Below are 72,089 nucleotides of genomic sequence, written 5' to 3' on the forward strand. Positions count from 1 at the left end.
CAATTCCAGGTCTGGAGAGAGAAGTCTGAAAACCTAGTTTTGAGGCTAAATTAGAAGTTGGAAATACCAATTCCAATTTATCAATTTTGAAATAAACGCACAGATTTTCAAATCCAAGTTATGGAAAAGCCAATTCCCATCATCTTCCAGGAAACAAACGCACCCTTAGGTAAGTTACTGGCTTGGGCATGTGAATGTTCTAAAGTGCCCACCTGCGACACCAAATGTAGTCACTGAAATTATCCTCTACTTAGGAGATCTTTATTTCCTACACGAGAACCTTTCCAAGACCTCTGGTTTACAAATCAGATTTTAACATTGTTGGTGTTGGATTTAAATCCAAATCAATGTCACTACTACTCAATCTTATTTCCGTTATTATCGGTGGGTACCAATGTGGAAAATTAACTGTGTTGTAAGTGCTCACTCAGCATCCACTTCTAGACACCCAGTCACTATGTTGTTTGCCACTACGGAGTCTGCTCAGCCCGACTGCAACCCAACTCCTCTTCACAATCTCCAGATTTCATAAACTTCCCCAAAGGTACTATACATCAAATCATCCCCCACCATAAGAACTTGTGGCCAGACAGGTATAATAACTACTGTATGAAATGCAAGCCGCCTGCGTCTTGACACCTTATGTTTGTCGAATAACCTGTTTAAGACACAAAATAACTGCACCATTCGTTCATCACTCCTAACACTGGGAGTTAGTGAAGTCTGAACAAGAAAACGTTTTTGTGAACCATCCGAGCCAACTATAGTCAAACTATGGAAGCTGCTACCATGTCGCATACTATGGGCACATCCACACCAATCCTATCCACTTAGGTGCAATCACCTGATTGGTAGAGTACTGTCCTGGAACTTCCACATCCACGACATGAAACTCATGAAGAGCCCAGCTTTCCTCCTCCAATTATAAGATAGCAGGCAATCTGTCTTCCACATTTCCTTGTAGAACATTCTTCCAATGTTTCAAATGCTTAGTCAACTCAGAAAGTGTAAATGGGAATGATTGTGTATTGTCAAGATCAAGATCACGTTCAAATTCCCATTTGTACTCATTCATAAATTCAACATGTTTGTTTACAATGTTTGTTGAAAAGCAAAATTATTCTTAGATTTCCGAGTATGTGTTGTAGTGCAAATTCTGGTATGACAACTTCAACAGTATTTTTAGTAACTAAACCACTAGTTGATCTTCCTAATTGCACTAATGTTGTTTCATGAATAGTTTTTTCCTTATTTTCAATACCCCTACTGCCACTGTCTGCATCCTGCAGGAGGTGACTGTGATGAAGCCTCCACAGAGTTGGTTCAAGAGAAAAGTAGTCACGTTCCTTTAAATGCCAAATGGAAGCAACACCAATCACGACTCCCCATTGTAACTGTCAATAGCTCTTCTTTCAGAAATTGGTGCGAACTTGTTCACGATATTCTTCTCAGCAACATAATGTTATTTCAAGGAAAATGTCATCCACGACAACTCAATTATTTACATTGCAATCATTTTTCTTGCAAACTCCACACTCTGAGTTGCATCCAAATGGATGCACTTCCACCAAATATCCTTCGAGCCAAAAGAGGAATTTTAAGCTTGAACATTAATGGACTTGCATCCCTCTGTCTTCTTGAAAACAAAAAACAGAAGAAAAAAAACATCGGACGCACTCAAGAATGTTATTGCTGAATTTCATTGGAAACAAATTATTGTATTGAATCCTTTACTATTTCTTGGCCAAATGTTTAGTTCAATATTTGCAAAAAATAGGAAACTGTTTCTATTTCTTTCAGGGTCTTGTTTGCCATGGAGCTATAACCTCTTGTCTTCCATCATTTTCAATCTGCTAACGTGTAGAGGATGAATGGCCAGTGAAGCTGCCTCCTAGACCACTGTTAGACCCACTTGGGCAGTCCTGAGCCTCCAACAATCTTGTATGCCTTACTATTATCCCCTACCAATACCACTGCAAAAGCGGGTGTTTTGTGCAAGGTGTGCCTCGTGGAGAGGTTCAAGGCACTGACCAGCTACTACCTACTCACCCATGAATGTTGCTATAGTCGGCTCACCGCTGACTGAATACTGTCACTGTCGGTTCATATTACATTCATTTTACTTTCTACTACCTATATATACCTGAAATAGCGAGGTGTGAATGTCATGTGCCTGTAAACACTAACCTTGTTGATACTGCCACATATTGCCTAGTTTCCGGGTAACGTAACCAAGACCAAAACAAATACTTGCCTTCCTGAAGAAAAAAACTATGGTTACCAATCTAACATGCAGAGAACCTGATAAGGCTTGCCTAGCCATTACGGATGTGGTGTCCACACCTAGAAACAGCTCTCAATTATTACAACTAATAACTCTCTCGTTGTTGGAGGACGTGTCAAGACATGACTTCTGTTGTGTTCCAATTTGATGTCAAATGACAATATTCTTGCAAACTTTGATGCTAACAGAACTCACAAGTGATAAAAGGAACATTCGATTCTTTCAATTTGTTCCACTGCACAGGTAAGATGTGAATTCATGCGACCAGGAGTAAGTCTTGTATCATTTCCCAAATACTCCTTTGTTTTCCGAATCGATCCTATGTAAGAGAAAAACACTAAGGTTGCTCCCTTCACCACGGCAAGCGAGAATGAATCAGATGGAAGCTTATCTCTATATATTGTCGAGCTCTTGTTGTGATAAACGCTTGAATCTTTACTGCCGCATAACATTTTCACCCAAACGACCCAATATTGGCCTTGGCTATACTTGAAATGCAATATATAATTGTTCCTCACATTTTCTTTGTCGTAGGAGCTTGATACTGAAGATGTATCCCTCTATTGAAGAGGTTGTATACCAATTAGAAATATATGGACCTTCACTGAGATGATGAAAAGCAAACGGCACAATAAATTTTCTCAACCTTTGATGACAAAAATATTCACGGTTTCTTCTTTATAAATATGAATCAATTCCTAATTTTTTGTAAATGTCTGTTATGCTTAACCCATACTGGTTGGCAGGAAAAAACAACTCTGATAGCACTGAAATATCCCAAATCGGATATTCACTAAATTTCTCTTTCAACAATTTATTCAAAACTAAAACATTGTGGATGTATTACGACACAATCGAAACCAGTAGAAATCCCAAGCGATATTTAACCAACTTCTTAAATATAATATTCAAATTCAACATAGACAAATATAATACGATACAACAATAAAACTAGCAAATTCTCCACACAAAAAAACCGTCTTTCCAAGATACTATTCAGGATTTGAACATATGAAAGCGTGTCACAAACCAGTAGTATAAAACTAGTAAACTCTTATACAACTCCGTAAACACATTATTGCATTATACAACAGCAATACAATAACCAACACTAGAAAATCCAATCTTAAATACAAATTTACAATCATTTTGGAATACTAGAATAAGAACCTGTAAGCGCATATGGAACACCTGAATTAATGTCTCCCCAGACAATGTGTTTGTGTCCACTGTCTTTTGACACGAAGGGCTACATCCTTATACTAGTTGAAAGCTAAAGCCTAAAGATAACAGATTTCCACAATCCATGATAATAAGATTTATGCTTCTAGGTAACATTGTGTGAAAGTTTTTTTGCATCAACGTTTCGGATCATACTCAATGATCCATCATCAGGATGAGAGTGCTAAGAATGTGAAATAATAAATCAAGCATGCCCAAGAATGAGTCGCTTTCCCTTTTTAATACACAAACTCAGACTCTTTGACTCCCCCTTTGGCTTTTGTCCTACTCCCTTGTGACTCTTCAACTTCCCTCTGGCATTTCATCTTATTCCCCCTTGACTTTTTGCCCTCTTTATAACATTAAAGTGACCTTTTAATAGTTTAAGTCTACGCTCTCATAGTCAATTTTAACATTATATAAAATAAGACTTCAACATTTCTAATGTCCGAAAAAAGGGACATTACATAAGCACACTAGTAATAACTATTGTCAAACAATGAACACTTCCTATCATTTCTAGATCATTTTCCCTATCATCTCTTTGTCAAGATGTATCATACCTTACATGTTACTTTTATCTTCAAATTTGTGCCTTTGTACAAGTTTAACTAGTAGTCAATTGAAATGGTTGGGGCCTTGTATCTACTAGTTGATCTACTTATTGCATGTGCATTCCCTTGTGGTTGAATGTGTCTTGAGAGCCATCTTGGACTATTGATAAATCAAGTGTCACTCTCATCCCACATGAGATAATGAGTTTGTGGAAGTCCAAACTCTGATGTGGAGAGAAGCTTTAACCCCTCACATGGTCACGATGGTTTCATCACACAATTAATATAAGTATTTTGTTGTATTAACATGCTTGATGCACTAGTGATGTTGCTAAGTATTGTGCTTTGTCGTGACATCTTGTGTGGATGCATGTGCAATGTGACATGCGAATATCCTACTTGCAAATGCAAAACAATTATTTGTTTGAACTTTTGTTTATTTATGTCTTGGGCAAAATATTTAGGGCATTTCAAGTTAATTGCACTTGATCTTGGGAAAGCTCCATCATTAACCACACTTGAGTTGTAGTTATAAAGTGATGAGTGATGTCTCAAAAGGTCTCAATGCCTTCCCTCTTTGAGGAACACATAACTACGATGAGTGCTAGGTGAACCATTTGTGCTCACAAGGAATGTGTTCTTATGTACAACTCACATAATATGGCTTCATAAATATTGATTCAAATAGTATGCACTTGAATCTTGATAAAAAAGCATATAACTTTTCATTAATGCAAATGATCATTATCATTATAGCAAAACTTAGAGTGTATATGAAGTTACTCTAAGAATTAAGAAAATGTGTTGAAAGGTGAAAGCCAAAGTACATGATGTTGTAGTAAGATGATACCTGATTATAATGTGATGCTTTGTGTTACATCCCAATTTTTCACCTAAATTTAAATATAGCCATTGTGGTTCATATGAAGTTAGTTGACAGTTAAATTTGTTATAATCCTATGAAATGGTAAGATGGTTATTTGTTATAATTTCATGCGAAGATAACATGCTAGTTGATTATTTATCACGAATTCATGGAATTGAATAGGCAGTTCGTCATTATGATTAGTTATGGTTAAATAACTTGTTATGGTAATATAATTTAACTGCAGAGAATTTCCTTGTAGGAAGCACGTCGAAGGGGTGGAAGCATTGTCAGAAAAGAATTGGGTACAAAAGCATCACCATCACTGGAGAAATGGGTATGAATCGTGAATCACCCTAGTTGAGGACCTAGCGACTTGAACATTAGGATACAATCGATGGAACTACATGAGCTATTAAATAATCAAATTAAAACATAAAATAATTTAATTAAAATATAATACGTACCTCAAAAGACTTTGAATAATCTTTCACCATATTAGTACAATATATACCTATGTACGTACACATAGATATAAATATAAAGTGACACCATAATATTATTTTCTTTATAATATAATGGTGCCACCTCACAAATATATCTACGTGTATGTAGATAAATATAACCATAATATTTTTCGAATTATAACCTTCAAATCTTCTTCCATCATTTTTATTATTTTTCTTGTTTGAAATCGATTTAACACTTGGCATTTTTAATTGGCAAGATATTCTTATGTTACGGAAGCCAAAGAGCCACATTTTTCTTTTATAAGAAATCCTGAGTGAGAGACAGAGTTATCTCTTTTCAAGCACCCAACTGCCTTCCTCTCATTTCCGACTCTCCCTCTCATTTCCGACTTTCCTTCATAAGTTGAGAACCTGCAAATACCATTTGGAAAATCATTGCCACCCATAGCATTCCAAGTTTTATTTTACAATCTTGATTGCAAAAAACGCGATACATTTATGCATTGGATACTGGCACCTGAACAACGTTTGTGGGAGGCTGAATCATAACGGCCAACTAGGCTCCTACTTCCTTTCTTTCCATAAAAGTCTCAGGTTATGTAATCAAACATTTTCCAAGTTTTGCTGAGTATTTTTCATGCCAATTGCAACCGTTTTTCCAACATCCATAACAACTAGATTGCAAATATAATCATCATAGATAATATCGGATGTAACCTCTTGAGAAAAGAGTAATTTAAATACAATAAAGCCTGATTAAAATATACCATATGGAAATCAGAATTCAATAATGTTTTTGCTGGTCTAAAAGTACATATTTTTCCAAGTCACAGTTTGTGATAAGATATATTATTCAAGGAAATCCTTTTAGAATTAATGAACAAAGTAGATTGCTCAGAAATTCCAAAAACACACCAGGGATTCATTGGTTGAATAGCCATGTAAGGTGAAGAGGTGAGATGAAACCTGCAAGAACACGGAAGTGAAATCAGATATGATTAAATAATTTAAATAAACTTACTTAATAGCTCATGCATGATCACGTTTATTGTATTCTCTTGTTGTCAAGTCGAGTAGTGTGATTAGATACTAGGATGCTCAGTGGCCAACAAGGTGTTTCATGTCTATTTTGGGTAGGGAGGGTCTTTTCTCGATAGAGATGGTGTGAGGATAAGTTATAGTCCAAGGTTGGGAGGTTAAGCCCCTGACAATGTTTCCCCTCTCCACAACATGTCGGACGTGCATCAAATAAAGATAAGCTATGCATTCAAACATTTGTCAAAAACAAGTATTTTTACTTTTATGATGTATATTCAAGTAGAAGGTAAGATTAATTGAGTTGATTTCTTTAAATGAAAACAACTCTTACCGTCAATATAGTTGGCAACCAATTAAATCGATTGATCTTCTAATTGAATATGGAATATATTTATTTGTGAGAAAGAGATTTATATGATGGATTGTTATTTCAGTCTTTTATTTATAAGAACAATGATTATGAGCATATCTTCTAATCTTATGTTATTGCCACAATTAAGCAATCGGAAAGAAAAGAATGGTACAGTGGTATTGACACCCTAAATGATACAGTGGTATCTAATCCCCTAAATGATCCAATAGTAATTGATGCCCTAATTGATACAGTGGTATATGAAACCCTAAATGATACAGTGGTATATGATGCCCTAAATGATCTAATGGTAATCAATGCCCTAATTGATACAGTGGTATGTGATGCCCTAAATGATATAGTGGTATTTAATGGTAATCGTCATTTGATTTTGGATATAGTGGTATTTGATGGTAATCGTCAATTGATTCTAAGTGATATTTGTGGACTAATCTAGGTGATTACAAAAGCATCCCTACTTTGATTTTCGGTTTGAATTTCATGGTATGTAGAATTTAAATTTTCATAATAAATTCATTGATAGTGTTTTCAGATGTTGGTTATTAGTTTTTCGTTAGAGTATTAATAACTGTTAATCTCATTCACATGAACCTAACTGATATAACTATCTTCCTATGAAAATAAAGTAATAGTTGTATTTCTTTGATATGTTAGTTGTTAGTTAATACCTGGGAAAAAGAGGACGTTACACTTTGTCCCATACTAATGCTTCCAATATAGGGAATGTTATTAATTTGCACATCATGAGTTGCATATGAAGGTCATGCATATAGCTAATTAATTGCACAGTTTACCAATCTTCTTGACTTTCATAACTTCTACAGTGGGTCAGAATCTAGAGTAACCGATTCATATAGAGGACACAAAATCCTCAACAAAAATTCTCAGGTTTGACTTCTCTAGGTGGTGTTTCATTTGCTAATGTAGGTTCATTTATAGATTTGTGTACGAGTAACCAAAAATTCTTTACACTAAACATCAACTTATAAGAGGGTGATAGGTAAGATTCAGCATTTAGGGCAACACGGATATATATGATTAAGCACACGTAGGCACAAGTTCCTTAACACAGTTTTCAAAATAAAGAAAACTGCAAACTTTGGCTTCTCTAGGTGGTGTTCATTTGCTAGTTTTGTTTCATTTATAGAAACATGCATACATCACCAAAGTAAAAAGATTATGATTTCAATTCAGCATTTAAGGAAGAAAACAAACATGTACAATTAAGCACACAACAATAGCTTCAGGAGTCGGGCAGAACAAATATGACAGAACCAAATTTTTTTATGGCAGTACACTAGCAATGTATTATAGCTTTATATCCTGGTACATATGAAGCAAAACATGAATATTAGATCATGGATCAATACATAAATCTGTTAAATGAATCTAAAATAAAACAAATAGGTGAAAACATGTTAGAAAAAAAAAATCGTAGACAAAGCATGAAGATTGTTACAACCCCATTGTAGCTGATGACAAAGGAATCATTCAACTTAATTTAGGTTGTAGCACATTCCTAGTCCTTAATGTGAAGCACTGTATGATGAACCATGGTAAAAGTGCTTCTCTGCATAAAGGTCAAATTCTGTGTCAAGAACTGCACTCAAATAATGCACCTTTGGAGTGTTCTCAAGCAATTTCAAATGCAGATAACTAAAACATTAATAAGCAGAGTTGAAACATGAATATAGAAAAACCAGTCCACAGAATAGAGTTGGTAAAAAAAAACCAAAAAAGGATCATGTGCTTGTCGAAATAGCTGTGATTTTTGCTTTGTAAGTGTACATTTTTCTACATCAACATTTTAGATCACACTGAATGATCCATCAGCGGGATCAAAAACTCTATCAGACAAACATAACCATTGTAATGACATACAAGAATTGGAGGGTGATGGATAAGGGTCAACATATTAGGCCAAACAAAAGAAAATGATCAATTGTAGCTACAGCATTTCATGCAGAACAAATCATAAATGTATACCAGAACCCAAAGTCTTTGGTGGTGGGGAACTAGCTATATATTATAGCCTTTTAGTCTGGGATATATGAAGCAAACGTGAATCTGAATCATGGCATAATACCTAATACTGTAAAACCGGACTCATTCACCTCATCTTAAAGACTCCTATCCAAACGCATAAATCAGGTAGGCAAATACTTATTAAGAGAAAGAAAAACATATAGAAGGCAAGAAGAGAGAATGTCAAATACCTGATATTTCTGATTGCAAAGAAATCACTCAACTCAACTGAAGTTGTACCACAATCACATATTGTGTTTGCTTCATTGATGTGGTCCACTATATGATGGGCCATGGTAAAAGTACGTATCTGCAGAACGATCAAACTTTGTTTAAGAATCTGCATCTAACTAATGTGCATTGAAATATGTTTACGAGCAATTAAAAAGACAAAAAACTGAAACACTACATATGCAGACTTGAAACAGAGACCAAGAAAATATGTTAATCCAGAAGTGAGGATCAAAAGTCCCGTCAGACAAGCATCAACTTTTTAGCAAGAATGCAGGAATGATGTATAAAATTCAGCATTTGAACAAACAAGTATATGTGAATAAGCACAACTAGAGCTTCAGCATTTCTGGCAGAACAATCATTTATTATACCCCAAATTTTTTCGTAGTAGTGAACTGGTCACTACTATGTAATATAGCTTTAAGTCCTGGGATATGTGTTATCAAAATATGGAGTTTAAATCAATGCAGCACAGACAGATGTGTAAAATGAGTCACACCTCATCCTTATGACTCCTATCCAAACAAATAATAAAATAGGGAAAACGATATTGGAAGAGAAAAATGCAGAGGAAATTAACAGAGAATGTCAAATCCCTGATGTAGCTAATCACAAAGAGATCATTCAACTCAATTGAGGTAACAACACATTACCACAGCTCCAGCACTTCAAAGATGTGGTGCACTGTATGATGAACCATAGCAAAACTGCATATCTGCAGAAAAGTCAAAGTTATTGTCAGAAATTGATTCCAAATGACACACATATTTGAATAACTTATCAATCAATTTCAAAAACAAAAAATTCACACAAAAAAAAGTAGAGTTGATACAAGAACATGGGAAAACCTGTTTGCTGAATAGCATTGGCAGAACATAAAATCACATAAACCCAAAAATGACAACTGCCAACTTCATCCAACCTTTAACTTCCATAATCTATATTATTAATGGTCATTGGCTCTTTGGCAACCATGATTGCTAAAGACAAGAAAAACCTATTAGAGCTTGATATCATTTCAGCTTTTCAAATTTATATGCTGGCATGAACATAAAATCACACATCAAAATTATTAGTGCTTCCTTTTGTTCCAATGATTTATACTATTAAAATACTATTTCTCATTGTCATAAATGCATTAAAATCTGCACCACTGTAACAGAAACAGATGAAAACAAGCCTCTCAGAATAAAGAAGAAATGTTCATAATAAAATATCAACATGCATTTATTTTATCTGCCATGATCCAGTTTGCTTCTTACAGCATTATGGCTAACATACAATTGAATTTCACAATCACAATTGTGTTGATGTTGCATGTTTATCTATCACATACAAGCCCCTTAGGGATACAATTTTAAGGAAAGTAGAAACTTCTTGACAATGCATTGGCTAGAATAACACATAACGTCAGCAATTTGCAAGATTTTAATAGGCAAAATATTATATCAAATGGAGGTTGATTTTGCTAGACTTCCAGTTCCAACTTTCTAAAGATGTTAAATCACAGCACCATAATTATATAGAGATAAAAAATAGATTCTTCAAATATTAAAAAGCAAATTGTGGACAAAAACAATGTGCTTTGTCTAATTCAAATTGATCCTACTAATTACATTTACAGCCCATTGTCCACCATTGTACCATGGTTGATGAAAAACTTAAAAGTTTATTCATATTTTAAATTTAGCCACTGTTAAAATGTTAGCAATATGTTTGCCTTCTGTAATTACACACAAAGCAAAATGAATTATTCAACGTGATAGATGAATTCCAGCTAACCAGCCATTCCAGCTTTCCCTGTAACTGCAAATTGCTAATATTCCACTGATACATGATAGCATAACGCCAATTTGAAAATGTCAACTGATTATAGGATAGAATCATTGGCTAAATATATGAGAGCCTATCCCAGTCATTTAAAACACAGAAAGATGTCCCTTCCCAACCACAAAATTTGTGGCTTTCCTACCCTGCAACTACCTTTTTTTGGTACCACCTACTATTTAGGTTAAAATGGCAAATCTTTGCCCAAAAAGACATGGAATAAGGAGAAAAGAATAATGTTGGAGAAAGGTTTGCCCAGACTTCAGAACAGCATTACCTGTGTCAAAGGTATTTCAGTATTACCCAGCAAAAGAAGAATCTTCTGTCAAGCAAATTTCTCTGACAAAATTCTCAGATTTATTTGGATAAGTAAACAATCAAAATAGTAACAGAGATAATGAAATGGTAAATCAAAGATCATGAGGCATAATGAAATAGCTATCTTGTCAATATAAATTGAAGTATGGATAGTCATCTCCTTTCAGGATCTCTACTTAAGATTTTCTGGAAGAATGCAACTTTTGCTGCCGAATCTGTGACAAATCTACCAAGCACAGCAATAGTAGCCGTGCTGCTGCCAATTTTTTCAATACCCCGAGAAAGCATGCAAATGTGGCTTGCCTCGAGAACAACCATAACACCAGCTGTGTTGCAAGTAGAAGCAACAGTTTCAGCAATCTGCTTTGTGAGCCTTTCTTGAACTTGAAGCCTCTGGCTGAATAATTGAACTATAGCATTTATCTTTGACCTGTCAAGCTGCTGTTTTTCCTGAATACAAAAGTAGCCTATGTGTGCAACACCAAAAAAGGGCAGCAGGTGATGCTCGCATTGTGAAAAGAAAGGCACATCAATTTCTATAAGAAATCCACTAGAAACAGCATCTGTGCTGCCCAGTGTGTCCAATGCAGGAGAAGTCCCTCCTCTATGAGAGTCTGCAATATTACAATCAAAACCATTCACTTGAAATCCTGGTTTTCTTAGACAAAAGTTTAAGAGCCACCAAACAAAGCAACGTGGTGTATCCTTCAGTTCTTCCCTCCATGGATCTTCACCAACAGCAGAAATAATGGACTCAACTGCAGCAACCATCATAGAGAAGCTAACTCCAACTTTTGCTTGTAAATTTAAATTGAGCTGAGAATTTAGACCACATGTTTGTTTTACCTTATGACTGCTAAACCTTAATTCATTATCATCTTGTGTTTTTCCATTTACTACAGGTAATCGCATGTCATCAAGCGACTGAAAGGGACACCAAATCCCTTGCTGACCAACAGATCCAGTTGAACAAGACCTCTTGATATTGACACCACCAAGGCTTAAAACAGAAATAAACTCGCTCCATGCATCACTGCTTTCATCTTCAAAAAGACCAGAACCAGCACAAACAGAAAAGTAATTCCAGCCACATATCTCCTGATTATCAGAATTTACTTCATAAGCATTACCATTCATCCCAAGAAACTGCATATGCCAGCACTCCAAAGCAACTGCAATACCTAAAGGCCTTATGGTGTCATACAATGTCTTGGATACTTCTTTTGCTAACTTCTGCGGTGCTTGCAACCTTTTAGCAAATGCTTCTGCAACCCTAGAAAGTTTGCTTAATCCAACAACTCGTTGTCCTGATGAAATGTAAGCAACATGAAAACGCACCTTAAAAGGTAACAAGCAGGCCTCACAATATGAGAAAAGATCAATATTCCGCACCACAACCAACCCACCAGATCCTCCTCCACAGCCAATAACATTTTCTATACCCGCTTCTGGAAATAAAGCTCCCCCAACTATATCACTTACCGTTTGACAGTAACCTGTTGATTCCATCCATTATAACAAGTTAACATAAAGGGCACTACTTGCTACTTCCTTGAAAAATTATATTATATTACCAGCTTCAGAAATATCATAAAAAATAAAAGTGTGACCTTAAGCACCTAGACCTTTTAATACGTTACAAAAAGTAGCCTCCAATTTACAGGTAACATACTAAAACCATGTCTCAACCCATGAAAAAGGCAAAAAAGCAAAACTTATAATACAAAAAGTGTAAATACAAGGATCTGAATTCATATATATTACCCGATGTATGTGTCTACAGTGAGAATCTCACCAACGGATCACAGAAAATAATACTGAGAATCTGGACAAAATCCTCTCCAAACAACACAGAGGCAGGTATGTTTGTGCTGAGGAAAAATCCACGTGCACAAGCATAGACCTTTACAGTTTATTGCCAAAACCACTGATAAAAAGCAACTATGACCATTGCCCATGACAACTAACTGAATCCGGGATTATTCAAAACCAAATCCTTTGTAAACTTTTAAGGCTATTAAGAGCATCCTCGATGGTAAAGGAAGGAAAGAAAATAAAATTATATTGATGTCCACAAATGATAAAAATATATCAATGACTTGAAAGTACGTGCAGTTGCAATAGAAAAGTTTTAGGAAGATACAACCCTCGGATCTAGAAAGCACCTAAAACAGTTGACATGTAACTATGAACATGTCAAGAGGGAGCAAAAAGGATCAAATGCATATATATCATTCAAATGGAGAAATTCCAGCAAGATACAAACAGAGAAAATACATAATACTTGTGGAATGTGGCACTAAGTATCAAAATAAAACATGCAAGTGACATCCATGTTGCAATAAGAGCAACAATACCTTTACTGCCTCAAACTTCAATTACACGATCCAATGTCTATCCTGAATAGCATATATAAATTTTTGCAGTCTTCCATGCAATGCTATCAGTCCAATTCTAACATATCATCATTCCAGTATTCTCATCTCCAACTTGTGTGCAAAGCAGCAAAAGTGTAATAAACAGATTTCTATTCCAAAATAAATGTGAAAAAAAGCAATAGTAAAAGAAGTTGCCATTGATAGTCAAGAATCAAAAAATATGAGCATTCTAATGAGAATATAATATATATAATTAGCCACTGCATAAGGTTTGCCCGTGTTTAAAAGCTCTTCTTTACTATGTATTTTAAGACATTTTAATTATAATAGGTTTATGCATTTATTCTTTTAGGCAGAAAATTTACAAGTACATACTCCACTGAAAGTTTTTCTATTACAATTTACGAGTTTTAGCAAGATTTCTATCTTTCTGTCTCATCAAACATCTTTGCTCATATGGGTGCTTGCTACAGTTACTACAAGAAAGAGAACTTTAAGAGTTATCATTATTAGTAATTATACAAGTTTGCTGGTAACATACTCGTTTAATGGTTACAGGCAGTTTGGTTGAGATCTCCAGATGGCTTCGTGATACTCAGTTTTGATGATGCCTCTAGAGGCAAACAGGTAAACTAGTGCAGGAGAGGTCATTTGTAATTCACATAGTTCCTTTTTCTGCTTCAAAGGTCTGCTTGTATGGGAAAGATATATTATACTAGATTCATGCCTTTTTCTACGTCTAAAGTAATCCTTACATCTCAAACTTCAACTCACATATATTTCTACATTAAATCTACATACCCTGACAAATTTGTATACTCATACTCATAAATTTGTTGTTGTATATATTATTTATCGCTTTAACTCACTCAACTCTTCCCTCAATTGCACACCACAAAGCTCTTAATATATCTTTTTCAAAGAATGTGACTCAATGAAAGATTACATACTTTCTAAAGTTAGCATCCTCCTAAATTCATGTTTTTTAATAATGCTTCATTTTCTGTTCTTAGTTTATCTATGCTTCTTTTCATCGCTAACATCTCTCTTATCTTAGGCAATGTGATCTCAACTTATATGTTATTGACATAGGCACCAATACAGAAGTCAGCCATCTTTAATTTGTTTTATTATATCTTCCCTTGTGAAGATCAGCCATCTAAAGAATTGGATCTTGATTTAGTGCTTCCTTTGGGAGTATAATCGTTTCCTTCTCTTCTTTGATCGCTGCTCTTTAAATTAATTTCGGCTCATTAATCAGGGTCTTTCTTAACAACCTGAATTGCTGCCTTTTTCTAAAAATAATCACCTTTAATTCTGCTCTTTATATTGATTTCTCTTCATTAATCACTGTCTTTTTTATCAATATCTATTGATCCCTTTTACAAAACATAATCACTCTGCCTTTATTAAACTTTCCAATCGCTCCCCATTGGAATTGCCTCTTCTTCACATCACTTAATTAACTTGGGCAACCAATGCAGATTTATATGTGTGTTTTGCCAAAGTGTGGTTGGCCAGGAGTAACTTTTATATTGCATTCCTCGAATGGTCGCCATCATTTTATATTGCATTAATAATTAACTTGATGAGGTTGGCTACTTTTATTTGACTCTATCCAATTTCATCTTGCCTTGGTTAGGGTGAAGTCTACCATTGATTAAAGCGTAAATGTTTCCACTAATGTAATTGTTGTATACTTGCTGTTCAATCTTTAATTGTCATATTGGATATTTAATTACATTTGCAAGGTATTGTTGGAACTACAATTGGAAAAATTATTATGTTCTCATTGATGTCAAACCTTATTGGTGAGACAGTTGCTACCTGAGTAGAGTGTCATATCAAGACAATTGATGAAGAGGATTTGAAAAAGAGAGATAACAAGAGGACCTAGTGGAAAGGTTATGTGAAATTACAATGAGCACTTGATCAATTAAGCTTTGGCAAGATAATGTGTTGTTTAATCATAACACTAAGTGGAGAAGATAGTTATGTTAAAGCCTAGAAGAGATGATCAATAAAGAACAAATACTTAGGCTTGGCCGAGCTTCAAAGAAGAAGATTAAGGAACTTATAGTTGAAGCTGAGCTATGCTAGTGTCGACCGAGTAAACAATAGAACCCGAGCAAATTCAGTGTCGATCGAGCATCAGTAAAAGACAGAGTAACAGAGAAGTTGGACCAAGCACCATTAAATGAACCGAGAGAAGATAGTGTAAGCCAAGTAAGTCAGTCTAGTGATGACCGAGTTATCTAGTGATGACCGACGCTAAGGAACACAATGTTGGCCAAGTGTCACCATTTTACAGTTTGTGAAGAAATCTCATTTCCTAGCTAACATAGTTGAATTCTTGGAATATGAAAGCATGTTGAAGATAAGGATTGATGAGCCGGAACATTTAATGCAAGAGAAGCCGTGTTTGAGAATTTCTATGCATGGATTCAAAGAGAAGTTTGGAGAAGTTTCTAGAAGAGAAAGGAGGATACAAAAAGATAGAAGGATTCGATGAATCTAACTTAACCCAAAGATCAACAGTGGTGTTTAAGTGGCAAAAGATCAAGCTATCTATTTAAGGAGGCATAAGGGCTAATCTAAAAAAGTTGGTAGAGCTAATGAAAACCTTAACAAGGTTGGAGTAGTTGATTTTGTTGATGGGTGAATTTGAGCAGAAGGCTGAACAATGAAGAGTTAGGTGAAGTGGGATTGCTTGAAGAGTTGCCAAGCAAATCAATGATGGAGATGATAATGAAGGCCAGTCAATGAGTCAACTGTTGAACCAAATTCGTGATTTGTATTTGCAAAGTGAGTTGTATTTATTTAGATCAACCTGATGTTACTTTTTAACTATTGTATCAGTTTGAAATCCTTTAATCAAGTTTGACCTAATAGTCATTTGTAAATCCTTTAATCAAGGTGGAATGTTCTTAAGTCCTCTAACAAGGCCACTCCTAAGAGGGTGATTAAATCCTTTACCAGGGTCACACCTAACAAAGCTCACTTCAGAAGAGTGAAAATATTGGTGACATGTTGCTAGTGGTTTTTCCCAAATTGGGTTTCCACGTTAAATCTCGGTGTCATACTTGTGTGAATGTTATTTGAGATGTGAAATACCTAGATGGTTTTTCACATCTCCAATAACATTCACACAAGTATGACACCAAGATTTAACCGAGACTAGAGGTTTTCTTCTCTGTTATTTCCTACCAGTGCCCGTTTGAACGGAGATGCTCTATTGTATTTAATTTTATTATTATTTAATCAATATAATCAAAGCCTCGGCCATTTACCGATCAAAAAAAGAAAATGTTATTTGAGATGTTTTATTGTTAATGTTCCCCCCCCCCCCCCCCCAGTTATTCTAAATCATTGTAACATCTATGTATGTATTTCTTTTTCTTTGAATCATTATTATTAATGTTTTCTCCATCCTATCCAATATCCAATGTACAATTTCTTAAATATGATCAATGTATCCTATATCAAAGCTAAAAGTTTGCATCATATCATATACTAACCTTGTCTTTCGTTCTTTGACATTAATAACAATTAGTCTTCTTACTTTTGACATCAATGACAATATGTCCAGTGGAGTGATCTATATGAAGCACGCCTGGCAAGATTAAAGACATATATGAGGGAGGACTTTGTCAATATAATGACTAAAGTTGTCCCTAAACAAAGGATTTGTGTGTAGTTTTTTGTAAAAACGCTCGCTGCTACCTTCAATACTGATCATGCATTAACTCTAGGTTTTAGTAAGCTGATTTTGAAAGGGATGGACTATTCTACATAAAGCAGGCCTTCCAAGATCAAAGGCGTGTATCAAGGAGGACTATATCAATAAAATGATTAAAGTTGTCCCTGAATAAAGGATTTGTGTATGTTTGCTTCGCCTCTTCCTTTCATGTGTATAGAGATGAGATGGAGATGACGATGACAGAAAAATGTTGGGAGGAGGTGTTGTGGCTGCAGGAGGGTCAAAGGTAGATATGTGTTTGGCATACAAGGAAAATGAAAGAGTTTATGAAAATCTGCAAGAGTTGAGGCTACCCTGGTGCAACCTTGGAAAAATGGCAAAGAACCTAATGATCACACATAACCATGGCTTTTTGGAGATTTTCAGCACCCTTGGAATGTTGAAGTTGACTTGGGAAAACAAAGCATGCAAACTTCCATCAAGAGGTCTTCAATGTGTCGAATTCCCTACATTAGGAGCTTCCTTCACTAGTTTGTTGGATGGTTGGGCTTAGTTAAATGTGATAGAGGTGTCTCTACATGAAATGAATGGCTCGGGTGTGTCTGCAAGAGGTATCGTGGTTCACTACAAAGTATATGAAGATATATGCATGGAAATTGCTATAGTTTTTATTGCAATTGGACTTTCTATTGTTGGCCATAAACAATGAATTTCTGAATCTTGGCCATGATGGTTAGAAGTTTTTTGTGCAAGCATTGATTTTGGTGTGTGTTGGCTAATAAATTTCGTCACTGACTACGACTTACCAAATTGTGACTTTAAGCAACATTTCATGAGATTTCTCTCTCCTCTCAACAATAGAGGAGGCTCCATTCTTACTGTAGGTGGCTTCAATAGGAACTTAAATGAAAGTACAAAAAGGATGATTGTCTTGACCAATTCCTCTTTTTCCAGGAATGATTTGCCTACAACTCTAACTTTTCAGCTTAAAAAAAGTGTCTTATTGCTACGATAATCTTGGTGACCCTGGAATTGACGTAACAACAATACCAAGGGCAGTAGTTTACTTTTTATATTTTGTGAAACAAAAACAGTGTCCCAAAGTCTCTTGCACCTGTCTCTAATGAAGATTCAAGCAAAATAACCAATAAGGCACAAAGTCTCTTACTAGATACCCTCAAATTTAATAACAACACTTACAATTGAAGCCCAAAGTCTACAACTCTAAGTGATTACAGCCACTACTATCTATTACAATTTGTCCTCCTACAGCACAAAGTCTTCAAAAGTTCAAATTGGCTTTGAATGCAATAAGTAACTCAAAGTCTGCACAATTAAATTCAAATCCCTTTTGATCAAAGCTTCAAAACTCACAATCAATATCCAAAAAATGTTGTCACATAACACTTTGAATCAACACAAACTTTGAAAATAAATTGCCTCTTTTATTGATAGCAATTTGGATTTATATCCAAGCACAAAGTCTTAGAGTGCACAACACAAATTGGCAGAATTTTCTCGCCTTGCCAAAAGATGATTATTTACAATGAGCTCTCTCTTTTTCATAGAAAAATAAGAGAGAGAAAGATGGAGGAGAAAGTGGAACAACATCAACCACCTTGACTTATCTCTAACTAACTACATTGAACTGCAAAAGTTTGAACTGCAAACATTAGACCCAGGCGAATTGGTCACGCCCAGATCAAACCATGGGCAAAATTTGGCAAAATGGGCCCTGTAGACGACCTTTAAGCGGTTTTGTATTGCAAATTTAATAAACTTTTGACATCCTTAACCCTAAAAAGGGCAAACGAAAGGCTTATGTTGACTTCTAATTCTCATCTGTGGTGTGCAAGTAGGTTATTTTGTCTTGGACAAGAGCAAATAGATGGTTGAGCAAGAGTTTGGTTGTGTAAGGAGGAATTAGAAGATTGGTTTGGGAGCTATTTTTAAGTGCTTGTGCGTCATTCCTACACCTTTGCAAGCTTGCAATGAGTGGAAGAGGTAAGTACCTATTCCATTTGCGTTTTTCTTTTGTTTGAGTTTTTTTTTCATTTATCTTTCATTCTCCATAGGATCTAGCCATTGTTTTCCAAAAAAAATCATTCTCTTGCTTTTAAGTTTTATATTGAGTATGTATACAATTTATTGTCATAGGAAAAGGAACTACAATGGGATCTACCTCTTCCTCACCAGGCAAATACTAAACAAAGAATAGAACCCCATTTTGATTCTCCTTAGTGGAAGTATGTGGATATTGTAAGTCCCCTTCTAGGAGTTGTTGCTTTCCATTGGAAGTGTCGAGGTTGTAGAAAGGAATAGTTCATATTTTCGTGTGGTAGGCCATTTGTGTGGATACCCTAGAAGAGGAGTCAAGAAGTGTCCTAGAAAAAAAGATCACTCATACTAAATTCAACTATATTACAATATACATTCAAGGGCATAATGAAGCAGAAGAGAGAGAACATAGGCAAAATACCATTGATGGCACTAGCAACAAAAGTTTTTAAAAATAATGCAAAGGGAATGAAATCCACCTGAAATGTTGTGATAGTAGATCACCCCTTCTATACTACCTCAGCTGCCCTTGATTCTGAAAATAAAGCGCCCCTTACACACAAAAGAAAGGGACCACTAGTCACTGCATTTCATAATCAGAGTAGAGAAATTGCCAACATTGATGTAACAAGATGCTTGTGTGCAAATGGGCTTCCTTTTAATGTTGTTCGCTCTCCATATTGGAAGAAGATGTTGAGAAGTGCTAATGAAGCTCCTTTAGGGTATCAGGGCCCCAATTTTGAGAGAATACGAACCACCTTGTTGGATCGAGAGGTCAAGTTGATTGATGAGCACTTGAAGCCCGTAAAGGATTCATGGCTTGAGATAAGGATAACAACTACTTCAGATGGATAGAAAGATGCTAGAAATCATCTATTGATCAATGTTTTGGTGGTGTACCCTAAAGGGGCAATGTTTTGGAAAGTAGTGGATTGTGAAGTGCAAGTAGAAGATGGACCATTTATTGCTAATATTTTCATCTCTGCCATTACACAAATGGGTGCTAGAAAAAGTGTCCAAGTCAATGGACAACACAAAGAATTGTAGATTTGTTGGTTTGTTGGTTGACGAGAGATATCAGCATATCTTTTGGAAACCTTGTGCAGTCCATTCACTCAATCCTATGCTACAAAAGATTGGGAACAATATTGAGTGAATCAAGGAGGTGTATGCGGAGGCTGAGGATATCCAGATGTTCATCACGAACTACCACATGACTCAAAGAATATTCAAAATGTTCTCACGTTTTGAGTTACTAAAGGTAAGTGAGCTCGAGCTTGACTTAGTAATTTAAATTTTTTTGAAATAGTATCTTACAAATTTTTATTTTTTGATTGTGAATGTGTATTATTTTCTAAAATATGTATCTAATAGTTGTATTTTTTTGCTATGTTTTATGTTACAAGTTGTTGAGACATATTTTGCATCAAATTTAACCCTACAACAACTTGTGCAAGTGAAAGAGGCACTTTACAATATGGTAATCAGCAACAACTGGACTATATGGAGGCAAAGCAAGAGTGAGAGGGCAGCCAAAATAAAGCTTAGGATATTGGACAACTTATGATGGGAACGTGTGAAATATCTCATTAAGTTCATTGAGCCCACAATGAGCATGCTTAGATACACTAACATGCATAAACCTTGCCTTGGAGATGTCTATGATGGCATAGAGTCAATGCTTGAGAAGATCAAGCAAATTGTAAACGAAAAAGAGCAAGATCATCAAGAGACCTTCAAACAATTGCAAGCAATAATGATGGAGCAAAATGACCACTCATCTACATTTGCTTGCATGTGCATTGACACCCAAATACTATAGCACCCAATATACTTATCTACCTGGAAGGCTACAGTCCTATAGAAATCTAGTAAGTGTCTAATGGATACAAGGCAGCATTAGAAAGACTCTATCCTAATGATGATATGCGAGATTTGACTATAGATGAGTTCATATAGTCTGTGGATGCAAAATGTCTAAGTAATGCTGCTCTTCGACATCGGCTTAGGAAGGATACTCATGGTTGGTGATACCTCCATAGCCAAAGATTCCAAATGTTGCAGCTCCTTGCAATCAAAGTTATATCACAAGTTTTATTTTTTTTAAATTACTATTAGTTTACTGTGCCTTCATAAATTGCTAAAATTATAAGAATCAAGATTAATAATTTTATTTTAATTGTTTACTTTGTCATTTCTTCATAGGTTGCTAGCTCATCTGCATCAGAGAAAAATTGGAGCACATATTCTTTCATCCACTCAGTGAAGCACAATAGGTTGCAATCAAAAAGAGCTGAGAACTTGGTATTATAACTTGTGTCTCGTCTCACACAAGAGTAAAGAATACAAAAAAGGGGGTACGAAGAGGTGGGATGTAAATCCAAGGCTTGCAGATATGGAAGCTTCCACTTCTCAGCTTGTAATTGAAGATTTGAAGATTTTGAAGCCAATACTATTATTGCTGCTGCTAATACCATTGGCCTTAGCTCTGTTGCTAAGTCAACTAATGCCAAAGAAGAAGAAGAAGAAGAATATTAATTATTTTAATCCAATAGTTGAACTTGAAACAAGGATATTTGAACTTGCTATTATGATTAAATTTTAAAGTTTTGAATCTTTGATGTTGAACTTGAAATATATGATGGTATGATCACGACTCATGATGCTATGATTACAAGTTTTAAAGTTTATGGTGCTTATGTTGTTTAAATCATATGATTTTATAACACTATGTGACATTCTAATTTTAACTAATGCTTCTAGACTTCATGTGTGTGTGTGTGTGTGTGTGTGTGTGACATTGATGCAGAGATAAATTCAACGAAAGCAATATCAAAAAGGAACCAGCACCAGCAAGAAATATATATTAAAATTTCTTCTTAATTAATTCTTCAAATGAACAGTAAATACATTTGCTCTCCTATAGATTTCTTCTCTTGTAATTTCATATTCCAAAGACTTGCCCTAAACCTAAATCTAAACATAAAACTCTATTTATACTTGCTAAGATGGTCTATGGAAAATTCTAGATTACTACAAAATAGGAAAAACAGTCTATAGAATACTCTAGATTGATATAGAATGGGGAAGAATGACCCCACAATAATCTGAACAAATTCCAAGAAAAGATCTTATCCTAATGACAAAATCGGAATAAATTTCTCGAATCGACACGTGCATAAAACTTGACCTAAATACTTTGTGGTTGCTCCTGCACCATACTCCCCAGGAAATTTGATCTCGAGCCCATTTGAGATGAGCTCTTGTAGAGTGGTACCTTGCTTCTTGATATCTTGTTCGGTCATCCACACAGCATCTACATTCGAATAACCTTTGAGTTTTGCCAAATACTGCTTGGACTCCTTTCCCCTTCTCTGCTTAATGACTTTGGTGTCAAGTATCCTTTCTAGTTGTGGTGTCTACTTAAATGGTAGACGTTGAATGTCTTATGTATCAGCAATCTGTCTTGTATCAATTTCTTCAGTGGGTGCTTTGAATGGTGTGAGGTCCGCTATGTTGAAGATGGGAGAAATGCCAATCTCAGGTGGCAATTGAATCTCATAAGCATTTGGTCCAAACTTCTTTAATATTTGACAAGGACCTAGTTTTCTCAACATAAGTTTGGTAGATTTACTTTTTGGTAGCCTCTCCTTCTTGAGATTTGCCCATACTAAATCTCCCACTTCAAATTCTATGTGTCTCTGTTTCTAATCTGCATGCTTCTTATACTTGTCAGAGGTTTGTTGGAGTTGTGCTTTGACTTCATCATGGATTTCTTTTATGGCAGTAGCAAATTCTTCTCCTTGGGCACTAATTTGTTGCTATGAACTCATATCTCTTAACTCAAAAATCCCTCTAGGATGAATTCCATATACCACTTGAAATGGTGACTTTCCTATACTTCTATTGATGGAGTCATTATATGCAAATTCAGCTTGGGGAAGGATTACATCCCATTTTGCTACCTGTTGCCTTATGAGTGTTCTTAACAAATTGCCCAAAGTTCTATTAACTACCTTTGTTTGGCCATCAATTTGAGGCTAGTAGGCTGATAGAAAAAGTGTCCGATAAAATTCACATCCCTATCTGAAACTATGTTGAGAGGTAGCCCATGAATCCTTATGACTTCCTTGAAAAAGAGATCTGCTATATGAGAAGCATCATTGGTCGACTTACATGGTAAGAAGTGAGCCATTTTGTTGAACCTATCTACTACAACAAATACACTATCATGCCTCTTTTGTGTTCATGGCAGCCCCATTACAAAATCCATCGTTATGCTTTCCCAAGGTCTAGATGGTATTGGCAAAGGTTGATAAAGCCCTGCATTTGTAGTCCTTCCTTTGGCCCTTTGACAAATCATACATGTTTCCACAAAGTTTCTAACATCAGTCTGAAGTTTAGGCCAATAGCAGTACCTTCTAACCAATTCTAAAGTTTTATCCAAACCAAAATGTCCACCCATTGTTCCACTATGCTTCTCTTTGATAATGTTTGTTCTCATAGAGCACCTGGGTACACATAGTTGTTCTCATTTGAAAAGAAGTCTGTCTTGTATCAAAAAATCAGGAAAATCAGCATGGTACCTTTCACCAAACTCCATACATACCTTGTAGATGTCGTCAAAATCTGGATCTGCTATATACGTGTCCTTGAGTGCTTCAATTCCCACACTTTCTAGCTGTATCTGGGAGACAGTCAGATTCCTTCTACTAAGAGCATCAGCAACCTTGTTTGATATGCCCTTCTTATGCTTGATGGTGAACGTATATGCCTGTAAATACTCCATCCATTTCATGTGCCTATGACTTAATTTGCCTTGGCTATTCAAAAGCCTAAGTGCTTGGTTATCAATATACACAACAAACTCCTTTGGCAACAAGTAGTGTCTCCACCTTTTGAGAGCTTGAACCAATGCATACATTTCTAAGTCATATGAAGAGTATTTATGCTTGGCTTCATTGAGTTTTTCACTTGAGAAAGCCACTGGTTTTCCTTGTTGACTAAGAACTGCCCCTATAGCAACCTTGCTAGCATCACATTCTACTTTAAAAACTTTGTTAAAATCAGGTAAAGAAAGAATTAGCTACTCACTAACCTTTTTCTTAAGCAATTCAAAAGCTTCATTTGCTAATTGACTCCATGCAAACTTACACTTCCTTCCTCCTTTAATAGTTTCTAACATAGGAGCACATATATGACTGAAATTCCTTATGAATTTCCTATAAAATGTAGCAAGACCATGAAAGCTTCTAACATCACCAATTGTTCTCGGGGGTGGCCAGGATAGTATAGCACTTACCTTTTCTTTATCCATCTTCAAGCTACCTTGGGAGATCACAAAACCTAGATATGTCAGCTCCTCTTGCATAAACAAACACTTTTCCAAATTTATTACTAATTTCTTCTCATGAAGTCTTCTCAAAACCATGTCAATGTGTTCTAGGTGTTCTTCCTTTGTCTTGCTGAAAATTAATGTCATCTAAATATACTATAATGAGCTTGCCATTGAAGTCTTTGAGTATTTCATTCATAAGTCTCATGAAGGTACTAGGAGCATTAGAGAGTCCAAATGGCATTACGTTCCATTCATATAATCCATCATTGGTTTTGAATGATGTCTTCCACTCATCTCCAGCTCTTATCCTTATTTGATGGTACCCACTTTTCAAGTCAATCTTGGAGAAATAATTTGCACCTCCCAAACAATCAAGCAAATCTTCAATTCTTGGCATTGGAAACCTATATCTGATTGTAATCTTATTAATGGCTCTAGAATCAATGCACAACCTCTAGGTTCCTTCCTTCTTGGGTGCCAAAACAGCAGGTACAACACATGGGCTTAAGCTTTTCGTAATCAAGCCAGAATCGAGTAACTCCTTTACTTGTCTAGCAATCTCTTCATTTTGTTGTGGTGTCATCTTCTATGCAGCCTTATTGGGTAAAGTAGCTCCAAGAATGAAATCAATACAATGACTAATGTTTCATATAGGTGGTAAAGACTTTGGCATACCTTCTAAAATCAAACCTTCATATTTATCATAAATTCATTTCACTTCATTAGGAATTGCCTTCTTTGTTTCAGCCTCCTTTCTATCATTTCCAACGGGTTCTTGTGGTTGTGGGTTAGGCATCAAAAGAAAACAAGGCTTAGGTTCATCCTTCATGTCCCGTAAGAATTCTTTTTTATCAATCATCATAATTTTGGCTTCCCTCTCTTTATTTTCTTCCACTTCCTCATGATCATCAAATGGAATCAATCTAATCACTTTTCCATCCTTTTTAATGGTGTATATATTGAGTTTTCCATCATGTTGTGCCTACAAATCATACTGCCAGGGCCTACCAAATAATAGGTGGCATGCATACATGTCAACTATATCACACAAAATTCTGTCCTTATACTTTCCAATCTGAAAATCAACCCATACTTGCTCATTTACGAGAGTTTGTTGACCCTTTGTTAGCCATGAAACCTTATAAGGAAAAGGATGAGGTATTCTCCTAAGTTTTAACTTTTCAACAATCTCAAGAAAAACTAAATTCTCAGTAGATCCTAAATCAATAATGACTTTACATACCTTACCCCCAGATTTGCAAGCAGTCCTAAAGATAGTTTTCCTTTGTGGTGGTTCCATGGTAGTAGGCACTTCCAAAAGTGTTATTCTCATCATTAAACTTTCTCCTCTTTCAGGTACATTATCTGAGTCAGCCATCTCCTTCTCTTGGTATTCATCATCTTGTACCAAATGTGTTCTTCTTTCACCTTGTGAACTTGAACTAGCTCTATCTGGACACCTAGATGCATAATGTCCCTCTTTATTGCAATTGAAACAAACAATTGGACTCACCCTTCTGCCACCAAATCCACCTCTTGAATTGCCTCTTCTACCTCTGAAGTTACCTCTAAAATTTCCTTCGCTTTGACTGGTTTCTTGCTTTATCTCCTTATGATCTTCCTAGTTTTGTCCTCTTCCTTGGAAATTTCCTCTTCACCTTTGATTTCTTCCTCTTCCTCTGCTATTTTGTTCTTGCCTTCTTTTCAATTTGGCTTCCACCTTCAATGCCAATTGATAACATTTATGTGCTGTATCAGGACACAATAAATTAAGTTCTTCTTGAATGTTCAACTTCAATCCATTGAGATATCTAGCAACTTTTACACTTTCACATTCACTCTGCTTTACCCTCAGGCTTAGTTTTTGGAATTCTTCAGTATAGGCAGTGACATCTAGCTCCTTTTGTCTTCAACCTTGTCTCCTTCGATGAAGTTGGATTTCATAATCCTCAGGTAAGTATGTTTCTCTCACCTTGGCACACATCCCTTCCCATGAAGTTATCATGTTCTTACCTTCTTTGACCCTTTCTCCTTGAATGAAATTCCACCAAGTGAGGGCTGGTCCCTTCAACTTTGACTTGGCAATTTTTACCTTATCCTTCTCTGCTATATTTTCACATTCAAAATGGTTGCTCAAGGCTTCTATCCAATGCACAACAACATCAGCATCCATCTTTCCTGAGAAGATGGGTACGTCACCTTTGGCATCCTTCTTACCAACTCTTTCAAGGGCTTCTATAAAGTATCTCTGGTCTGCAGGTAAGTTAACCACCTCCTGCTCAGGGGTATCCTCTTCTTCCCCTTCTTCCTCTTGCTCTGAGGAAACCTTTGCTTTTTTTTCCATCCGGCCCTTCATCTTCTCAAATTCATCTAATAACCACTTATTGATTTTCTCCTGTTCTTGCATCTTCTTTGGTGACCATGTTTGATGTTTCAGCTTCCGACTCCAATCCAAACATAAAATCTAATTGCCTCAGGAGCTTTCCCCAAGCTCTGATACCAAAAATGATGCAAAGATAAATTCAACGGAAGCAATATCAAAAAGGAACCAGCACCAGCAAGAAATATATATTAAAATTTCTTCTTAATTAATTCTTCAAATGAACAGTAAATACATTTGCTCTCCTATAGATTTCTTCTCCCCTAATTTCATATTCCAAAGAATTGCCCTAAACCTAAACCTAAACCTAAAACTCTATTTATACTTGCTAAGACGGTCTACGGAAAATTCTAGAGTATTACAAAATAGGAAAAACAGTCTATAGAATACTCTAGATTGATATAGAATGGGGAAGAATGACCCCACAATGATCTGAACAAATTCCAAAAAAAGATCTTATCCTAATGACAAAATTGGAATAAATCTCTTGAGTCAGCACATGCATAAAACTTGACCTAAATACTTTATGTGGGTGCTTCTGCACCAGACATTCTAATTTTAACTAATGCTTCTAGACTTCATATCTATATATAATTTTATTTTTTTTAATTTTATTTTTGTTTTTGGGTATGAACAAACCCAAACCGCTTTCCAAAATTTTGTCGTACTAGCGAACCATCTTCGAACCTCGAACTTAGAACCGAACTCAAAATGATAACTTAAACCAAAACTATAAGAACCTTTGAAAATTTTGGGAAAAACAAAGGGAATAGATTAGGAAAATCTTGGATTTTCAAAATACGGTAAAAAATTATAGACAAAGGAAGAAGCTATATTTTAAAACTTACGGGCATTTCCATAATAGAGATATAGAGAGTAAAAAAATAGAGTTTGACCCGAAAATTGCAGAAAATAGATTTTTGTTGTCTATATTCATATTGCTGATTGCATAGGCAAATATTCAGTTTAACTTTTTAAGAGGGTAGTCACCAAATAGTTGTCTAAAGTTTGCGTTCAAATATTAGCTAGGCCTATGAAGTAACTGAGATCAGCATTTATCAGACTATCTTTAAGAGGACATCCACCATAAAGTTGTCATAGTTTGAGATCAAATATTAGCTGGCTATGAAGTAACTGAGATCAACACTTATTAGACTTTCTAAGAGGGTAGTCACCATATAGTTGTCTAAGTCTAAGATCAAATATTAGCTGTCTAAAAAGTACCTGAGATCAAAATTTATTAGACAGCAATCTAGCTACTGTTAGGAATTTAGTAAAAGTGGATGCCATTTTGAAGTGATCCAAGACTTTCATTGCAATTGAGCCAAAGAGTTTTGCAAGGGTGGTACAATATTTTAAAAAGCTTATCAAATCATGGTACACAATTGAAATACATTATATTCCATAATGGCAATTGATAACTCCTTTATATGGAATGGAATTCAACAAAAGGCATTTGTCTTATTGAAGTAAAAGATTAGCAAGCCACTAGTTTTGGCAATACCTAGCTTGCAACTACTATTTTAGGTCGAGATAACTTAATAATAAAATTAAATATATTAATTAAAATTTAAAATTCATATATATATTTTAAAAAGAATATTAAGACAAGAACTTACAACACAATGGTAAAATAGTGAGCCTCTCATTTGGGAGGTCTTGGATTCAAGTGTACTCAAGCTTAACACATAATAACAATTAATCTCAACGAATAATGAAAATAAATGATAAATAATCTAGGTTTCAGCCCATTACCTATAAAAAGAAAATTGATATATTGAAAATCGATTAAAAAAATTAGTTTTAAGTTACAATTTATTATGTAACTATTAATTGTCAATTAATTTTTATATTTTAAAACTACTTCATAATAATAATTATAAACTATAAGGTTCACTCCTTTCCCATCTAAGTGTCATCCATAACACTACATAATAACTATAATTTTAAAAGTAGTGTATAATATAAAGCAAATACTTGTCCACGTCAGAATCCATGGGGCCGGGTGGCACAGCTTGGGTTATATCAGAGCTGTGATTTAGAGCAGATTCATCAGCTGCATCAACACTATCTCATATAGCCCCCATGATTTAGGATGTTTGGGGCCATTTTGAATTTGGTTGATGACTGCAATTGCTCCTCCTGCTCCAAGGTTTTCAAGAGATTGGGAAAGAAATCAAGGCACAATAGTTAAAAATTGGTTCCACGCTGATTTCACATTGACTTTGTTTATGCCCTGAAATCAGCAGAATTTTAGAGTGATTCAATGATGTCATGATGTTTTCTAGGGTTACGCGGTTTTTTGCAATGATTTCTTCACATATGCTGTTGTTTTTAGGGATTTTTATTAAGATATTATCTCCTTAGTTAAATACTTTCTATAATGGTCAACTACTTGTCTGTTGTCCATCTTTCAATCTAGATAGGAATGTTTCCTATCCTGTCTTCAGTTTTGTTTCTAATTTTGTCTTCAATCTACCTTGTTTCATTTAGAAACAACATCCTTGTAATTCTTTATAAGGAACACATTTGTTCCTCTATTAATCAATCAATCATCCAAAAATCCGTTAATCTGCCAATTCTTGAATCTTGTAACATAGTATCAGAGCTAATACTTAAGTTTTTTCGGAAAAAATTATAATTTCTTCGTAAAATTATTTGTTTAAATTTTTTCAAAATTATTTCTGTAGATTTTCTCTCAAACCCGCCTAGGGTTTTTGGCCTAAAAAAATCCCGAATTCGGGTTTGTCTACAAATCTCGTGCAAATCCCATCACTACAGACTGGGAGCAATCGTTTTTAAAAAATCGCGTCCGTTTTTTTTTTTTTTTTAAAAAGGGGCGATTTCTTTGCTCGCAATTACCATTTGTGATTGGAGATCTATGCATGGTCAGCCTTCGTTTGGACTTCACAGGCGGCCTTCAAACATTCACAAAAAAATCCTGCATTTTTACTACAAATCGTGTGCCTAAAGCTCGCGTCAAGTAGATTTTGGTATGCAAATCATGTCTACAAAACATCTGGACATCTAGACAACTTTCTGCTCCTGCCACAACCTCAGATTTTGCAATTTTTTTGCCTAAATCTGCCATTTTTTTTGCAGATTTGACTCTCCAATCCGACGGCTAGGGTTTTGCCCAAAACCCTAATTTTTGGGGTCGAAAAAAAATTTGATTGCAAATTCTTGGTGGGTTTTTCGAGAGCTCAATTGGGTTGTCGTTTATTTTTTTTGGGTGCCTCAATTTTTGAGCCAATGGATCCAGAAACCGACAACAGATTCCTTCTAGATTTTATATCAGTTCTTTTGGCTACCTGTCAGTTTTTTTTGGGTCAACTAGGAATTTGCCTTGAAATCTGTGCCTGTTGAATTTCAATCTTGAAGTTTGTACCTGAATTCTTTGAAATGGCATCTTTGACTAATCTGATGTTGGAGGGCAATCTACGATTCAATGGCCACAATTATAACCATTGGAAGCAGCGCATGTTAACCATCTTCGAGTATCGTCGTTTGGATGAGCTTGTTCTAGGCACAAAGACTCGTCCGACCTCCGACCAAGCAGAACAGGACAAGTTTGATGATCGCAATCGAGAGGTTGTTATGCTTCTTAAGCTCTCTGTTATCAATGATCAACTACCACAGATTCCTTTCGGCAAGTCAGCTGCAAAAATCTGGAAATATCTAAAGGAGCTGCATGAAACATCTACCAAGAGTCGAGCATTTTTTCTGAAGAATCAACTGTTTTCCATATGATGGATGAACATATGTCCTTGCAAGAGCATCTGACAAAGATTAAGGGCATTCGCAATCAGCTCGAAGCTATTGATCGAAAAATGGAGGAAGAGGATATGGTAGTCATCACTCTAAAAAGTCTACCATCCTCCTATGAGCACTTCATAGAAACACTCAACATTACGTCAACTAATGTTGATTTGAAGTTTCCAGAATTATGCACCAAACTTCTGCAGCAGGATCATTGAAAACAACAGTTTGAAAGCAGTGCTTCTACAGCCTCCTTAGAGCAGGCATTTGCTGCAAAATCCTTTCAACAGAACATCGGCAACCATCAGTCTTCTCAACCTTTCTAGCATCAACCTTCTACTCAATCCCTTGATGGCTCTATGAAGCAAAATGTAGAGTGTAATTACTGTCACAAGTTTGGCCATATGAAGTTTGAGTCCCGGAAACGTTTGGCTGCCCAAGCAAGGCAAAATGCTTCCCAACCAACAGCACAAGTTGTCGAGCTTCCTAATCAAGGCGAAGCTGCATTTTTCGCCCTCTGAATCTGTTTATGTTTTTTTTTGGGTTTGTTGATTTTCTCCTTAAAAATCATTTCATGTTGTCTGTAATACGCAAGGTTGCATGAGATTCTAGGTTTTACCATTTTTTCCACAAAAACGAAGTTTTGTAATTGCAATTTGTTTTGAGTCATAGCACTCTTCTGGCAAAGCTTCTTGGTTTCAGCATTCTGTAGATCCAGGGAGGGTCTCAGTTATGCCAGAATGTTCCGACATTCGTACGTTGACCATTAAGGGAGGGTATTAAAATATTATCTCCTTGGTTAAATACTTTCTATAATGGTCAACTACTTGTTTGTAGTCCGTCTTTCAGTATAGATAGGAATGTTTCCTATCCTATCTTCAGTTTTGTTTCTAATTTCGTTTTCAGTCTACGTTGTTTCTTTTAGAAACAATTTACTTGTAATTCTTTATAAGGAACACATTTGTTCCTTTGTTAATCAATCAATCATCCGGAAATCCGTTAATCTGCCAATTCTTGAATCTTGTAACAATTTATTTAAAAGCAAAAAAAAATCATTGAAAAATTGGGTCAATGAACGATCAAATATTTTTTTTGCAATTTGAGATTTTTTCTTGGAAAATTTTGGCTGGCTCCACAATTCTAATTAATTGGGTATAACTGGGATTTTTTTGCAGATTATGGCTTCTCTACTCGCTGCTATTAGACCATGCCAACTAGGGAATTTTACATCTCCCTCAAGCTTTGCAACTTTTATTAATTGTTACGGCCAAATCCTGCAAATAGGGACTCTACTCACATTCTTGAAGAAACACAATATACATTATTTTTAATTCATAATTATTATGTAACTATTAATAATAACAATTTTAATTTTAAAACTACTTCATTATATTAGCTAAAACTATTGGGGTTCACTCCTTCCCCATCAAAGTGTCATCTATAACAGTGCATACTAGCTATAACTTTGAAATTAGTGTAAAATATGAATCAGATATTTGTTCACAACAGAATCCATGGGGCGGGGTGGCAGAGCTTGGGTTATCAGAGCTGCAATTTATAGTAGATTCATGAGCTGCTTCAACACTATCTGACATAGCCCCCATTATTTACGAAGTTTGAGGCCCTTTCAAATTTGGTTGACGACCACCATTGCTCCTCCTACTCCTCAATTTAGCTATTTCTAGAGGTTGCGAAGGAAACCAAGGGACAATAATTAAAAGCTGGTTCCATAATGATCTCACGCTGTCTTCGTTTACATCCCAATATCAGTCATACTTCTGAAGGATTCAATGATTTTGTGGTTTTCTCTAGGGTTCCATGTGTTTTTTCAATATGTTTTCACATTTTTAGTTGTTTTTAGGGATTTTAATATTATTTTAATAAAATTTAAAAACAAAACAATCATTGAAAATTTGAGCCAATGAATGAACAAATGAGTTTTTTAGGACGAGATTTTTTCGAGGGAAAAATTGGCTGGCTTCACAATTTGTGATTAATTGGGTATAACTGGGATATTTTGCAGATTGTTGCTTCTCTGCTCAACACTATTAGATCATGCCAGCTAGGGGATTCAACATCTCCCTAGAGCTTTGCAACTTTAATTAATTGTTACGGCCAAATCCTGAAAACAGGGATTCTATACACATTCTTGAAGAAATGCAATCTTCCTTACCATGATGACATTGGAGAAATACATGGATTCCAACTACATCCATAGCCACCTGCACATCATATTTCTCATTGTCTATGCTCTGAATCCAAAGACATTAAAGACAACACATAGTTCTCTATACTAAGCTATATTATTGTGAATTCTACTCATGTATAAAGTTAAAAATATAATACAATTTATGAAATAGACTTTTTTAATAGCTGTCATTTTAATATTCTCTCTCTTATATGGTCAATTTGAGTTACATTCTACTTCAGTAGATCTATCCTCTCTCATCGATTATATACTAATTTACAATTGTTTTTGCACCTTAAATGTTAAAACATATTTATCCAGCAACTGATCTATCATCCCATGGATTCCTGCTAGTATTCAAGCTAAAATTGAACTATAGGATGTTTGGTACAAAAACTTCACTAGAAAGTGTGTTTAAGTAAAAACAATTTAGTGTACCATACTATTCTTTTGCATCAGTTATTTATCCAGCAACTGACTTATCATCCCATGGATTGCTGCCAGTATTCAAGCTAAAATTAAACAATAGGATGTTTGGTACAAAAACTTCACTAGAAAGTGTGTTTAAGTAAAAACAATTTAGTGTACCATACTATTCTTTTGCATCAGTTATCTATTGACTCTGCAATTATCTTTGCGGGATTAGCCCTTGGATCCAAATCAAAATTATACCGCAGGAAGTTTGGTACAAAACACTTCACTACAATTTAGGTTTGAAGCTAAAACTCCGTTAAAGGATTATAATTATTACCAAGGGCACCTTAGTCACCAAGAAACTCCAATTAGGAACAAAAGAACTTATCCATGTCTTAATAACCACATCACTTGGTGACTTTGTTTGGATATAATATAGCTATATCATTACTCATTTTCTCATATCACATGATTAAAGATCTTATCCTAGTACCATAACCCCAAGTCTCCAAATGACCATTACAAACATCCCATAGCATTAAAAATCAATCAAGAGCCAAAAAATTAAAGACAAGATAAAGGTCCAAAACACTATTAATGTCAAGGGTGTTGAGAATTGTGTCTTAACCTTGCAAGCTTTTTCCGGGAAATTCCAGAATTTGTTTGTGGTAGTTTTCCACATGTTTATGAGTTGAAAAAAGGTGTATGAGTTGTTAAAAATGTATCTAGTCCTAGTACAATATAGGAGGGCTGTTTTTAGAGTATAAACAACTCATTATATGACTTTTATGGGGGTCTAAACGAGAGGACAAAATTATGGACGAGAATGCTATTTTTGGAGTTACAAATGACAAGTGGGTAACATGTGGCATGGTTGTTTTGCCCATGGTTTTGGCCCATGGTTTAGTAAGACCACAAATGGTTTCCAAGTTGTAAATCACTATAAAAGGAGGGCTTGGGGAGGTGTTTGAATCATCGAATTTTGTTTGCAAGACTGGGTGCTAAAAGGAGTCTCTCTAAGTCCGAGTTTGAGTTCGAGTTCGAGTTGTGGTGATGCGCTCTTGTAAGAACTTGCATTGCAAGTGTATTGTAATCTTCTTGATTTGAGAATACATTGTGTGGGTTTCAGAGGGTGGGGTTTTTCTCCTCGAAGGGTTTCCCCACAGTAATCATTGTGTTATGCGTTCAGTGTTATTTTGATTATGTTATTATGCATTGCTTGAGATCTCTACAATAGTTAGTTGAATTTGCATAATTGTCCTCTCAAAATTAGTGTAGGAAATGATTTCGTACACCTTTGCTTCCTTACAAGTGGTATCAGAGCCTGGCCAGTTTTGGTTCTATTTGTTGGGTACAAGGTTTTTTGAGCTAATCAAGGTTTGAGTGGGAGCAAGGTTTTCATTTCTGTGTTGCAAGATTGCAAAGATGGCAAGCATATAAGGGAGGATTGATGTAGAGAAACTTTTTGGCACAAACTTTGAGATGTGGAAGCTGAAGATGGAAGATCCATTGATTGATCGAAATCTCTGGGATGCGATTGATGAGAATAAGCTAAGGCCCACAGATCCGACTTTAACCGCACAGTATGATGTGACAAACAAAAAAGCTAAAGGTCTCATCAGATTGTGTCTTGTAGACTCGATTTTGATTAATGTCCATGAAGAAGCTAAGTGAGATCTATCAAGCGAAATCACTTGTGAACAAGAATTTCTTGAGGAAGAAGTTGTATTCCTTGAGAATGGAAGAAGATGGATGGATTTCTGAGCATCTTGAAAGTTTTAATATGTTAGTGACTCAATTGACCTCGGTTGGGGTGTCGGTGGATGAGGAAGAAAGGTGTCAAATTTTGCTATATTCGTTGCCAAACTCATGGGACAGCCTTGTCATGGCCATAGGGAGCACTTCAATTGTCTTTCAATTGGAGGACGTTGTTGGTTCTCTACTTTCTGAGGGGATGAGAAGGAAGGTCTCTCTGAATGCCAAAGAAGCTTTGAGTGTTCAAGGAAGACCAAAAGAAAGGGGCAAGAACAAAAAGCAGCATGGTTGTTCTAAGTCCAAGAATAAGGGGAGATCAAAATCTCCAGGTAAGTCCAAGGCGATCTGCTGGAATTGTGGCAAACTAGGACACTTCTGAAAGGACTGCAAAGAGGAAAAGAAAAAGAAGAAGAAGCGAGATTCTGATTCTGAGTCCGAGAAGGAAGATGGAGATATTTTCATTGCAGCCTTGGCCACTCATGCAGGTGACAATGCATGGTTGATAGACTCAGGAGCATCTTTTCACATGACTCCTAATAGAAACTAATTTAGTAAGTATGAAAAGTTTGATGGTGGTAACGTGTATTTGGGTGATAACTCAGTTCTTGATATTGTTGGTCGTGGAAGTATTCGTGTGAAATTTTCTGATGGTAGAACTAGAATATTTGATGGTGTCTTGCATATCCCGGGACTAGCGAGGAATTTGTTATCTATTAGCAAACTAATAGATGTGGGTGTGCATGTACAGTTTTATGAAGCAAGTGTAAAAATGGTGAGAGGTGCTATGGTAATAGCAAGAGGAAGCAGATTGGGTACATTGTACCAGCTTGATGCATGCACAGTTGAGTGCAATAGTACTTCTGATAAGATTGTGAAGAGGACTACTTTGTTGGAGAAGGAGAAGGTTTCTCTTTCAACAGATGGTCGTGGTTTTTGGGTACCCAAGGGTTCTCTATCTACTGAATCAAAGTTGTCTGCAGAGAAGACTACTGAATCAAAGTTGTCTGCAGAGAAGACTATGTTATGGCACCGGAGACTCGGCCACATAGGTGAGAAGGGTCTACGAACCTTAAAAAGTAAAAATCTTGTTGATGGGTTGAATGACTACAATCTTGAGTTTGATTTTTGTGAGCATTGTATCTGTGGTAAACAAAACTGCATTCAATTTTACTCAAGTTCTCATAAGTCCTCATGTATTTTGGATCTAATCCATTCGGATGTATTTGGTCCAGTTGATGTTTCTTCTATTGGAAGATCGGTTTACTATGTTTATTTCATTGATGATTTCAATAGAAGAACATGGGTTTATTTCCTTAAGAGTAAAGTTGACGTTTTCAATCGTTTCAAAGAATTTAAAGAATGGTTGAGTTGCAGCCTGGAAAGAAGATAAAGTGTTTGAAAACTGATAATGGCGGTGAATTTTGCTCCAATGGTTTTGACACATTTTGTAAAGATTGTGGTATTAAGAGAGAGAAGACAACTCCATATTCTCCACAAGAAAATGGAGTTGCAAAAAGAATGGACAAGACTTGATGGAGAAGGCTAGGAGTATGTTGAGTGGAGCTGGACTGGAACAAAAGTTCTAGGCTGAAGCTGTAGCCACTGCCTGCTACCTAATAAACAGATCTCCTACATCGGCTCTTGTTGATAAGACACCAATGGAAGCATGGTCGAGCCACAAGCCTTCGCTTAGACATCTGAGAGTTTTTGGTTGTGAGGCATATGCTCATTTCCCAAAGGGGAAGCGGACAAAATTGGACAACAAAGCTGTCAAATGTATTTCATCAGATCTAGTTATGGTGTGAAAGTATACAAGCTTTGGGATCCTATTGCATAAAAGGTATTTTATTCCAGAAGTGTTATTTTTAGAGAGAAGAAGCCTTGTTCTGTTACAGTACAACCAAAACAGATGGAAGAAAAGAAAGATGTGATTCAACTTCCTGCTACACCTAAGAAAGTTGAATCGGGGCCCTTAGAAAGACAGGATGTTGAAGAGAGCTCTACGAGTTCTAAATCATCAAAGGAAGAGGGAGAACCTAATCATGAACCTGAACCAGATCTTGTTCGAAGGTCTAGTAAACAGAGGAAAGCACCAGAAAGGTATGGATATTCTCCTAATAATTGGAGGTATATATTTGCTTTGAATGCTAATATTGATGAACCGAAATCCGTAGAAGAGGCTCTTGGTATGAATGATTCGGAGTCCTAAAAAATAGCCATGAAAGAAGAGATGGCAGCTCTTAAGAGGAATGACACATGGGACCTTGTACCATTGCCTAAAGGATGAAAGTCTGTTGGTTGCAAATGGGTGTTCAAAAGGAAGATGGGTTCAAATGGAAGCATTGAGAAGTAAAAAGCACAATTGGTTGCAAAAAGTTACTCCCAGGTTGCAAGAATTGATTATGGTGAAAAAATTTCTCCTGTAGCAAAAATAACATCCATTCGATTTTTACTTTCTATTGCAGCAACTTATGATCTAGAAGTTGAGCAAATGGATGTGAAGACAGCTTTCCTTCATGGAGATTTGGAAGAAGAAATTTATATGACACAGCCAGAGCACTTTGTGGTGAAAGGTAAAAGTCATTTGGTATGTAAATTGAAGAAATCCTTGTATTGTTTAAAACAAAGTCCTAGGATGTGGTACCTGAAGTTTGATACATATGTATTGAGTTTGGGATTTGTGCAATCCAAATCTGATCACTATATATATTACAAGTCTGATGGTGATAATTTCCTGGTTATTGACTTATATGTTGATGACATGTTGTTTATTGGCAAAGGAAAAGGCTTGATTGTAGAATTAAAATCTCAACTCTCAGCAAAGTTTGAAATTAAAGATCTTGGTGCAGCAAGGTACATTTTGGGAATGGAGATTATAAGAGATAGACAAAACAAAAAGCTTTGGCAAGGCCAAAGTAAGTATGTTGGTACTATTTTGAAAAGATTCAATATGCAAGATTCCAGACCAGTGAGTGTTCCTGTTACTATGAGAACAAAGCTTTCTAGCTCAGAGTGTCCTTCATCCCCATTGGTACAGTATCAGAGTGTTGTTGGAAGTTTGATGTATGCTATGGTTTATACAAGACCAGACATTGTCCAAGCAGTGGGAGTACTTTTCCGTTACATGTCTAATCCAAGAAGAGCACATTGGGATCCAGCAAAAAGAGTTTTCAGATACGTGCGGGGTACCTCAGAGTACTCTATATGTTTCCATGGAACAGGAAATGAGCATTCCTTGGATATTCAAGGCTATGTGGATTCAAATTGGGCTGGTGATGTTGATAGAAGAAGACCCACCAATGCATATGTGTTTAGATTATTCGGTGTTGCAATCAGTTGGATGAGCAAGTGACAAGTTGTGGTCGCTTTGTCCACTACAGAGGCAGAGTATATGGCAGCTACTCACACCTGCAAGGAAGCTATCTAGCTTAAGAGATTGTGTTCAGATATAGAGTTCAAACTGGGTGCAGTAACAATTTATAGTGACAGTCAGAGTGCAATCTGCCTAGCAAAGAACCTGACATTTCATGCCAAGACCAAGCACATTGATGTACAATATCATTTTGTGAGAGATATAGTCGAGGACGACAAGGTGAAGCTGGAAAAGGTGGAGACTTTGGTGAATGTTGTTGATGCATTAACTAAGCCCGTGAGCACAGAGAAGTTCAAATGGTGTTTGGAGTCTCTGGGCCTCTCCGCCCCTAGCAATTAAGTCCATGACACTTTGGATCCCCTGACTTTTGCAAAGTGTTCGACAAGTGGGAGAATGTTGAGAATTGTGTCTCAACCTTGCAAGCTTTTTCTAGAAAATTCTAGAATTTGTTTGTGATAGTTTTCCACGTTTATGAGTTGAGAAAAGGTGTATGAGTTGTTAAAAATGTGTCTAGTCCCTAGTACAATATAGGAGGGCTATTTTTAAAGTATAAACAACTCATTATATGACTTTTATGGGGGTCTAAACTAGAGGACAAAATTATGGACAAAAATGTTATTCTAGAGTTACAAATGACAAGTGGGTAACATGTGGCATAGTTGTTTTGCCCATGGTTTACTAAGACCACAAATGATTTCCAAGTTGTAAATCACTATAAAAGGAGGGCTTGGGGAGGTGTTTGAATCATTGAGTTCTATTTGCAAGACTAGGTGCTAGAAGGAGTTTCTCTGAGTCCGAGTCTGAGTTCGAGTTGTGGTGATGCGCTCTTGTAAGAACTTGCATTGCAAGTGTATTGTAATCTTCTTGATTTGAGAATATATTGTGCGAGTTTTGGAGGGTGGGGTTTTTCTCCCGGAAGGGTTTCCCCACGGTAATCATTGTGTTATGCGTTCATTGTTATTTTGATTATGTTATTATGCATTTCTTGAGATCTCTACAATAGTTAGTTGAATTTGCATAATCGTCCTCTCAAGATTAGTGTAGGAAGCTATTCCGTGCACCTTTGCTTCCTTACAAAGGGTGACTCCCTTCTAAAGGAAACTGTAATCCACACACTACCAATCTATAACAAATAGGAAAACCCTAAAACCTCCTCCTCTAGACTTAGCACTTTTTCTTATGGATGGGACATATGATAGTATCGGTTGATTAGACAGTTTTGGCTTACTCTCAAGCTTGAGCATGACATTTAAACTAGGAATACATACACCAAACAAACCGGTTTCCTTCTTTTACAAAGATAGCAACAGATGGCTGTACATGAGAAAAAAATTAGAAAATAAAAGTCACATGGCCCTAGGTCTACTAGTGAAGTTGCTTGGCTCACAAAGTGCCCAAACCCAACATTATAAGAAATGATACCAAGGTACAAGCCCTGTAGGACACAAATTTGAAACAGTTATTGTCTTCAATTCAAAACAAATAATATTAGAGGAGCTAACAGTGTTGATGTTAAATGTCCCTCCCACAATCTATTTTTCATGTAATGCCAAATTAAATGTTAAATGTTCCGCCCACAATCTATTTTTCATGTAATGCCGAATTAAACTTATAACGGACATTTGAACGAAATACAAAACAAGACCTTTAAAATTGTAAATGACAATTAGAAACTTCTCATTGCTTGGAAGAGCTTCAAAGATTGACATGGAAGGACGTAAAAACCCAATAAAGAGACAAACAATCGAAGACCCCAAAAGGGAACTAAGAGAGTTCATTTTATATGCCAATCTCACGATCTTTTCTTTGTGTAATACAGAATGGAGCTGCCAATGGATATTTGAGCTAAAAACAGAAACATTTCGGGCTTTTGATCATTAGAAACATCTCATCTTTAGAGCTTGACATGGAACAGCATGAAAAAACAATGAAGAATCAAAACTATCAAAGGCAGGTCCAAAACATTGTTACTCTCGAGTGCGACTCTCCTGAAATGAGAGCAAGAAAGCCATAAAGACTCTTCCCTTAGACTCGGCGCTTTCCCTAATGGATAGGGCATATAGGTGAATTAGAAAGTTTAGGAGTATTCTCAAGCTTGATCATGAAATATATCAACAAATTTAATTTCCCTATTTTGTAGAGAGAGAGAAAATGAAAGTTAAATAGCCCTAAGTTGTTTGGGGACACAAAGAGCCAAGGATCGAATATTGCTGAATCGTTTGGGGCACAAAGAACCAAGATAAAATCGTGCTGAATGCATTGGTCCAACATGGTAAGGGATGACGTGGGGCTACAAGCCCTGCACAAAGTTTGGGGGAAATTCAAAACAGATACCGATTACCAACAAAAAGAAAGATGAAATGAATTAGAGGAGCTAAGACTTATATTATATGCCCCTCCCATAACCTATTCTTCATGTTGCGCGGATGGAACTTCCAACGGACATTTGAAACCCAAAAAAGAAACAATATAAAAATTTCACTAAACAATCCTTCCAATAAAACTAATTGGGAGAGAGCGGAATCTTGCTTTGAAATACTCTGGTTTTCGACAAATCAAATAGAAATCGACGTAAAATTCACATCAATTCAGCTGACTGACCCAAAGTTGACTAAATGTGAGTACTAAACACAATGGAAAAAATGAGCAAAAATATGTAGTGATGAAGAGGCACCTCGAGTAGCATCCCTAAAAGCCTTGGCAACGCGGAGGGGAGTCTTCTTCAGCCCATCTCTGTTCACATCTTCGCCCAATCCTTGCAACAAAACCTTCACTGCTGCAATGATGGTACACAGCGATTCCGCCTCATTTGCATTGCTGCCATCCTCGCATTCTTCCACGCATATATCCGCTTCCGCCTCGGCATCCAAGTGCCCACAAATCGCAGTTTCCAATCCTGAGTTCTTCAGGCCGCCCATTGGTAAGCACACGGGCACCTTCCCTTGTGTTTATGGGCACCTGATAGATGGAATGAGTGAATGTACGAGATAAGGGCTTATAAAGTGAGGTCCCAACTTTGAGAAAAAAGGCCATTCGACATGCCCACCGGTAAACGTAATGATTATTATCAACGCTGGAACAAGATTATGCATTAGTTAATACTACTTTTTGTCTGTTTGAATAAGTGTGCTGGATTGGATCTTTCGTTACCTATAAAAGCATAATTCGGAGGACACCGAAATCGGATATGGGCCGCTCAAAGGCTAAAGGAGAAAATTCAGGATTCAGTTGTTGTGCCTGGACCACTTATGGAGAGAATTCAAAATTTCTTGACGGAAAATAAAGGCAATGTTGGTGGTGGGAAGTAGTTGAGCCGCCAAGGACACTCATGGGCCTACCCCACTCTTGGAGGGTGACGAACACACATGGTTGGTTTCAGGAAAGATGAGAAACGTGAGGTTTTTATTTCGACATGAACATGGAAGGGCGACTGAATCGTTGGTCAAACAAACAAGGATGACATAATCCAGACTTCACTTTGGTAATTATCATCTGATTTTTGTGTTATATAACTATCACTGCATCTTTGGAGGATTTTTATGACAAAGTTATTACTAGAATTTGTGAATGATTTTATTTATGTATGATTTTTTACTGGTATTTGATATGGGAGTATTAGCGTACTTTGTTATTTTTAATCAAGTCAATGATTGATGATACATATTCTATTATTAAAGTTATTTTGAGATGATCTTCATCTTAATTCTTAGATCACATTGTAATGTCTACAATTTGAATGTACAAACTAAATCTCTACATACAATTCTTCAAGGACTGCAAAAAATTTCAGTATCATTAAAAAATGTCTCAAATGCTACTAAGGACTCCATTGTTTGAATAATTAAGCTCAAAATTATGTTAGATTGTACAATGAACGACAAGATCAATGGTGAAGGTTGTTGGAATGTGAAGGGGTGTACTTATTAAATTTGGTAAGCATTTTTAACAATGAGGGATAGAAGGGACATGTGCTTTTAGGAGTCGTAAATTCTTGAGTTAGGTGGCATAGTGTTGTAAATTTTATTACTATAATAATGAGTTCAATTTCACACTTCTCTAACACTCATTTTAGCTTTCCTCAAGCACTTTTGGGACAATTTTTGCTTTTAAATTAATATTTAAATCAAGAATATGAATCCTATCCTTTTTAAATCTCAACACACTTTTCTTTGGCCCCTTACTTTAAGTGTGGTGTTTATCTTATATCACTTTATGTTCATATGGGTCATATCCTAGTGTTGAGTTCATTGTAATTAAAACCCAGCTTGGATTTCACCATGTACACTACGAAAAGGGGAGCAATGCAACTAGGTGTCTCTCACTTCCACAGTTGCACATGTGGAAGGAAAATGTCTGGTGTCTCTCATTTCCACAATTGCACACGTGGAAGGAAGATGCCTCGCATAGACTCGAAAGGTGACTCAAGCGCTAAATGGGGACAATGATTCTTTGTTGAATATGTGATTGATGAAATGGAAATGGTATAATGTAAATGTCTAATTAGAAAGTGGCATAAAAATTGTCAAATGCGAGCAAACAACGAAAAAAAATTATAGAATTAGAAACCAGAGCATAGATCTAACCTACAGGTAAATTTCAACCATCTAGTACCTCCCCTATTTGTTTTTTTAATTTTAATTCGTAACCCTAGGATGGGAATGTGTTGTTTGGATTACATTGGACCTTGTTCTGATGTTGGTTATTTGATCATTGAGAGTGTGCATGATTGTTAACATGTTCTTAATATGAATTGAGACATACTTGGTGGTTGGCCACTATATGACTGGTTAGTAATCATTCACCTAATAATGGCATGAGTTTTTATATATCTAGCTATTGATGTACCAATATTGTACTTTGGATGATTAGTGTTGATAGAAAATCATACCTGTGGTTTCAATAAAGGCACTATACATGAAATATTTCTAGTATTATTTGATTATGTGCTCCATCATAGATGTTATGGTAGCCTTGTGACATTTCATATTGATTTCATGATGATGTTAATATTAGTTAATGAATGTAATGATTTATGGTAACATTCATGGTTATCAATGATAATGTTAACATTGATCCTTGATGAAATTTTATGTTGTAGCTAGTGATTAGTAACACTTAGCATGTTGAGCTTAGTAAGGTTATTTTGTCACCGCAACTAAATGGTAAGCAATATAAGTTAATGGTCTTTCTTGATATCTTGTGCTATTTAAAGACTATTGTTGGTTATTATTTTTAATAAATGATTGCACATGATGTTATTGAGGATGTCATGTGATCGTGGACATGTTTCTCATGATGATCCATGATGTGTATACAAAGAGAAAAAAAGTTTTAGTCACTTTCTTGCAAGATCTGCACAATATCGTATTTTATCTTCACTACTTGTTATTGTTTATGTGTGTGTCTGTGTGTGTGTGCTTTCACTATTGTACCATTGTGGACAAGTACTAGACATCATTTTGCTTGACTACAGATTTGAGTGAACCTTTATCCCCAATGATGGATATATTGAAGCTAGCCACATGGCCAATTACATCCCCTAGCCTAGTTATCATTGCTAGTATTGGGCAACAATTGTTATGTGGTTTATACCTACTTGTTGATTAGCATGCGGTAACATTCAACTACCTTGGATTATGTAATGACTAGTGGTTGTGTGTAATGTATTCTTGTTGGTTGGATTTTAGTAATGCATGAGTTAAAATAGTATTTATATTTAATTGAATTGATAAGGTTGCCAATTCTTATTTTATTAATTTATTATTATTATTGTCAGCAAATATTTTTTGGAGCATTTTAGTTAGAGTTATGATTTTATTATTATTAGGGGATTTATATTTTTAAAGTTTATTGTTGAGATTTTAATTTGGGGGAAATATTATATTTTAAGTTTTTGGAGCAAGTCGCCAAATATTTTGGGAAAAGGTGATTTTATGTTATGTTTAAATTCTGGGGTTTTTTTCCTAATTTCTTTATGAGTTCTCAAAAAACCCTTCCATGGAAAATTCAATTTTTGCTTAGATGGAAAGATTTGGCTGGAGATATTTTGGGGGTGTTGACTTCATTGATTATTTTTGGCATTTTCTATCAATTTCTTGGATTTGGTGGCCTTTCATTATGATTTTAGTTTTCTTTGCAAGTTTTGATTTTTCTTTGTATGAGAGGTAAGAATCTTTGTTTCTTTCAACTTCTCCTTTGAATTAAAATTTGTAAGTTTTTTTGGATTGCGGTAAAAACAAGTTTTGAGGGGACTCAAAACCCCATACAAAAACCAAAAAACTAGAATATCGAGATAAAAGTCCCAGCAGGTTTTACAAGAACCTGAAACCTACAAGTACAACAATAGGCCAAAAAAATAGGTTTTACAAGGACTTGAAACCTAAATAGTCAAATATACATAATGAAAGATGGAAAATAAAAAACTACTAAACATCTTGCAATAAGAACCAAAACCAATAACCAAAACCTACAAAAAATAGAGAAAACTTACATCAGCTCCTTTGTTGCCTTAGCTAATTCTTTACCAGTATTAACAACCTCCAGAAGGATGTCTTTGACAGTTGAACTAGGAGTAGCTTCAATAGACCTTTTCGTGTTATGCCTTGTCCTCTTACTTGGGCCACCAATCAACTAGGTAACCATAAGGGAAATGATTTCCTCATTGCTTCTCTTTCCAATACTCATTGTCACCACACATATACTAGAGGTAACCATGTCCATTTGTTGTTTGTTGTCCTGAACTAGTTGCCTCAACCCTGCTTTATAGGCCATGAGTTTCTCTAGGATATTCCCAACTTTACTTTCTAGCTCAATTTGTTTGGCTTTCTCATTTTCCAGGTTGTCCTAAAGATCTCTTATAGTTTTCTTTAGGGAAGGGAAATGATCTCATTGTAAAGCCAAGAATCAACCTAAAGAGAGGAATCCACCTTCAATTTGGCTTTGTGAAGGAACACAATTATCCCACTGGTCTTCAACTCCCCATTATCCCCATCAACAGTGTTGTCCTCAAGATATTTAGTGTCCTCTTGGGCATGTTTAGGCACTAGCTTTCTCTCCCTAGCTAAAGCCTCTTTCTCATCTTAAACCTTCTGATCTACATTATCAATTTTTGTCTCAAGATTAATAGGAGAAGTACTCATATCTTTTTTGTTAGATATGGTGACCACAGGATGCCCCTTCTCATGTCCATCTTCAGGGGTCAACTGGTTCTAATTTGCAGTGTTGTATTTGTCCATAGAGGGGTTCAAAGACATAGTTTGTTTCGTAGTCCCTGAAATCAGAGAACCCATGTTACTTCTCGAGCCACAATATTTAACCTATAGAAGTTGATGAAAGCCAACTTCACAGCTTGCCAAGATCACCTACATGCAAATAACTTGTTGAAGGGAAACCAAAGAAGGAAGAAGTGGAGCTTGGAAAAACTAAACGAACTGAGAGAAAAGATATTACAAACAAAGAAAAATGTATTGCTATACAATATGCCTTGAAAATGAGTTGAGAAATACAATGAGAGAGCTTGAATATAAAGGCCTCAAGGAAGCTTGTAGAACAAGCTGGAAAGTGCTAGAAGATAAGGTTGACAACTAAGCATACATCCACAAAAGGTGGAATATCCTCGATCAAGGTGAGGAGATAAGTATGACTTAGATAGGAATAAACTCTCGTGTTGTCAACAACTCCTAGACTATAACTAATAAATAAATGCATTAACCTAAGTAAACTTAAGTAAAAGAATGAATAATTAATAAATAATTATTTACTCTAACACCCCACCTTAAGTGCAACTTAGGGGAATGCCTTAAGCTCGCAACAGCTAAGATGAAATGCAGAATGGGTCCTGACAATGAGGCCATGTTAGGTACCCATGTACAATGCAACGAAATGCAACCTCTGAAAACAAGGAAAGAGAGAAAACCACATGGGAAAAACCTTCCCCCAAAAAGAGGTAAGAAAACCTAGTGAAGGACTAAAGAAGCCTCCAACTAGTGGAATGCCCCAAAAAACAAGAACAAGAAGATCATGAAGAATCACTGAAGCATGAAGAAGTCACAAATTTTGTCATCAGAAAGAAATTGTTGATCTAAAGAACTTCCATGGAAGAAGAAGGCACGAACCGAGCGTGTCTATATGGTAGATGATCCATCTCACTAAAATGCATAGGTAGCTAGCCACTGCAATCGCCTAGTATATAGGATCAACCACTAAATACATAGCTCACACTATTGAACCATCAAACCAAGGAAGCATTAGGACAACAGAATAACCCCCCATTAATGTAGACGAGGTGAGATGACAGGCAACTAAAAAGGTGGGCCAAAATCCTCTACAGAAAGAACCAAGAATGATGAGAGAGTTGAAGAGGTACAAACACCTAGAAAGGCATGGTCACCGATTCTACATGGGGCAAAAAAAGGAAGAGGGCACAAAAGCAGCAAACAACTATCCCCCCATGGTGCTTTATAAAGTAGTGCAAGTACAACTATCTCAAAACAACGTTCTTGAACCTGAAATGCAAGAGTGGCACTTTATCTCAGTGTGTTTGCATAAAGATGCTTACAAATGATATCTACAATGATCAAAAAAGGAAAAAAGCTAATACAAAACATAGTACAACCCAAAACAAAAGATCCCATGCCATGAAAATGATCCTCGAACCTAGAACACCCAAGATATCCACCATAGAGAAAAAAATGCCAAAAATATGATAGAAAGAGCATGGGGTAGAATCTAAAGGAAATAATAGCATTTTTGAAAAGATGACAAAACCAACTTTCCAAAAATATAACGTTTTCAAAAAATGAAGATGGAACACAAAAGATATGCTTGTCAGAGTGAAAAATAAAACTTTGGACTTTGACTACAAAAATAAGTCACAAAATTGCATCAAAACCTAAAAATACCTACACCAATGTCTCCATCTCGGAACCATCTTTCTGACGCTTCTTTTCGATCGAAAAAATACCTCTGTATGCTCAAGTTATGGCCAAAAAATGGCGAGTAGGTCAAAAAAGGACCTGGAGTGCCTACAGGTGTGATGATGTAGTGCTGACATCATGTTGACATCAGCATTTCCCTAGCTTAAATTTGATGGCTTGACATCCATCGTGGCAAAAAAAGACTGCCACATGGCAGTGCCATGTGTCAACCATGTGGCAGTACAGTGTAGAGTCAGCTAACGTGGCAGGGGCCACGTAGCAGATGCCAACGTGGCACCCATGCCATGTGGCAGCTGTAGAATATGCCAAATGTCACCAACTATGTTGACTGTGCAATGAGTGGTCGGGTTGCAGGTGAGTGGCAGTGGGGTGGTTGCTACTAGCGGTAATGGCTGCAGGGGTGACTGTTGCTGGTGGCACCGCCTGGAGGGAGGAGGGCCAACGACGCGACAGTGGCCACAGAGCGATGGCCACAGGCGGGTGGCACTGCACTGACTTCTTTGTGTTGTAGCCAGTGGAGGTGGCACCTGGGTGATGCATGGGTAGGGCCATGGTGGTGCAGCTCTACTCTAATTTTTTTAAAAAAAATTGTTGAAAATGCATGTACAGTCCGTACGGCCGCTTGTAGGGGGCTTAAAAAATCCTCCAGATGCCACGAAAGCCAAAAATGAAAAGTTTTATATGAATTTTGATTATAACCAGCCTTCTGAACTCAATGGTAGTGTCTGTTTAGGCCCAAAGTACTTTGAAAAATTGCTCTTCTCCCCAATTGAAGAAAAAATGCACAAACAAACTAGGGTTTGTGTCTCTGAATTGCGGCTTCAAAAATCCTCCAGCCAAGAAGCAGTAGGGGGGCTCTGATACCATGTAGAATTTGATGAAAGCCAACTTCATAGCTTGCCAAGATCACCTACATGCAAATAACCTGTCGAAGGTAAACCAAAGAAGGAAGAGGTGGAGCTTGGAAAAACTAAATAGACTAAGAGAGAAGATATTACAAACACAGAAAAATGTATTGCTATACAATATGCCTTGAGAATGAGTTGAGAAATACAATGGGAGAGCCCGAATACAAAGGCCTTAAGGAAGCTTGTAGAACAAGCTGGAAAGTGCTAGAAGATAAGGTTGACAACTAAGCATATGTCCACAAAAGGTGGAATATCCTCGATCAAGGTGAGGAGATAAGTTTGACTTAGATAGGACCAAACTCTCATGTTGTCAACAACTCCTAGAATACAACTAATAAATAAATGCATTAACCTAAGTAAACTTAAGTAAAAGAATAAATAATTAATAAATAATTATTTACTCTACCATAACCGAGGAATCACCCTGATTACCAAAATACCCTTCATTGTTTGAACTATAATCCCCACTCTTTGTCTCCCTCTCATCTTCATCATCCTTCTCCTTCTCCAAAGTACCTTTTTCATCCTCCTAGGCTCATTCAAGTCTGACATCCTTCTTTCTTCAAATTTTGTAAGTTATAGATGCTTTGTGATTTGATTCCAAACACACTTTGACTTCATAGAAGTTTTTTTGATCTACAATATTTATTTATTTGGTAGGAAGTGTGGGAAATAGGGTTTATATGGGAAATTATTGTCCATTTTTTCATGGATGCCCAATTTTGGGTGGATTTAGACCAATGGCTTCTTTCATATTTTCTATTGTTTAATTTTGAAAATTTTAAGCTTTTTTGCGAGCAATTAGTGGTGGCTTTAGCTTGTGACTAGTTTTTTGACCAATTTGTGAATTGTGAAAAAGTGGTTTAAAGTGGTTATTGTGATTTTGGTTTATGTGTAAAAATGGAATTCATATACAAATTTTAATTTGAGATCCAAGGAGGACTTGTATTCCCAAATTTGAGTGAGTTGAATGCACTTAGTCATGTGTTGATTTTGGATGTATATGTTATTGAAGTCATTGCATTATGGTGATGCCCTCATGTTGAGTGGTCTTCTATTAGTGGTCTATTATTACCCTTCATTATGTTTAAGGTTCCTTTGTATGGATTGTATAGATGAGTTGTGTACCCATTTTAGTGCATCATTGTGTTCCCAAGATGCTCTCGTATGGAGTGGACTTCTTGATGTGTTGACAATTGCATGGCCTTAAGTAGTTGTACATAATTTATATCCTCATGCATGTGATATGTCCCTCATGAAATTTTGTTTAATGGTATATTAATTGTGTTGGAATCCTTTTGTATGATTGGCATTTATTTATGCACTTAATTCATATGGTTATATTTGTGAGCATAGTGGGGAGGGCATGATTATTCCTCACGGTAGGGTGGCATGACCATTCAACTTTGGGGATTATAGTTGTTTGATAAATCTGATTTCATATCATTATAATACTATAGTTTGATGTCGATGTTCTATATCTCTTGTGCTCTTGTTGATTTATGCATTAATGTGTATATTGTAGTTTTTTTATGTGATACCTCATTGTGATCAAGTGAGTATTGCCTTGACTTGTGTGTACTCAATGCTCCCAGGTTTGGATGAACTAGTACCTTATGTTTTATGTTTGTGTTGGCAATCCAAATCCCTTTTAGAACTAAGAAAAGCCCATCTTTTCATATTTTTTAGACTAAACGCAACTTCCAAAGTAGTTAAACACTTTTTCCATAAAGATTAGCACATAATCTTCACATATTAATGCATGTTCTTCTTAGATTAGGTATTTTGATCATAATATTAGCACATATGTATTATCTTGTAGTGTACACACCTAATATTTTAGTGTATTTAAAATAGTGGGCAACTCTCAAGAATCTATTAAAAATATAATTACATAATTGAATTCCATTTTTTTCTTAGGATTTCTTCCATGTTTTCATAGTCAATATTTGAATTCACTATGGTGAGATTTTGAGTACTTTCCATGTTTTAAGTTTAAATCTTAACTCAAAATTATTTTTCTATGGACATGGATTAACCTTCTCAATTTGCAACTATTGACAATGGTCTAGTCTTGATCAATGAGGTTTGTATACATATTTCAAACTCTCATCCAATGGCTTAAGCATGTTGTTTCTATAATTGATTTATGTTTCGAGTCATCTTGGAACTCTTGGTTGTGTATCTTAGTCTTTCACTTGTGAACAATTATTTGAGGGTCATTGATGCATTTATTTTCTATGCATATGCTTATGCACTTGGTTATCATTTCATTATATTATGGATGCTTTATCTTAATATTTCAAAAACATTGTTGGTGCATATTTGACCTATTTTTGTCGAGGGTTCCTTGGTGGAGCATTACATTTGATATCAAACCCCATACTCATACAATGACAACTCTAGTGTTTATTTGATCATTTGCATTGTGTGTTGGTTAACATTTTGTTGGCAAACACTTGTGCTCATACAATGAGAACTCTAGTGTTTATTTGCCCATTTGCATTGTGTGTTGGTAAACATTTTGACACAAGGAAAATGCAAGAATCTCATAAACCATGTGAAAACATGTGGAACAAACTCAACTTAAACCTTCCTATATTTCCCTACTCATAGATACATGTGAAAGTTATACGTGAATCAATGAAAACCACAAAGAATACAAGGCCAAATGCAACATATTTATAAGTGTAATTATTTCACTTCAAATAAATAGAAACCACAATATGCCCGATTATGAGGCCTTCTGGGTTGCAACCTTATACAATTGAAATTACAATTTTAGAGCCTTATCTCACATCCTCTGCCTTCTAGCTTCTAAGAATCTTTCCTTATTGTCTTCCTTACTGCTTTCCTACATCTAACCAAGCTTCTTTTATAGCTAGCTAGGCTACAAGTTAGCTACTTAAGTATTTAATTATAATATAGGTCCATACATGGAAGAGTAAGCCAAAATCCACACAAAGAAAAATATGAAATCATGCACACTTAAAGTTAGGTCCACACGTGTGTTAGGAGTCAACTCCTAACTACACAAGATGATGCATAATCAATGGAAACTGCACCAATTGGAACAACATGTTTCGTTGGATGAAAATAGAAGAAAATAGGAACCACAAAGAATGATAGAAAACTCAAGAAATATAGAACATTAGAACTCATGCACTTAGAAAAAGGAGATCTAGGATAGGTCCTAGACATGATGATAACTGTACACAACATGAAAGAAAAAGAAGCAACAACTACTTTGTGAATAACATTATGGAACAAAAAATAAGAAATATTTTTGGTTCATGCAAGATTTCTTAAAGATCCAAGATGCTCCTACATAAGACACTTGGGTTTGATAAATAATTGATGTCCACATTAGGTATGACTAGTATTTTGACCTAAGTCATAAAGATCCAACTCAACTTATGTAATCCATGAATTGTCTTCAACTGGTTTGTCTCTCCACTGGACTAGGTATTCCATGTATTCTTTTCCTTTGGTGCTTTTAATTACTCTATTATTTTGCATCATTTCAATGCTATAGGTCTTCTTCTTAGAATAATCCACGTTAGTTTTCAACTCATCATCTAATTTAAAATACTAAAAAATATATGCAATGTTGAATATAGGTGAAATATACATGTCTTATAGTAGTTCAACCTCAAACACATTTCCACTATCAAACTTCCTTAGAATCTTACAAGGATCAAACTTCTTCATTTTTAGCTTATTGTATGTACCAATTAGAAATATGTTCTTCTTCAAGTAAATCATAACCTCATCACCAACTCCAAAAGATTTATGTCTCTTCTATAAGCTCTCTATTTTTATTCCTTATTATTGTCTTCCAAGTTCATTTTAACTTCCTCATGTAAAGCCTTCATGAAATTTGCAAATTCCTCAGCTTCAACAATTCTCTTTGTCTCAAAATTCAAATCTCTCAACTTAGTAGTTCCATTAGGTTTGATTCTAGTGACAATCTCAAACAGTGTCTTCTTAGTGCCCATGTTCATAGAATTATTTTATGTGAACTCTGCTTGTGCCAAAATAAAATCCCAATTAGTAGGCTTATCTCCAACCAGACATCTCAACAAGTTACCCAAATGTTTGTTCATAACTTCAGTTTGTCCATCAGTTTGTGGATGTAGAACTAAAATTTAACTCTATATTCAACTTCTTCCAAAGTGTCCTCTATAAATAACTAGTAAAGTTTTTTATTAGATAAATAAGTTTTACAGGCTAAAACCCAAAATTTAAACATAAAAGGCTGATAATAAGCGTGAAAGCCCAGCCAGAAAAGTATAAGTTCATGGGCTGATAATAAGCATAAAGCCTAGCCAAAAAGTAGAGTTCTGAGAAAAGACTAGGAAAAAAAAAGTAGAACCATAGCCTAAAGCCAAAACAAAAAGCCAAAAGACAACAAGAAACAAAAAAACATGTGAGAGTTATTCCTCATTCTTTCGCTCCAGCTCTTGCATAACCTGAGCAGCCTTGAAGGCCAGTTGATTCTCCTTTGCTTCTAGCTATTGAGTCCTTTGGTCCCCCTGGTCCTGATCAGGAATGGTGTTGTCCTTCGCAGAGTCATCCTTCGTTCTGGCTTCATCCTTGTCTTTTCCTTCCTCATCATCCTGCATATCTCTATCTTTGATCCAACCCATATGAGAGATGATTTTTTTTAATGGAGCTTAACAAAGAGAACATCTGATTCGCAAGGTTGTGATTGTAGTTCTCTAGGTTATGAATCCTTTTTTCTACCAGACTGAGCCTGTCAGTCGAATCTGTCCTCCTATTAGCATCCATCCCTTTCCTTGTTGTCTCAATATGTCTCACCTGTTCTTTGACCTCTTCCAGCTCGTGGAAAATCCATTTAATTGATCTAAAATTGTCAATCATACTATTATGAGCATTATTCAAGAGGTTCATCCCTGTCTCCCTGGCTCTGTCCGAAATAGCCACAATCATCGGGTCAACGAGTTCTTCCAGCCACTGTTCTTCTTGATTTTCCACGAGGATTTGGGGATTCATGGCCTCCCTGAAGATTCCCATCTTCGAAGTCTTGACATTGAAGTTTATCCAAGATTTCCTCCTATCATTGGTCTGAACTTCCCCTTTCGCATACCCATCTTTTTGCTCTTTCTGCTCCTTAGGTTGGAGATGGATAGGAGAAAGGGGTAGCACAAATGCCTCCTGAAACTGAGAGCGCACTTCCTCCAAACTCTCCCTCTTGCATTTCTTCCTTCCACTTTCACCCTTAATTTCCTCCTATCTCCTTAACCACCTCCTCAGACTCAGACTCCTCCTCATCATCACTGTCTCCCTTCTCAGCCTTCTCAGGAGGCTTCTGCCTGAGATCCCTAGGGCTTTTCCTGGTGAGGGTTATGGGGGAGGGTGATTTTTTTTCTTGGTAATTCACTGCTTTCCCCGAAGAAGAGATCTCACCTTTCTCAGAGCTAATGCTCTATATTTCATCCAAGTCAAAGGAGTAACTAGAACTACCAGACTCCACATTCTCTGCCTAAGGGGGAGCAATGCTTATATTCTGAGCCTTGAAGTGCTCATGGATAAGCAACATTAGCCCCTCGTGTAGAGCTGGATTTGTGGTGGGCTTCTTTTTGAAGTTGTCCACCGCCTTGCTCATAGAGGTTAACAGATAAAATGGGAAGGAAATATTAGCATCATGCCAGAAATGGTTCAAAATAACAAAGTGGTGGGTACGAGCTCTATCAAACCTAGGGTCCAAAGTAATGTACTCGATAACAGCTTTTAGAACATACCTCTACCGCTTCTTCATAGAGTCGGGGACATAGTAGGTATCAATCTTTTTCAGCGCCTTCAATTCCTTCTCACTCTCCACAAAATAACTAGTAAAGTTAGTATCTCTATCTAAATTAATTGTCTTAGAAAAATCATGCAATCTTACCACTTCATTAAAGAATAATTCAGCCACATGTACAACATCATATGTCTTCTTACAAGGTCTAAAATGAGCCATCTTTGAAAATCTATCCACCACTACCAAAATAGAATCATTAGCTCTCTAAGTTTTAGGAAAACCAAGGACAAAAGTCATACTAGTTTCTTCCCACGGCTTATCAAGTACAAGAAATGGTCAATACAATCCCAAATTCTGACTAGTTCCTTTTGTTGTTTGACAAATTATACAACTTCTCACTTATAAATCTACATCCAAAAGTACATATCTGAAATCAATTTCACTATCTTATCAATCCCAAAATGTCCAACAAGTCCACCATTATGTTTCTCCTTCATGATGTTCTCTCTCATAGATCCTCTAGGTATACACAACTAAATTCCCTTCAATAACATATCTTCCTAAATGAAATAATAAGTCCTTATCTCTCACTATTTGTTCTTTACAAGCTTTCCAAAGTTCTACAAAATCAAGGTCAATTTGATAAAAAATACTTCAAATCATTAAAACCAAATACCTCAATTCTAATTTCTATTAGTAAATTCCTTCTTATGCTAAAAACATCAACAAACTTGTTTAATTGTCCACTATTATGTTTCAATGAAAAGGAAAAGTTTTGTAAAAAATCAACCCACTTCATATGTCACTACTTCAACTTATTCTGACTTCTCAAATACTGCAAAGCGTTACGGTCAGCATACAACATAAAATCTTTAGGCATCAAATAATGTCTCCATTTCTTCAAAGCTTGAACAATAGCATAAAATTCTTGATCATAAACTGAATATTTTCTCTTAGCATCATTCAATTTCTCACTAAAGAAAGCTATAAGTCTTTCTTTTTAACTCAAAATAGCTCAAATAACACTTCCTCTAGCATCACATTCAACTTGGAAAACTTTACTGAAATCAGTAAAAGCAAGCATAGGTAATTATAGAATCTTTTGTTTCAATGTTTCAAAACTCTTTTGTGCTCCATGTGTCCACTTGAAATCCCTTTTATCTCCTCTCATAGTCTTATTCATGGCATTACAAATAGAACTAAAATTTCTAATGAACTTCCTATAAAAACTTGCCAATCCATGGAATGATCTTACCTCTTCAACATTCTCAAGTGTAGGCCAATCAAGAATAACTTTCACCCTTCAGGATCTATCTTCAAACTATTAGTTGAAATTACAGAACAAGATACACAATTTATTGCTTTGTAAGTGAAGATTTCTTCAGGTTAATCAATAATTTATCCTCCTTTAATCTCTGCAATACATGTCTAACATTCTCAAGATGTTATTCTTTAGTCTTACTGAATATCAAAATATCATCCTGATATACAATCACAGATTTACCCAAGAATCTCTTCAAAACATCATTAACCATCCTCATTAAAGTACTAGGTGCACTAGTTAGACCAAAAGCCATAATCAACTATTCATACAAACCATAATTAGTCTTAAAATAAGTTTTCCATTCATCTCCTTCTCTAATTTTGATTTGATGATAGCCACTTTTCCAATCACCCTTGGTAAAATACTTCGCTCCACTCAAACAACCCTTTATGCCATCCATCCTAGGCAAAGGAAACCTATATTTCATTGTTATCTTATTTTAAGCTCTATAATCAGTGCACATTCTTCATTTTCTATTCTTTTCAGGTGCTAACACAATAGGTGCTACACAAGGACTCAAATTTTCTCTAATTATACACTTCTTAAGAAATTCTTACACTTGCCTATTCAATTCATTTTTTTTAGTAGATGTCAATCTATGTGGTACTTTATTAGGAAAACTAGCTCTAAGTATCAAATCCATACAATTACTTATGCTTCTCATGGGTGGTAAACCATCAGGTACATTATTAGAATAATGTCTTGAAACTTCACTAACAAAGATTCAGTGTCAGGTGCATGTTCTAAGTTATCTTGTTTCTCAATCTTTCTAGGAATCAAATCAAAATAAACATTATCACTAGTACATTTTGACTCATTTTCAACAAAAAATGGTCAAATTTTTGACTCGTGTTGATTGAATTTTTGATCAATTGCTTTGTCACTATTTTTCTCGTCAAAATTTCAACCAAGTCTTGTAGGTGTCGAAATTTTGACTAAGCATTTGATCAAAAAAGGATTTTGTAGTTGTGAAGACCATTGGTCAAAATTTTGACCAATATAGGTCAAAATTTCCACCAAATATTGGTTGAAAGTTTGACCAATGCTAACTCTTGATCAACCAAGATGCCAAACCTATGACCAATGCATTGGTCAAAATTTCCACCAAAGTTTGGTCGGAGGTTCAACCAATGTTGGTCATTGATCGACTAGGATGCCAAACCCACAACCAATGCATTGGTTGAAACTTCAAAAAATCTTTGGTGGAAATTTCAACCAACATGATTTGTTTAAAAAAAAAAATTACTAGAAGATAAATACCCAAAGCAATCACCGACGATATCTTGGTCAATGATTAGTTTGGATATTTATCTCCAAGTCTTTGGTGGGTCTACCACCACATTGAGATGAGATTTCACAGACCTATATTGATGGCACTACAAGTGGTTACAGATGGATGAGGTTCCCGTCTATCAAGGTGTTGGGGTCATAGCATGTTGGCCCACCTATACCATGAGTAGGCATGCAAGTTAACCTTATCCTATTGATGCTTATCTCCCTCACACCCACATATGTCAAAGGTAAACCAAAACAAACATGATTGAATCCACACACAAAATAGAGCGTACCCACTATGCTTAATATCATATTCATAAAATGATCTATCCACCACAGAGGTCTATTGAAAATATAAGGTAGGCAAGGTTACTAAGAGGGGAGGGGTGAATTAGAAACCAATAAAACTTCTTCTTCTTATTACACCAATTAATCATCCATATAATATTTTGATCTAATTGCATGCATGAAAGATAAAAAGTAGTAAAACATTCATAACACTTTGCACAAGATATGGTAACCCATAAACCTTCCAAATGGAAACTAAAAATAGGGTGGGGATGATACCCACAAGCTTTAGTACTATAGTATAAAGTTGGCCTGTTAAGGCTTACAATTGATCACTTCTGATGATCTATCCTATTAGAAGCAATAAGGACTATGAGGTCGAACTTGTGAAAGGATTTACAAAACATACAATGAAGTATGCACTCAGTAAAAAGATTTAGCATAAGACAGTTAAGTCTACCTTGTTAAAGGATTTAACTAATACACCTGTTAGGATGAACCAGTGGCTGATCTCTGATCTGCAACTCTGATTTGTTGGTTGAGATTCCTTGAATTGTAATGATCACCTTGTTGTGATAGATAAATATGTGTTTTCTCTTATACTGCTTGTAGACTTCTTAATTCACACTTTTTCTTATTCCATGCTCATGTAATACTCCTTTGGATATGATACAATGCTTTACATATATACCAATCCAAATCACAACTTACTAAAGTTGGCTACGATACGAGTTTCATCAAAATCCACAAAGTCAGCCCAACTATTGTAACTCAGGTTTTGAAGACAAACTCAATGATGTTATGATACTCAACAACCATTTTCAACACTCAACATCATCTGGCACTCGATTCAGGAAGAGGCTCAGTTCATATTGATCACTTCCAAGTAACTTGAACTTGCTCAACACTATGTGACTCGGTGAACACTAAGAAACTCAAAAAATACTAAATCACTTGGTTGACACTCCATGGCTTGGTCAACACTAGATTCACATTGCGAACACTACGAGCTTGGTAGAAACTGGAGAACATGGTTAACATTAAATAACTTGGTTAACACTGTGTAACTCGATTGACACTGTGGAGCTCGATTGACACTATGGAGCTCAGTTAATATTAGGTTTTCCATTACTTGTACTGAACAACTCGATAGACACTACCACACTTGGCATGAACTATACATAGGTTCTAAGGCTCGATAGTAACCAAGAAATCAGCAATGTAGCCAATTGACTAAGTGTGAGTCACTAATAAACAAATTGACCTTAATGTCAACAATCTCCCCCTTTGGAATTAGTGACAAAAACACTTATCATCCCAAAAATCAAATACTCAAAATTAGAAGTCAAAACATTCTTTTATCACCATTCTGTGTCTACAACTCAATAACATACTCTATTTTTCAAATTTTTCAAAATTGATTGTTTTAAAGACGTTTTCTGCTTATCTATTCATGTATATGTATAATACTAGACTACTCCCCCATACATATACCTTATATATCTAGAGCATTGCTCCCCCATACATGTATTCTTTACATGTCTTTACATATACTTTCCCTCTTTATACATATATACATTCATCTATACTTCTCCCCCCTTTTGACATAAATGCCAAAGGTGTATACTATATGTTAATACCAAAATGTGACAAGAATTCAAAGTGTGCCTTTAATATTAATGCCATTATCTTGTCCCAATTTTATTGTAACACCTTACTTGCATGCAATGCAATTTGAACTTCTACTAATAACTCCATCATGTGATCAACTAGAGAAGTTATTGTCATTAGCGAGTGTCTTAGCATGTGCAATATGTGTCTGCGATGCATCCATGTTTGAAAGAATCATGCCATGGATTTCTACAAGTGTGGCTCTAATCTGGGTTTCTTCCTTTAATAATTTTTCTTGCAAATTTGTCAAAAATTTGATCTTTGAATAATGAGTAGAACTATAGCTTGGGTCAACTGATAACTATTGTGCACTTGCCTTCATGTCTTCATCTATCTTGGATAGTTTACCTTTAATTTCTTGTGTGAAGATAGATGCATCACAAAAATTAAAAAATAATGAAGTGACATGATTTATATATGTCTCCAATGAAACAAGAATAGTAGACAATTCTACTTGATTTATTGCAATTTTCTACACCACTAGTTCCAATACCTTGTTCTCAAACTTTCTTCCTGCTCTTTGTAGCAACTTATCTTGTCCATTCAAGTCTTCATTAAATTTCTGGACAACTTTTGCTAACTAGTCCAAAATAGGTTATGTATTATCAACCTCAATACTCAGTGCATTTACAAAGATGTCCTTTATATCTTCAAGCACTTGGGTTTTCTTTCTCTTCTCTTCTCTAAGCTTCTGTTGCTTAGCTCTCTTTTGCAATAATTCTCCTAGGTTATTCATTTGATCAGGAGTGAGGGTAGAGATATTCCAATTTGGAATAACTATATCCTCATCCAGATCAATTTCTTCTTCTATATCCTTACCCTTATCTGAAACTTCAGTACTCAGTTGAGACTTGTTCTCAATTATCATTGTACTAGCTATGAACACATGTGAAATATAAAGTGAAATATAAACAATAGTAGAAACTAAGGGGCCGAAAAAAAATGTAGATATGACACTAATAGTAGAAATGCCTTGTTGCTACATGAATAAACCTAATGATGGAGGCACATGTTGCTTGGTAGATGAAGTGTTGGTCACTTCAGTCAATGGAATACTCAACTGAATAGGTCTCGAGCTTGGTTGGGTGCTTGATGTTGCAGTGGTAGCCACAACCAACTTGGTAAAAGCTTTCTTTGAGCTAGATTGCACTAAGGTTTTTCTCAAAGAATGAGGAAATAAGGCCATTACTGTTGCTGCAATATTCTTTGCATTAGTTTCCTCAATGCTTTGAACTTCTAGAAGACTTCCTCTAGTAGCTTTCTATTCTTCCTTCTCATTATCCAGATTTACATCATCTACTTTGTTATCTTTTCTTTCCACATCCTCTTCCTCATCATCATCATCATCATTATCATCTTTGTCATTAACATGAACAATAAAATCACTAGGTTGATGCAATTTGTAGACATTCTTCCATGTGTTTGTGGGAACCTTCACTACATATTCAATGTTTTTTAGAAGTATTATGCAAGTGTTTAATTTGATAATGAACCTCTATTCATTCTCCTTCAAATATTCTTCCACCTTCTTTTCACTGAGACTTGGCATGAGTTGCCTCAGAGTTTGTTCAAAGATGTCTTTTGCAGTCTTCTTTGCATGCTCCCATCTAGGCTTAATTGCTTGCATAAGCTCATTAGGAATTTGTTGAGTAAGCTCATCAGGAGAATACATCCATTTCCCCAATTTGGTTATAATGGTGTCTTCAATCCATCTTTTCTCATCTACATTCCTTGGTTCATTTTTGAGGAATTTGAAACATGCCATGCCAATTCCTTTAACTTTTCTTGAAGTGTAGGTGTAGGCTTTTTGAAGATAATTTGATTGGCATCCTCTTTACCTAACTTCAATTTCTTCCTAGACTTTAGTGCCCTTCTTATGAATACAATAGTGGACGACTTAGTAGGTCTGGTTATGATAACCTAACCTTTCTTCCTTATAGGCTCTTCTTCCTTAGATTTGGTTTCTGCATCTTTATCCTCTGTATTATCTTCTTCCACATTATCACCTTTTCCTTTTGTCAGCAGGAGAGTAGAACTTGCTTGTCTTAGTTTTTCTATCCTCTTTCTTCCTTTGTTAACTGCTTGAGGAAGCTTAATTTCAAGTTCTATTCTTGCCTTGGATTCTTCATAAGTCCCAAAATAAGGTTCTTTAGGATCTATAGGATCATTCAACAGTGCCTCAATGATATCTTTAGTGTCATCAATGTTAACCTAATACTCTAAAGGCTTAACCCATGCCACTCTAGGTCTGACTGCTTGAATATACACTATGTCACAATCCACCATGAAACATATATCATCCTTGTAGTCTTCTACAAGCTTCTTAGGTATCCTATATCTATTTTGCATCTTCTCTTTGAATGATTCAAAGTAATTATCCATGATGCTATCAAAATGTTCACCCATTTTTTCTATATACTCATTTATTTGATATAAAATAGGGACATCTTTTCTCCATACTACTAAACCTTTAGAAGGGAAGAATTTTTGCATAAAGAAGAATAAACAAGTCAAGACTAAACCAAACTTACATAGATTGTTCTTGGAATCATTTATGCTCTTCATGTTCTTATTGAATTGATTCAATAACAACTCGACAAGGTTGAATGCTATGTTATTCTTCACTAATTTGAGAGCCAGATCAACTACCTCACATGACACACTATTGAGATGATTAGAGCTATAGATCTTATGAGTGATCACATGAATTCCAAACTTCAGTTTCATGTCTATGATTCCACTTATCTTCATTCCTTTGCCATCCCACTTGGCAAGAGTTTTCTTCGTTAGTTTAACCCGACCTATGGTTTTGGTCACTTTGGCTTTGTTCACCATTGGAAGACCAGTGATTATGTGAATCATCTTCCTTGTGATCAGTATGGGTTGGTCTAACCATAACCTTCCATTGTGAACTCGGGTTAGGATAAATCTTATCTACTTTGACTAAAAGTCCCTTGGCATATGTGAAATATGTGTCAAGCCCTTGGCTTCCAAATGTTGATACTCACGTTTTAGAACGCCATTCACACATAACTTTTTCAATGCTTCGTTCATCTCATAAGTGCCTAGCTCTTGAATATAATAGTGATAATATGAATGGATATTGTGCATGAGCAATACCTTGGGTGGAATTTGCGATTGTGCACTAGTTGGGTCGAGCACTTATGCAACAGTTGGGCTTATCTTGAATATTGGAAGCTCACAATCCACTCCACAAATTGAAATTTTTTATCCTTTCTTGATTTTGCTGCTAGAAGATGCCATGCTTGGTAGGGTTTCTAAAAAATCAAAATTTCTTCAATAGCAAACACTCAAATCATTCTTAAGCTCTAAAATCATTCTTCATAAAATAGCTCTTGAAATTCATAGTGAAATAATGCATTCAGTTTCTTCCTTTTTAACAAATTTTCTCTTTATAATTTCCATTAATGCTTTGTACGTATACTCACTCAGTAGTATGTTTTCTTCCACTCAGTTCAGCCTTTAATGCTTGGTAGACATTCATAGCTCAATAGAATCATTATCACTTGGTAGAGTCTTCAACAACTCGATGTCTGCATACAATATTTTAGTGTATCCCAACCTTGCTCAGCAGGGTCTTGTGACCTAACCTAGCTCAGTAAGGTCTTGAATTTCTGCAACCACTCAATGATCCTTGTGCATCTTGAATGCTAATATGGGTCTCTTCTTCTTGTTGGCTGGAACTAACGAGGGATGTCTGCTTCAGAATCTTAGTTCCAGTTATTCCTATAGGGATTCAAGTTGAAATGCTTGAGTCGCCCAACTCTTGAGTGACATCTACTTCATGAATTGGGCTTGCATTCTCGAGAGATTTTGGTATCCATTGCTACTTCATCTAATTTCTAATATTGTCAGCCTTGGCTTTCTTTTCATCTTCAATTCTTCTTGCCTTCATACAATTCTTGGTAAGTGTCCAAGTTCTATACAAATGAAACATCTTTTAGTGGTATCTCTTTTCCTCATGTGATGTTTCACACAGTTTTCTCCAATGTGCCCAAATTCACCATAGTAGTGGCATCTACACCATGTGTTGTAGTCCCATCCAAATATTGCTTTCACAATATATTTTGCTTGATTGAATTTCTTGGTTTTGCATTCAGAAGATTTTTTTCCTTGTTTATTGCAACTATATCATTTTTCTTTAAACTTAGATTTCTCCTTGCATTCACTTGCTCTATGTCCCTGCTTATTGCAATTGTAGCATTTTCCATTGAATTTTTCTTTACCATTACTCCAACATTTATTTTATGTATGACCTATCTTACCATAATGATTGCAATTAGGCCTTTAATTCTTTTGAGCTCCTTGATTGGATGATTCACCTTTTTCTATATAGCCTAATCCTTCTTTTCCTTTGTGGCTATATTTTTTCTCATTCAACTGATTTATGCTTTCTTGAGATTTCATCATCCTTTCATTGGTTTTCTTTTTAGTGTTTAGATCATTCTGCAATTTTTCATTTTTTGACCTTAGATTCATAAGTTCTCATTTTCATTAGTGAGTTGATCAATGAAGTCTACTTGCTGAAGTGATAGATGTTGAATTTCATTGTTCTTTTCTTCTATCTCTTCTTTGACTTTGTTTTTTTCTTCATGACTTCACAAAATCTCACTGATTGGATTGTTCTCTTTTCAACTTTCTAACTTCTTCTTGAAGATTGAGATTCTTTTCTAATAGGTCTTTGATTTCTTCATTAGCTTCATCTAAATTTTTTTCTAGATAGATATCTTCAATTCTTTCTTCAGTGTAGATATTGTCATTCATTTGTACTACAAGATCTTTCCTTCTTTTCAATTATTGAGAGAGTTTCTCCTTTTCTTTCTTTAGTTGCCCAATGACCAATTCAAGATCCAACTTTTCATTGTCAATAGCCTTATCTATCCTATATACCTCCATTGCCTCTAATCTTTGCTTAAGCTTCTAAACTTCTTCTGTGAGAACCGCAAAGCTTTGATACCAATTGTTGGAAATATAAGGTAGGCAAGGTTACAAAGAGGGGATGGGTAAATTAGGAACTAATAAAACTTCTTTTTCTTATTTCACCAATTAATCATCCATATAATATTTTGACCTAATTGCATGAATGAAAGAATGAAAGTAGTAAAACATTCAAAACACTTGACACAAGATATGGTAACCCAAAAACCTTCCAAATATAAAGTAAAATTGGGATGGGGATGATACACACAAGCTTTAGTACTGTAGTATAAAGTTGGCCTGTTAAGGCTTACAATTGATCATTTTTGATGATTTGCCTTGTTAGGAGCAATAAGGACTATGAGGTCCACCTTGTGAAAGGATTTACAAAACATACAATGAAGTATGCACTTGGTAAAGAGTTTTTACATAAGACTATTAAGTCTACCTTGTTAAAGGTTTTAATTGATACACCTGTTAGGATGAACTAGTGGCTGATCTCTAATTTGTAACTCTAATTTGCTGCTTGAGATTCCTTGAGATGTAATGATCACCTTGTTGTGATAGATAAATATTTTTTTGTCCCTTATACTACTTGTAGACTTCTTAATTCACACTTTTTCTTATTCCATGCTCATGTAATACTACTTTGGATATGATACAATGGTTTACATATATAACAATCCAAATCACAACTTATTGAAGTCGATTGCAATTCAAGTTTCATCAAAATCCAAAAAGTCAGCCCAAGATGTTGTAACTTGGGCTCTAAAGACAAACTCGATGATTTTTTGATACTCAGAAACCATTGTCAACACTCAGCATTGTTTGGCACTTGGTTGATGAAGAGGCTCATTTCATACTGATCACTTCCAAGTATCTTAAACTCGGTCAACATTGTGTGACTTGGTGAATATTGTAAAACTTTACATATACTGAATCACTTGGTTGACACTCCATGGCTTGGTCAACACTAGATTCACATCACTAACACTGCAAGCTTGGTAGACACTGGAGAACATGGTTAACACTAAATAACTTGGTTAACATTGTGTAACTTGGTTGACACTATGGAGCTCGATTAACACTAGATTTTCCATCACTTGTACTGAACAACTCAGTAGACACTGCAACACTTGGCATGAACTGTACATAGGTTTTGAAGGTCGATAGCAACTAAGAAACTTGGTAGCAATGTAACCAATTGACTAAGTGTGAGTCACTAATAGACAAATTGACCGTAATGTCAACAAGGTTCGCTAATAAGAATATTCATAAAATATGGATTTTCTAATAACATTGACAATGTCCACTCCATGGAAACTGAAAGTGTATCAGAGTGTGCACTAAACATAATCTACAAATGTATAAATATTAACAAAATGAAAACCAATTTTGACCACTTAACACTTTTATATAAAAAATAGTCACTAGAGTGTGTATGTGTGATGTATAAAACTAGGGGACACTTTCACCAATGCCTTACTCTTATGAAATGATAAAGTAAAAACACTTACAACAGTAGTTGACTTGACGAATTCATCTTTTTTAGGAATTGAATCACCATTTTGGTTTGTGTGAGTGATGAGAACAATAATAGTCTTCCATCTCCCCCCATGTTTTGGTCCTTTCTCCTTGTGCTTCTCCAATATTATCTGCATATACAAGTCCAAATGTGATTGTACCTTGATCATTGCTCTCTCATACCCTTGAAAATCAAACCACTTCAACTAGGGAATGTAATCCCCAATATTAACACACTCATGATACATAAAAGACTCCTCAATCACCTTGGAAATAATCTCCTCCAAGACCCCTGACTCCTCTCCAAAATACTTCTCACCAATGAACACAAACATGAGCATCTTGAAGTTCAAGTAGGATAAGAATCTCTTGATGTTTACACTATTTTGGAGCTGAGCCTGTTCAAATAGAGAAGTGATTCCTTTGCAAAGTTGTTGGGATCTCTTGGGAGAAAAAGACTAGATTCTCTTGGGAGAGAGAAGCTCAAGAACACAAATCCTTCGAGAAATTCTCCAGAAGGGGACATATGTAGCCCAAGAAACCATTGAATAATTGTACCTCAAATCCTTCCCTTGTGAAAGTTGAGGCTTCAATCCCAAAGCCTTGTCATTCACTGTGAAACACTATCTCACTAACTCTGTAGAGCTTATTATCAAAATAGGGTGGCTACCAAATTTGACATTCATAACTGGCCCATAGCTTTTAGTAAGAGAAGCTAAGATCTAGTTTATTAGCCTTTTACTATCAAGAAGAACATGAAAGTGCCCAATTAGGGGAAGACCGCTTGGGCCTAGAGGAAGATGGTTCTTGTTATTAAAACTTGCAAGACTTTTCAGTAGAAAAAGAGCAACATAAATTGTAGCAACTCCTACCACAATAAGAGGCCATGTCATTGTTAGCTCCATCTCAAACCTCTAATTTTCTTTGTGAATGCTATTGAAAGTACATTAGGTTACAACATTTATATAATCACACTAATAAAAATTGTGCCTTGGGCATTTTCAGACATCTAATCATCTTTAGTATTGGAAGATAATTGAACAAATTTCATATTTTGAATTTAATTTATCTATCATCTGCTATATCTCTATCAATCAAGATTCTCACATCATACAACTCACTTTACACAATATACGACAACATGATATTAATTCTTGTAACAAGTGAAAAGTTTCAGACCAAGTCACCGTTAGAGATAATAATGAAACATTTCTTCTTGCAATGACCTAGTCCGCAATCAAGTCTATGTAATTATCTTTATAAAAGTATCATATAGACTGAAAAAGAAGTCCATTTCTCATCTTCCATTGGTTTTACAAAATATGAAAACTTTTTCTAATAACCAAGTAAATGTAGCTATCTCAAATTAAGATACTATCAATGATTGCTAACTTAAGGTGGCTCTTCAATAATGCTACAACCATACATCAAAAATAAGTTATGCAGAAAAAAATTATTTTTCAAATGATTTTTTTTACAAAGAACAAAAAAAGACAACCCATTGTACCACATACCTTTTCTCAATAGCTTCCAATCGCTCCTCCCTTTGGATCCCACCTATTAGTTCCCCAATCTATGAAGTAGTGCACATAAGCTTAACTTCTAACCAAAAGATGTTGACTGCAATCATAAGCTTAGACATATGTAGACTCATTAGGTTTAGCTCAATCCCAAAGAATTGCATCATGGTTAATGTGCATTTTATTTCTTATATCTAGGCTCACTGCCTAAGCATATCAGGAGATGAGGAACCAACCTTTGGTACAAGTAAATCCATTACATCAACAGTCCTATCATCTTCATTGAGACACATGTAAAATGCCTTGATCATTTTTGGATAGTTGTACACAATAGCTAGCTTTTTAAATATCACCTCAGTTAAATATCTACATCAATTGGGTACTAAAAATATCATACATTTTCTCAAAAGCTAGATCCAATACTCTCATTAAAGTGGATAGTGCATGTATAATCATATTTTTTGTCAATGATTCTAGCATATTCCAACAAAACATATGGTAATCTTATGCTTTGCATACCTTTCATACTCTGATGCTAAATCAATGCCCTATTCTACCTTGTTCTCAAATTTCTTATCTGTGACATGCTTATTTGCAAATAGATACAAAATTCTCAAGTCCTTATTGTCTTTAAAGTTTGATAAGTCAAGAAATGTAAATGATAGTATATGCATATAACTATTTGCAACATAAGTATAACCTTCTCTAATAGTTGAACAACATCTGTGTAGGTAATATGTTCAAATGGAGTTGAAACTAGTTTGCGAAGACGATCTATGACATTCTGGTCAATTCTTTTGTTTATGAATTTCATATCATCAAAGCAATGATTAAGCAACCACTAAGGAAGGAATTTCACATAATCTTCTACGTAGTTCATGTCATCCTACAAATGAGATTACAAAGCATTCTATTGTCAAACCATACAATATTTGCAAGATTTTATCAATCTTCATCATCCCAATATCATTAAAGATCTGCTAGTTATTTAAATCAAATTAAAAGATCTCAATTTGTTCATAGTATTTTTTTCATAGGGCATCAACTGTGAGAATCCAATTTACTGTAAATCACATTAGATAACATATGCAAATGAGTATAATAAACCATTGGCATGATCCCCAAGACATGCATCCATAAATACAATTAATGAAAAAGAATACTACCGGCATAGATATACTAAATACATATATCTATAAATTTTGAACATATATAAGCTTGGAGTTATCTTATTTACTTCAGAGTTATTATTTATTTTAATTCAAAATTATTTTATTTACTACATGGACACATAAATTGAAAGACTTATTTTGTTTTAAAATATTGTTGTTTTTAAGAGCTATTTTCACAACTCGAGTTGTTTCCACACTTGTTGCTCCTCCTCCAGTAGCCCCTTCACCTAATATGGTTAATGGAACTTTGAAAACAACAAAAAGTATGCTTAAAGAATTAGATTACTATTTTCATTTTATTAAAGCATGCCCTTATTACTAGATTGGATTGGATTGTGTTTAAATTTTTTACATCAATGTTTCCAAAACTCTTTGTTTGTTTAATTATCCGAATGTAAGAAAATAATAGAAAGAAAGCATATGGTGAATCAAAGAATGTGATTTAAAACATTCTTGTTAAAAATTTGCATACAATTGAATCCAGAGACAAGAACATTTTTCCTTTTAATCTTATAAATGAAAAGTATACTGAATTCTTTTATCATTTATATCTTTAACTTTGTTTCAAAATTGAATAATTTCATAGATCTCATAGTTATTGGAAAGCTACTAGCTTGACTTGAATATGTACCACTTTACAGGAAAAAATATGCTCTTCTGCTGTCTTTCCCAGTTGTGGGGTTATAGCTAATTTTTAGAAGTTGCACTTAAATTAAAAATGAAGACACCATTCACTAACTTGCTTTCAAATCTCTCTTCTTCCAATGTGGGTGAGCGTCCCCTCAAGAGGATCACTTTTCTGACAAGTTCAAGGAATTAAATGAGGATTGGATTAACTTTGATTAGTATTATCTCTCTTCATAATTTTTTATTTTCTCTTTACACTACTCCCCACATAAGCTGGTCACTCTTGACTCTCATAGACAAACAGATTGTTGTAAGGGATTTATGGACGCATAATGATAACACTCACCAACACAAAATTCTCTGAGTTGATCCTCATATATGTTGCACATGGCTGCTACTATTTGTGTCATATTGTCATAAATTTGGGATTTCAAGTTAGACTCAATTGAATAAATGCTAAAGGTATAAATTTTGAAATAATAGGTCATCCGGAAGAAATTAAAAGTAGAAGGCATAACATACTAACTTTTTATATGTTGTTTTACTCATTGCTATAACAATATTACGTGTTACACATGAGGTTCAACATTGTATGTATAAACAAAGTTTAATTGAATTTTGATTCTCTCTTTATCTGTGTGTGATGTTCTTGATAGAGTACATGTACAGTGGCAGAGCGAATGAAAATGTAGATGTGTATAGCTTTGGAGTTCTTCTCCTTGAACTTTTGAGTGGGAAGTGTCCAACCAATTTGACATTCATAGAGAAAGGGACAAATATTGTTGGATGGGTATCTCTCTCTCTCTATCTATGTGTGTGTGGAACACTTATATGAACTTACATCAGCAACACTTAAGGATAATTACAAATATCAACTTACATCATAAACACTTATGTCTTCATGGGTCAGTTCACTTCTAACAGTCATTCTACTTTTTATAAGTGATATGTGGAATGTTTGTATCAAAAATTTGAAATGCTGAGATAAAAATACGCGATGCATATAATGACATACAATATCCTGGGAACAAGGGCCATTGTCAATAAATTTAAATAAACATATTACCTCTAAGCTAAGCCTCCAATGAGTGAGATTTCCCCTTTGTCCCCAACATTCAATCATTGAAGGACACCTCTTAGTATGTCAGAGCATTCTTTAGCTCTACATTACCAGTCAGAGTCATATGGAAAGAGAACTATCTGAAGTGTCAATGTTCATGAATAGTATAGGTAGTTGAGAGTCCTAGTTAAGTATTTTGTATATTTTAAAAATTTTCTAGTATACTTTATCTTAGTTTAATATCTTTTTGGCAGGTCTAAACTTTTATTGGAGCCAATGTTATTGCAGACTATGTATGTTCTAAACTCTGACTTCTACAATTATAACTATATCCTTGCATATCTTTCTAAATATGAAATGTCATGTCCATGTTCCTAGTAGATAAAAATATGTTAAGAAAGTTTTCATGAACCTTAAGGCTCAAGAAAAATGTTATTTTGGAACAAGGTTGATGATAAGAATCTTCCTCCTTAACTATACTACTCCAACCAAAGCAGACCATCCAGAACAATGAAGAGGAAGAAATACAAAAAAAGGAAAAAGGAGAAGAATATATATGACTTAGAGTGGAGATTATTTTAGAATCATATCAACATCTTGGAAAATCTAGAGGAGGAGGTTGTATGCTTTTCAATTTACTTGGCCTATTCTCTACAAGAAAAACCATCACCAATCCCCAAGTTGTATGGACATCGAGGTGGAAATGCATCAACCAAGCTCCCGCCCGTCCAAAATAAAAATATTGAAATTTCCAAACATTATGGAATGTTGATTACATTAATAAAATTGATGTAGAACATAGGGATAGATTTTTATTTTTTAAACAAATATAGAATTCGTTATTCATATATTAATCGGGCAATTTTCATTTATTTTTATTTAAATAAAAAAAAAATCCTTATTTTATTTATATTTTTATGATGTTAAAAAATTTGATGCCATCCTATAGTTATGCCATGGTGTTGCTCATATTATCCCTCTATTCAATGTACCACCAAATATAGTTTGTAGAGCACTCAACTGCTTTCCAAGCTTCTTGTCAATGCCATCAACCATCTCATTGTAGAAAATACCACCTCAGTCTTTGCTAAACTGATTAAAGGAGTAGTTTGCAAGCTTAGGGTGATTTTGGATTAGAGTGTTTTTACAAGACAATATCTCGTCCTTGTCCAAGAAGATGGAGGTGGAACCCCCATTATGGTTTTCTCTCACGACCAATGCATGAGAAAAATCCACAAAAGCATCCATGCAACATGCTTTTGCTATCAGGGTCCCCCAACTTACATAACTATTAGATTTATACAAGCATCTGGAAGAAGGTGAATATGGGTATGACTTGAAATCTAGGCTACATTTTTCAATTCAGATTAAAATGAAAGAAATGGCATTAATATTTACAAAAGATAAAAATTAGGACAAGGTAGTTGCACAAGTATTATACTTTAGTAGAGAAGAGTTGATAAAAAGAAAGTGTTAAAATAGTTAGAATGGGTATAACTAGTAGTATTTAAAATATTATAAGTGAAGGAATTGACTAGAAATATTTAACACTTTTTTCTAGAAGTTAGGTAGTCATTAGTGTACAATGCTTAAATCAAGTGAGTATTAGATATAGCAGAAACATCATGAATCGTAAGAAAACTTTTTGCTGGAAATCTTAGAAAGTTTTAATTGTTTATTAGGGTATAAAAAACTATTAAATCCTAAGAAAATGTGGAATATATACCACTATTATTACAAGTATCAAAATTTTTAAGTTGGACAATCAAGTAGATTATATTTTATTCAAGGGCTCAAAGTTTGAGAATTTGTTTTAGTAATACGAAGTTGAAATGGCCTTGTAAGTGAAAGGTTAAATTTGTAGATATATACATGGCATCTAATTATACAATTAGAAAAATAGTTTACCCAAATGACTATTTAACACTTTTAGCTTGCAAAGTGTGATGTTTAAGCCACCCACAATGGGAGAGATGTATCTAACCATTTGTATACTATCACCAGCTACAAAAAAGAAACCATAAGTCCATCTTAACCTAACTAATAAAAAATTTAGACTATTACTATCACTACCAAACTCATAATTTATATTTCCCTATATTAAGACAATGAGATTAATGAACAGATAAATATTAGTTTGACAATATCACCAGAACTAACCTAGAACTTATCCCAAAAAAAAATTAAAACCTATAGAAAATTATTTTAATTTAGTTATAATAATGTCTAATTATAGTACCATAATATAATTATCTCTCTCATCATAACTGAAGGAAATAAAAATAAAAATGATCATATGCATACCCGGATTGTCTGCAACAAATCTAATGGAAACCCACCCATTAACAGGAACAAAAATATTCCACTAGGGAGGGTCAACCAAATTAAACTTCATAGGATACCTACATGGGTCATAATTCCTCCTAATCTTCCTCTAGAGATTCATACCTATACCATAGAGTATCATCCCATCATTCTAGACCTACAATGAATGAAATTGATTAATTAATGAAGGTATGTTAGTTTGAGC

General features: G+C 35.3%; 1 protein-coding gene and 1 long non-coding RNA gene across 3 annotated transcripts; both read right to left on the minus strand.

Annotated features, from left to right (window-relative positions):
• Positions 1 to 6,073: 6,073 nt before the first annotated feature.
• On the minus strand, positions 6,074 to 10,448 carry LOC149534789 (uncharacterized). 2 transcript variants are annotated; one of them, XR_016356813.1, is made up of 4 exons: positions 9,913 to 10,448; positions 9,718 to 9,779; positions 9,022 to 9,140; positions 6,074 to 6,360 (listed from the first exon to the last, which is right to left on the minus strand). It is a non-coding gene; the product is annotated as an uncharacterized LOC149534789 (long non-coding RNA). The 2 variants fall into 2 exon arrangements; XR_016356812.1 differs by having other exon boundaries at positions 9,718 to 10,448.
• Positions 10,449 to 10,593: 145 nt separating this feature from the next.
• LOC149534790 (GTP cyclohydrolase 1-like) lies at positions 10,594 to 42,025 on the minus strand. Its single transcript, XM_089803880.1, has 2 exons — positions 41,227 to 42,025; positions 10,594 to 12,705 (listed from the first exon to the last, which is right to left on the minus strand). Exons 1-2 carry the CDS (start codon positions 41,468 to 41,470, stop codon positions 11,363 to 11,365), a joined length of 1,587 nt encoding a protein of 528 aa, XP_089660006.1. The 5' UTR covers positions 41,471 to 42,025; the 3' UTR covers positions 10,594 to 11,362.
• Positions 42,026 to 72,089: the final 30,064 nt, after the last annotated feature.

Source organism: Cupressus sempervirens, chromosome 10 (assembly GCF_028749045.1).
Source record: "Cupressus sempervirens isolate cs-2001-9-10 chromosome 10, ASM2874904v1, whole genome shotgun sequence".
Classification (NCBI taxonomy): domain Eukaryota; kingdom Viridiplantae; phylum Streptophyta; class Pinopsida; order Cupressales; family Cupressaceae; genus Cupressus; species Cupressus sempervirens.

Excerpts from the sequence above, each read along its gene's own strand:
- LOC149534790 (XM_089803880.1), bottom strand. The coding sequence starts at position 41,470 with ATGGGCGGCCTGAAGAACTCAGGATTGGAAACTGCGATTTGTGGGCAC. Across the intron at positions 12,706-41,226 it reads TTTTAGGGATGCTACTCGAG|GTTACTGTCAAACGGTAAGT; the intron begins GTGCCTCTTCAT and ends TGGAATCAACAG.